The sequence below is a fragment of the Clupea harengus genome, chromosome 1 (genome assembly GCF_900700415.2).
Source record: "Clupea harengus chromosome 1, Ch_v2.0.2, whole genome shotgun sequence".
Taxonomy (NCBI): Eukaryota; Metazoa; Chordata; class Actinopteri; order Clupeiformes; family Clupeidae; genus Clupea; species Clupea harengus.
The window spans coordinates 11,124,113-11,196,201 of record NC_045152.1 but is presented as its reverse complement, the minus strand read 5'-3'; the positions used below and the strand labels follow the sequence as shown (position 1 = coordinate 11,196,201).

Below are 72,089 nucleotides of genomic sequence, written 5' to 3'. Positions count from 1 at the left end.
CTTTAATGAACAATAAAGTAAATTGTAGTGAACGGGACTATTCTATGTGCAGAAAGTTCTCAACTGAGCTCTCTAAACTGCGGCCAGCTTGAACTACGAGTTTAAATGCCTTTGACGGCAATTTTAAAACCCCACGCTATGATCAAGATTACCCTTACCACGCACCTCAACCAAACCCATTGCAATTATTACAGTTTACTCGTATATCGAATCAAACCGCCTCGCTCTGATAAGCAAATGCCTGCACCGGCACGATGGCTCGGTCAGCTAATATTGCGAATTTGAAAACGTCTTTCACCCTGTAAAAATTCAACACTGGAAGTATGTGCGCTGGACCTCAAGTAATTTATCCAACGTTTGTTCACAGCCTACACCCTTATGTACTCTGGTCAAAACAATTCTGCACATAGAATGAGCGTAAATAGCTTACCTGTCCCGTTCACAATGTATGAAGCGTTGGCTCGGATTCTCTGCTGATTTGGAGAGATGAAACTCCCGGCAAGAAGGACCATGATGGAATCCCTGTAAGCACGCTTAAGTTGAAGAAGGGACCGGAGAGTTGAAGTCAGGTTTCTGTAGTTTATTTCCGGCGTGGAGACCCCCTCTCAGCTTGGTGCTCAGAGCAAGGCCTACCTGATAGCAGAATGTGTAGGCATTTATACATTTCAGTCAGGTAGAATACAATAGGTGAGGGGATGACCACACCCTTTAGGTGAGAGGAAGGGGGAGACAGTGGGGTGAGGGGTTCACCTATGGGGGGAGGGGGTGAGCATGAACACAAAGGGTCTTAGCAGGAAGGAGCCTATCTGGGGGGGGGGGGGGGGGGGGGGGGGGGGGGGAGGGTTCACAAGCCACTTGTTCAGGTCTCAGTGAAACAGACAGAGTACACATCCAAAATGAGTTGCAGATACAACATAAGGAGTTAATGTCTTACAACAACAGAATAGCAATATTTCCAGTTCCATCAACATCATTGCTCTCATTTGGTTTTGTGTTGTCAATTTAGTTCCCCAGAAAACGTGTGCATATCAAAGTCACAGGATCTTTTTTTTTTTTCGTAGGAAGTTCAAAGTCTGAAGTCCTCTGGAATGGCCGGTGATCAGTAATGATCACTACTGGACCAATTAACTCTAGCCAAATCAGTCACATGATCGGGGAAAATACTTAATCTGGCTCGATAGCTGCATGTGTTTCTGTTGGGTAATTAATTACATTATATCAGTTGTGTGCATTTTATATTATAACATCCCATAGAGGAATGAAGTTTGATTAAAAACAGAACAAAGTTATTTTGTTTTAAAGCTGAGTTGTCACCTTTGTTGAGACTGAGGGCCTGACTTGAGGTCACAATATTGACCTGGCTTTACTGCACTCTAAAAACAAATGCGTTGGCTCAACATAAAAAATGAACGCAACAGTTTGCATCAATCTTTTTTGAGTTATGACAACTTCTAGTGAAATTATGTTCAACCAATGAACTAAATTGAGTTAGGGGAATTAGCTTTTCCTCTACAACCAAAAGTGTTTTTAACTACCACTAACTTAATAATTGGTAGCATACACAAAAGTTTTTAAGTTGATAACTCATAAAAATTAAGTTGTTCCAACTAGTTTTTCCACATTATTTAAAAGGATTTTTAAAGTTTGATGTACTTAATTACCATAATTATGAACACAAGTTTTTAAGTTGACAACCGTTTAAAAAATGAAGTTGCTCCAAATGAATTAATTCAACAACAAAATTGTTAGGCAATTAACTTTTTTTATTTTGAGTTGCAGTTGTGTATTTACAAGTTACAAGTCTTGTATTGCCAGAGGCACAGAATGAGACAGGGTCAGACTGGGCACTGAAATTCTTAGGACAAGGCACCGCACAACAACCTACCATAACATAACAGAACATAGTATAACACATGACATACACTCTGTACATAATTTACACGTGTTAAACATATAATAACCTTTACATATAATAACATGTAATAACCTTACTAAATATACAAGATACATATACAATACAGTATGCTAAACCTATAATAACCTATACATATAATACTAACATATAACAATCTATGCTAACCTAGTAAACCTATACTAACCTACAGACAAATCCAGTGTGGGAGTTACAGGTAGTGCAATATTTCTGATACAATATTAGTGCTAGTGCAAACAATAAGTTGAAAGTGACAGTGTATGTAAGTGTAGTGCAAACAGTAAATTGAAAGTGTATGTAAAGTGACGAGTGCGAAAGTGGCGATAGTGTATCAATGTCCATTTAGCAGCTGTAGGAATGTTAGTAGTAAATGAGTAGGTTTAATATGGGGTTATCTAATTCAGTATAAAACAAAGGGGTTAGGAGTATTATTTGAATGGGAAGACGGGGCTGCTTTGTCATATGATAAATAAAGGGTGGGTCTTCGAGGTACTATGATAGGTTTCTGATTGGTGGAGTCAATGGGGAGGTCATAGGTTTCATTGGTTGAGCAGTCAGCCAGTGGAGGCATTAGGGGGAGTGTTAGTGTTAGGTTTAAATGCCTAAGCGGGAGATATTTTTGTCAGAGCGTCTTCAAATTCATTCTCATATTGTTGTTTAGCATCTTCAATAAACCTTACTGAAATACTCTACAATCGGCTGTCTCCACTTCGACATTTTCTGGTACCTCGCGGTAATTGTGATCGGACACCACATATTTGGTGACCGTCGACGTGATTGCAGAAAGACGGGAGACCACCAAGTTCAGAGCTGACCTCAACTAATCCAAGGCCGCACTTTAAATTTAAGGTAAGCAAATTTCGCTTGAATTAGTGGATGTTGGTTGAGTCAGAGCTGAACTGTGGTGTGTTAGTCTTTGCAAAAACGAAGCGCCCCGTCGTCGTGGCCAGTAGATGAGAGTGTTTTAGTAAGGAATAGTCTCTATGGTTCGCTACCATTTTTAGGATAAAAAGGAAAAGTGCACGGCTCAAGGTGAGCTTGATATATCTCTCGGTAGAGATTGTTGTATCGGTATACAACTTAAAACACGCGTTTTGGTTTTAAGCGTGACAATCGGGTGATTGTAAAGTGATTCTGGAAAAGACAAAGTGTGGGAGACCTGTGTGAATGATTGCATAAAGCCACTGTAGACATTACAATAAAGTTCTCATTAATATCAGTGGTTAAATAAGGAGCATATAGGATAAATGCTCCAGTCGTGTGAAAGTGTGGATGAAGTTGTGAAGTTTTGAACTGCAGTTAAGTTGAGCGAACGAAACGATACTGTACGTGACGCCGTTAAACTTTTCTGGTCATTATATATTAATATCACATTGTCTTATGTTGCAGTTAACTTAATAAGCTTACTGTGGGTGAATCAGGAGTCAAGTTTCGTTAATTTGTTATTAGATTATATGAACGCTTCGTATTTTGCGGTTGATTTCAGGTAGAAATATTTTGGAATTTCTCGATGAAGTGATATCGTAGAAACGTAGTTAAATCTATTGGAAACATAGTACTCAAACCAGTTTAATTCGTTTTTGTTGAATAGGTTGATAGTGTACTGCTTATCTTAAAACGAAGGCGACTGGAAATTGTGGTATTAGTGCAAGGAACATTGTTTTGTTGTTTTGTGCTGTAATTCATAATACAGAGATACTGGTTTTGGTGACACGCATTGAAATAGGCCTTGAGCTAAAACCTATGAATCTGTTTAGCTGAGTGGGCTATAATAGTGCTGGGTGAATTGGTTCCATTGTTCAAACACGTGGTTTAAGTAAAACTTAAAGGATTCGTTTTGTATTTGTGGCTAAAGGTTTGAATTAAGTGGTAATACTGTGGGTAATTGTAGTAGGTTAAAAGGATTTGGTAACTATATATAATTATAAACGAAAAGTGAGTTTAAGGTTGTATTTTGAGATCATTATAACAGAGGCAGCTGTAATTGCATTGTTGTGCCGTACACGTGGCTGTGTTGTGGAATTGTCTTTGTTTCAGGAAACCACGTGGGACGTGACTTCAAGGATTCTCCTCCTGTAAGTCCCTGCTTTGAAGGGAGGTAATCTTGCTTTTCAGGTTGTGATTTAGTAATTTTGTAAGTTTAAGATGGATTTGATTAGAGGGGAATCAGTTACGCCTGTAGAGGCCATTATTAGATGGTATGCGTTAGATTCACAGATGGTGATGCAACAAATGATCAAATGGTCTAAATGGACAAAGGATCATAGTGTTTCTTGGCCGAAACAGGGGTCATGTGACCCTAAGCTTTTAACTCAGATGGAAGGGAAAATTCTAGACTACAAAGTACAAGATAAGAGTGCTAAGAGGGAGATCAAAAGACAACAGGAATTGAAAGTTCTGCGTGCATTCATGAAACTGGCTAAACAGAGAGCAAGCAATCAGGGCCTTGATGTGAGACGGGGTGTGAATAAGACCGAGAAAGAAGGTGATGTTAAGGGGGGGTCGGTTCCTCCTCCACCTTATGTTACAGACAATGAGATAGGGGGGAGAGGAATCCCGTTGTATCCGCAGCTTCCTGCGGTGGGCCAGTTCCCTGTGGTGACGTTTGAGGGAGGAGTCATTGGGAAAGCGGACATTCCAGATGAGACAGAGAGATGGCAGAAATTGGAGGAAATAGCGAAGAGGTTAATTAACATTGAAATAGGATTAGGAGAAATGTCTGTGGGGACAGCTGTTTTAGAACAAAGGCCCTTGGAGGCTCTGTCTGACTCAGAACAACAGGACAATGGGAATGTTAATTTGGAAGCAAGGCCCCCTTTGTCTTTTGCTGGTCCCCTATCAGGGGGTACTGTTGATCAAGGAAAGGGTGTTGAAGTTGTAAGCAGGCCCCCTGCGTCTTCTCGTGGTTCCCTCATGAAAAAGGCTTGTGATGGTAGCAGTGTTAATTTTGGCAGCTATTTTAGATTTAGTCTTAGTCTTAGTCTTTAGACGAAAATGCATATTAGTTTTAGTCACTTTTAGTCATTTTTATCCTCCTTAGTTTTAGTCTAGTTTTCGTCGACGAAAACTCAGAACATTTTAGTCTAGTTTTAGTCGACGAAGTCTCATTACATTTTAGTCTAGTTTTAGTCACATTTGAAAGTCCATCTTATAGCCACATTAAACTCCTTTACTTCCCTTCTCAGGCCCGGGGACCCCTTGTGTTGTGTCTACAACTGCATAATAGCCAAGCTTGCCGTACTTAAACTGTGGATGCAATTAGTCTCTAAAATACAGATCTCCTAGTATATGCCTACAGCTGAATTCCAATGAATTCAACGTAAATAATAATTTTAAGGCAATACTTAGTTAACAGTATTATCATTAAAATATAAGAGAATATCAAGTCTAGATTTTGAAGATTCAAATGATGTGATAACACAATACAACTACTATGCCTACCTGGTCTTAGTTAAATCAACCACATATCCTCCATATGAATTGCTGTGCAATCTGATAACCAACATATTTAGCTAGACAGATAGTTTGAGAGTTGAAAGTAATGCCAATGATAATAACAATTGCATAAATAGACAAGGATATGTAAACCAATCACGTATTCATTTATTTTTTCTTGATTAATGTCATGCGTGGCCTGTCCTATAGTCCATTCTGCAATGCGTTTACTAGCTAGTTATCGATAGCTAGTATAACTTAGCTAGCAATCGATAGCTAGTATAACTTAGCTATGCTACCTCATAGTTAGCTAACGTTAGCTAGCTAAACGTTTTGGAACTCATTTGCCAAGCCAAACGGCAGGTTTCAATCGAAAATTACTAGCTAGTTGTACAAGCTGACACAACATATACACTCGACTGCCCTTTTGAAGTTAACTTAACGTTGGCTAATATATTCTAATAACTAGTTAACATTAGCTAATTATCCTTGACAGTTACTAGCTCATTTACCTTGGCATAAATGGCAGGGTTGTCTTGTGCGCTTTCAGGTGCCTCTTGTTGTGTTCTTCCCACCTATTTTGAAGCCACAAGGTTTCTCGCCGGTTATTGCGGTGCATTGTGTTTTATTTTCTGTCAAGTTATAATTAAAGACTGTCCAGATATCTATTCTTATTTTTCTTCCAGTACCGAGTGCTTGAACTTCAGCCATCATAACGTCTGTTAGGGCGTCACTTGCATGTCGGGGCATCTCAGGGAGTGGAGGAGGGATAGATACAGGACCGGGCAACGTTCAACCAATGATGTGCATACAAGTTTAGAAAAAAAAAACAATTGTGACTTAGTCAACCACCAACATTTTCGTCTCGTCTCGTCTCGTCAACGAAAGTTAAAATAGATTTAGTCATAGTTTTTATTTATAAAGATCCGTTTTCGTCACGTCTTAGTCTCGTCTCAGTCCCGGGAAAAAGGACGTTAACGAATATTTTTCGTCATAGTTTTCGTCAACGAAATTAACACTGGATGGTAGTGATAAGAGGGGTAATGAAGAAAGGTCATCTGTGTCTCCTGCTGGGTCTTATACAAAGAGCATGAGAGATAACAGTGGTGGAATGACTGAACCAGGTGTGAGAGCGGCTCCATGGGAAGCATTCTCAGAACAAAGAGACAGAGATTGGAAAGAATTAGGTGGGGCTCATGCTTGTTTTGCAAGTAAGGATCAAGAACAATTGAACAGAAGGTTGAATTTTGATGAGGAAAGGACAAAAGAAATACAGAGATTAATGGGAGGTGTTGATATGGATTTGGAAAAAGACTTAGGAGGAGGTATAGAGGAGACACAGAGAGAGAGAAGGAGGAGAGCTAGACCGGACTTCAATGATAGAATGGCTGAGGAAGACACCTTTTGGCGCAGAAGGGAAGAGAATTATAATCATATGAATATGCTGGTGTTGGAGGCGGTAGCAGGCCGTCTGAATGCTCAGGCTCTTTTCAAACTGTATGATGACTTAGCATTAGAATCAGACATGAGTGCTAAGAAGTTAAGGACAGAGGGTAACCAGATGGGAAGTAAATTGTGCCAGACAGTCGAAAGGCGGTTACGACATATAAAGAGTTTGAGCAATGAGGTGAAGGGTTGTTTGGCCAAAGATGAGGAGGACTTGAGTAAAAGACGTGGGGTGCCACAACTCTCACAGATGGTGCAATTCACAGTGGATTCTGGGGTGTTAAATGGAAGGATAGGTAGAGATCGGGAAGAAGTTGAGAATGAGGAAGAAGAGGAGGATGGCTTAGCACAGGCAAAAAGCATGGCCCCAGTAAGGTCAAAGGACTGGGGGTGGAGGTCTTCACAGAAGCCATTTAAAAGAGGGGTTACACAGAGAGAGGAACAGGAAGAGAGTGTGACAAGGTACAGAGAGGGCAGTGACTCTGAGGACTGGGATGATTTGGTGATTAGAGAACAATGCCCAGTCACTGTTTTTTCTAAGAAGGAGGTTTTGAAGGAAGTAGGGAGAGAGAATAAGGAGATGAGGAGAATGAAGGAAAAAATCAAGCAGTTGGAACATGTGTTGATAAGGAATGAGGAGAGAGAAAGAGAGAGAGAAGGGATACAGGCACCAGTCACAGAGGTAGAGGTGATGATGCCTCTACTCCATAAAGGCAATGTAACGCATTACCAACCGTGGGGTCATACGGACTTAGACGGATTGATATCCAGGCTTCCTATTCTGCAAGAAGGAGCTGGAGTTTGGATTGGGAAACTGGAATCAGAGATGGAAGGAAAGAGGTTAGCCGTTGGGGATGTAAAATCATTGTTGAGTCGGATCCTTACTAAGGAGACCACCACTGCCATTCTTAATAAAGTGGCACTTGGAGGGCTAATGGGTAATTCACTGGCAGATGAATTGGCATTTGATACTTATAGGAATCAGGTGTGGAGGTGCTTAAGAGACACATACCCGAATGCCTTCTCTTTGGCAAGTATGTCGGTAGATAAGATCAAAGCAGACGAGAATCCTGCTGTGTTTGTTGAGAGGGTGGAAGCAGACTGGCGAATGAGGATGGAAACAGACCCAGAGAGTAACTTAATGGTTAGACATATGATGAGGAAGGCCATAATAGAAGCCCTTCCATTGTCAGCCAGAAATAGATTAGAGGATGAGCACCGAATTGGGTCTATGGCGAAAACAGAGTTTAGAGATATTGTCACTCATTTTGTAAATGTGCAGAGGAAGACAGACTTAAGTTTGGAAAAACAGGACACGGAACGGCAGAGAAAGGTGGTTCAGAATCAATTAGACACCGACAAGGGCTTAAAAAAAGGGTGCATACAGGCCCCTCAGCTTGGTGCACATGCCCAATCACCCAAGCAGGATGTGAGACAAAGCAATATGCAAAATTCAGGGTCTGAGCCATTGGCGTTCCAGCAGCCAACACCTTTTCAGCAAACACAAGGCCCCCATCCCCCACAACAAATGGGTAGACAACCATATTGGAATCAGCCGGCTCAACCGTATTCACAGCCTCAGTGGGGATACATGCAGGGTAGGCACAGAGGGGGTGGAGCAGGCAGAGGAAGAGGCCGAGGTATGGCAAGCCGAAATATGAATTTCAGAGATGGGTCATTGGAGTGCTGGTTATGTGGCCAGGCGGGGCATATAAGCAGAGATTGCCAGCAGAGGGTTGTAAGTGGACAGGTAGAAATGCAACCTCAGATGGGAGAGCAGGGTGGGCTTGTTTCTCCGTTTAGAGGACCACATTATTGAAGATGCCTAGAGAATCCGGAGGGGGATAATCAGCTTGTTGTGTTGTCAAAACAGGCTGATAAGGAACCGGTTATGGAAGTTCAGATTGAGGGTCAAACTGTTAAATTAATGATAGACACGGGCGCAACTTTTACGTGTATATGTACAGCAGACGCCCGACATCTCCCCCTGTCTAGCACAGGTAAGGTGGCAAAGACCGTCGGATTCTCAGGACAAATTCAGATTATTCCCTTTTCAGACCCAGTATTGATTCAAATGGATGGAAGAGAAATAAGAATGCCGGTGTTAATTTCAGATCACACTCCCATTAATTTATTAGGACGTGATGCGTTATGTCGTATGGGAGTTCAGATTGAGTGTACTCCGGCAGGTTTGTCTTTGTTCAACCAATCATCACACAGTATAATGGCTCCACAAACACTCATCACATCCCAGTTTAGGCAGATTTACTGGTTAGGTCTGTTTGGATTGGAATGGGAGGATAAGATCTGGCGTGAGTGGGGTCCTCTGATAAACAGGTGGCATGCAGGCCTCAGAAAGCCTAGGTGTCCAACTCATTGCACTATCATGGTGGAAGATGTCACAGGAATAGAAGGAAATGGAGTAAGTGATAAGATGTGGAGAGAGGCATTGAATGGAAGAACTCAGGTCGAGCTACAGGCCAGGGGCATAATTGTGGGACCTGAAGGGGTGGCAGTACCAATTAGGATGGATTCACCATTGCATATTGTGGCACGTGATTTGGGAGGCATAATACCACACATCACACTTAAAGTGGGATTAGGTTTCAGAACAAGAGATGTGGGTAGGATGATGGAGAGAGCCAGTGTCAGCAAGTGGCTGCCTGCGAAGGAATTAGGAAAAGGTGATGTGGAGTTTGTCACAGGATGGCACTTTGATGCGAATCAAACACTCATCTCGCTTAACGGGGGAGCCTCAAGTAGTCACAGTTAGTGATGGTGAATGCCAAGAGGAGGAGTACACTGCGGGTTGTCCTTATGGGAATCCATATTGTTTGTATGGCAGGTATGAAGGTATTGGGTACAAGTGTTGGAATGTTGATTTACACAGGCCTCTGAATGACACCGAGAGACTGATGTATAAGGAAGGTGAGAAGACAAGTGAGGGGGTGAGAAAGTGGAAAATTATGATTTTACAAGAAGGGACAGAGGTTCACAAGAATGGTGTTTTGAAAGCTGTGCCAGACCAGGTGTGGGCCACAGGAGACTTTGATATAGGGTTGGTGAAGTCGGTGAGTCCCTTGGAGTTTAGAATCAAACCGGGGGCAAAGCTGCCATTTCAGAGGCAATACCCCATTTCTCCGGAAGCAGCAGCTGGTGTCCAGGGCACGATAGAAGGGTTACTGCAAGCTGGTGTTTTGGAGAAGGTGCCGTTTGCTAGGTGTAACACACCCATTTATCCCGTTCTAAAGGCAGACAGGGTTAGATGGAGAATGGTGCAGGATTTGCGTTGTGTTAATGCAGTTGTGGAAGACTGGCCGGCAGATGTGCCTAATCCACACACTCTGTTAACAAATATACCATCAGACGCAACCGTGTTTAGTGTAATTGATGCTACCCAGGCTTTCTTCTCTATTCCTTTGGCAGAAAAGAGCAGGGAGCTATTTGCATTTCAATATATGGGTCAAACATACAGATACACCAGGATGCCACAGGGATTTAAGCATAGTCCGCATGTGTTCAACCAAGCCATTCGCAATGATTTGAAACACCTGGTGTGCAGGAGTACAATCCTGCAGTATGTAGATGATTTATTGATATGTGGACCAGATGTACACACATGTGAACAAGATACCTTTGTTACAAGCACTGGCGGAAGGGGGTCATAAGGTGTCCCGGAAAAAGTTGCAGTTTGCCAGATCTCAGGTTACGTATCTTGGTAGACAGATTTCTCAGGGAGAGAAGGGGATAGCACCTGACCACATCCAGGCTTTGATTGCAGCTCCTAAACCTCAGACAGTTAGACATATGATGTCTTTTATAGGACTCATAGGTTTTAGCAGTGAATGGATTGAGTGTCATGAGCAGAAGATTGCTCCACTCCGTGCTTTGATTGCGAAAGCTGGATCTGAGAAATTGACAAACCGGTTGGCATGGACCATAGATGGGGAAGAAGCATTTAACCTCATTAAGTGTGAATTACAGCGCGCCCCAGCTTTGGTCTTGCCAGATTACACAAAACCTTTTGCTCTATATGTTTCAGTGAAAAAGGAAACAGGACGTGACGCGTACATGACGGGGATATTAATGCAGGCACAATGTCAAGGGAAGACAAAGCAAATCATTGCATACTACTGTTCCAAGTTGGATTCAGTGGCCCAGGGATACCCACCCTGTTATCAGGGGTTGGAGGCTGTATACATGGCATACGTTAAGGCTTCAGGTGTAACTATGGGGTGGCCGGTGAATATTTATACTAGTCATGCTATTTCTCAGTTGATGGACAAAGGGAGGTTTTGTCTCACTGCACAGCGGCAGCTGAAGTACTATGATTTAACATTTTGCCCAGACGTGACAGTTAAAAGTTGTGACTCTGTGAATAATCCTGCGGATCGAGTTCCATTGGAATATGATGGAAGTCCACATGATTGTGTTGCGGACTCAGTTGCTTTTTCAAAACTGAGACCTGATTTGGAGAGTGAGACTTGGAAAAATGGGAAAGTGGTTTACTTTGTATATGGGTCCAGTCACAACTATGATAACAAAACGCATGCTGGGTTCAGTGTAGTACAGATGGCAGAATCAGGGGAATTCAATACAGTAATGTGTATCCCTTGTGAGCAGCCATGTTCAGCTCAGCTGGCTGAACTTAAGGCATTGACTGAGGCTTGTAGTCTGGCGGAAGGGATGGAAGCCACCATTCATACCGACAGTGCGTATAGCCATAATGTGTGTCATGTGTACGGGGCTCAGTGGAAACAACGAGGGTTTAAGAGGTCAGATGGGTCTCCAATCCAACATCAGGAACAAATTCAATTACTGTTGGCAGCTATGATGCGCTCTAAGCGCCTGGCTATTTGTAAATGTAGAGCTCATAAAAAGGGTACTGATTATGTCACATTAGGTAATGCCAAAGCTGATGAGGTGGCAAAGACAGCAGCTTTACAGTCACGGGTGGTGGATTGCCCCCAGAGGAACGGGGCACCACACAGCATTCTATTAGCTAAGGGGAAAAGTCATGGGAAGTCAGTACAGTGTCCGTCTGCTTGTCCTTACAGTGATTCATCTACAGTTGGTTGTAAGTGGTGCAGTTTATTTTATACACCAGGACATTTACATCATCGTGAACCTCTCTGTTGTGCTATGTGCCAAAGGGGGGAGTGTACTTTGTGTTTTGATAAACCATGTGAACAATGGCAGCCGATCACTCAGGGACCAGTAATTAATATACAGCCACACTTAGGTCTTGCGGACATTATTAACATGCAGGAGGAAGCTACTCCGTGGGAGAAAGATAAGTGGGTGGCAAGAGGGGCACATAAAAATAAACAAATAAAAAGCCGTTGTTGAAGAACTATAACACATGCTATTAATGCCAATCCTTTATTACATTTCAAACTTAAATTAAAATGCTAATGTAAAAGATTATTTAACATTAAACAAATGTAATAATTAAAAGATGAATACAAAGTTTTAATAAAATAAAAACAAAAAACAAGCAACGATAACAATATCAAACTTACAAACAAACAAATCCAGTTTACTTCTTGTCCTGAAAAAACACAAAGGAAAGAATACGGGGAAAAATAGTTAATATAGTTTTGTTGTACGAAAACGTGTACATAGATGAAAGCAGTTGGTACTTTTCACAAAGTATTTGTAAATTTAACATCCAAAGCCACATTTGCAGGCATCATGCCTCATGGAACACATAACACACAGGCTGATTGCTGGCCTATTTATTTGTGCACATCCCTGTCCTGATTGATACAATATTACAGGATGAAGGATGGCCGTAGTGTTCCACTACCTTTCTGCTCTCTAGCATAATGACATTGTGAAGCTTTAAAAACATGGATTAAAATGTTAATCAAATATACTTTTTAATACCCAAAGATAACCTTAAAAGGAATACAGTTCCTTTGAATTATTTTTAGAAATTCTTATTTGTGTCTGACAAACTGTCACTATGGCACTATGTAAACCACATCAATCTCTAACTCAAATATTTGCATCCTTATGCTCCTTTTATACCAAGGTTCTACAGGTTTCGTCCAGGGTTAGGTTCAGGTGAAACGTATTGCAACAGTATATTTAGTGAGAGCACTTTATCATATGAACTAAATTGATGCAAATATGCAAGCAGTTACTGCATCTAGTGGCTTGCAAAAGTATTCAACCCCCAGCCTCTCTCTCCCTCTTCATCTCCTTATATATCACATTATGCTAAGGCACTGGAGTGTCTCAAAAACAGTAAAGTAAATATTCTAGAAGGGCTCAGTCAAAGCTCTGATCAAAATCCTACTGAGAATCTGTGGCACTACAGTACAGGACCACCATCCCATTGAAAGGAATTATTTATATCCCAAATATCGGAGACTCAGTCAGAGTGATGAATAACCAAGGTCCAGGTTTATTCTTTCAATGATGTACACCAGAGGAGGAGAGTCAGATTTCACCTTGGCTTCACCTAAATCTCTTTCACTGACTGTCTCTAGGGAAATCAGTCTTTTAACTCTTGGAAAGCAAGGGGGGGGGGGGGGGGATACCTAAATGCTCATTATTATCTGGGAGACACCAGGTCTGGGAGGAGGAGGAAGCTTTGAGGGCTGCTCACACCTCATGTAGGCCCGGAACAGAATACACATGAGAAGTTGTTACAACTTCCAATGTTCTTCAAATAACACTACAATTCCCACTAGGGATGAGATATAATGACTATGGAATATATTTAAACTAACTCCTAATTCCTGGTCCTATCACCATCAACCTAGATCATTGATCTATATATAAATTCTACCTGGAACCCTACCTGGAACTGGAGTTTATATTTAATTTTAGAAGACAAATAACTTAGTGTAACACCAGGTTCTCGAATCAACCAGTGGTAAAGCACCAAAGAAGTCACAGAGTCAGTCAATAAGTTAAAAATAATTATTTTGACCGTTTAGTGTGGGCGGTTAGCGACGTTACCAATGTTGGAGAGGGGTTGGGGGGGATGTTATGTGATCCCTTAGGCTAGTCATGTATGCCTTGTAAATATGAATTCAATCCATTTCGCTCTTGTGCCGACCACAGCGCATCTTGAGGGCTTAATTTGCTTCACGACCAGATAGCTACAAAACCAGCATTGTAACAGTTACTTTAAATCGCAACCTATGATTAAGAAACCATAACGATCGGCATTAACAGGTCTTTTTTTATGTGAATGGCAAAAAAATCTACCTATTTTGGGTCTTTTTGACTAGATAAACTTCATGAAATTGTTAACCTATCATCTTGTCATGAACGATTACTGCAACGCAGACATATCGCCACTGTTTTACGAAAGATTACGTTTTTATAGCATTTCATTGCTCACCATAGGTACTCGCACGCTTGTGAAGGGAAGGGTATTCAGCTGGTTGCAATTCAGCAACATCACTGGTAGATGACACTAAAACCTACACACTGTACCTTTAAATCGGGCCTTAACAAAATTAAATGTTGTGTCTGATGTTTCATAACTGCTTTCTACATTGGTTCAGCCATAGACTAATCCAGGGGTGGGCAATTCATTTCCCCAAGGGGCCACAGGAGATAGTGGGACTGTTGTGGAGGGCCGGACCAATAGGCTGAACTCAGTTCTGCTCAATATAAATTGTATCTCTTTATAAAAAAACATTAAATTGTATGGTTTTGATTAACTGCTACTGGTAAGAGTAGATGTTACATTTAGGCTATCAAAAAAATTTGGTGCAGGCATAGTAAAAACGCCAACATTATTTAATCAACATTTAATCAACATTCACCAAAACGATTTTGAAAATTAGCATGTTTTTGCAGTATTAAAGGTGTTCGCAGACGATCAATACACATGGCACACACACACACACGAGAGCAAGCTTGCAATGCAATAGTATAGGTATGCAAATTAATAGTAATATCAATTTTTATCAGCGCAAAGTGTCGCAGGCACGCCCACACGCACGAATGTAGGCCTATGGAAATAATAAAATACCACTTGCCAAAACAATAGAAGACATTTCTCTAAAATACATCTTTTTAATGATTTTGTTGCCGTTTAGTTCTTCACGCAAATGCGAAAACAACCCACCTTCTGACTTCAAGTTTCAATGACTTTCAGTTACGTTAAATGACCGGACTACTTGCGTTGCAAAATGATATGAAAGATGTGAATTAGAAGCACAAAACCCGTTGCCAATGACAGCAGTCATACATTTTTCGCAGCAGTGAATATAAAGAAATTACAGACCTGCGAACGTTCGGACCTGGCCCATTCAAATCAACTGACCTTTTTGGAACATTCTGAAGAGCTGTATAATAAGTACAGGTATTTATGTTTGATTCCTAATTTACAATTGACCTCCGCAGGCCACACAGGGACAGCCAACGGGCCGCAAATGGCCCGTGGGCCGCACTTTGCCCAGGTCTGGGCTAATCCCTTGTTCACCTTTGACTCCCTTTTTCCTTCCTCGAGTGTTAGGCTATCAATCTGTCCTATCCCTGTGTGACCCTGAATTGTATTGTAGGGATTATGATTCACCAATGTATTTCATATATGCTTATTTTTTATAGATGGAACAGAAGACACAAAGAGCATCACCCTACCAAAGAGTAGTGACTGTGTGCCTCAAATGTGGCAGAAGCAACTCGAGCCATAAACACTGCCTTCCACTACGGGCCATAGCCACTGCCTTCCACTACGGTGACACGGTCACTGCTGAAGCAACTCGAGCCATAGCCACTGCCTTCCACTACGGGCCATAGCCACTGCTTTCCTCTACGGGCCATAGCCACTGCCTTCCACTACGGTGACACGGTCACTGCTGAAGCAACTCGAGCTATAGCCACTGCCTTCGACTACGGTGACACGATCACTGCTGAAGCAACTCGAGCCATAGCCACTGCCTTCCACTACGGTGACACGGATTTAGTTTGAACAATCAATAAGGATAAAGAATAAAACTTTGTCACATTTTGTCATTCTCTGTCTCTCTCACTCTCTCTCTCTTTCTCTCTCCCTCTCTTTCTCTCTCTCTCTCTCTCTCGCTTGTTGTCAGACTGGAGTTAGGTCTGGTCAGATTATTTTGGTCAGTGAGTCAAATCTGGAATATGACTCAAACAAATACATCCTGCCCTCGGCTGATGGCTTGCAGTCTTTCTCCTTCACTATGGTAACATGAAACATCCTGAGTACATTTAAACATGAACACAAAATACATTTATGTTCTCCGTAGCTTGGGACTCAGGTGGAGGTCTATGAGGAGCCCAAGTTCACTAAGGAGATCACTGGTGGAGTGCTGGGCGGTCTGCTCCTACTGATTCTGGTCACCGTGGGCCTTGTGAAGGTAATTAACACCACACACCCTGACTGGATCTCTTTTCGTTATGCGTCAATTCACTGACATGACGACAGGCCACTTATCAGGAAGTTGTTTTCTTTGCATGGTTAAGGTTATGTGTAGAGCGGAAGAGGTGTTGTAATTAAGTAATGTATCGTTTTTATGGTCTATTTTCCTGGTCACAGTTTCAGCTGCGCTGAATGAATATAAACTGGAACTGCGACAGGTTCCCCTTTTCCAAAATCAATGTTAGACTTGATTGAAGCTTTCCTCTGATTGCTATGGATATTAGACACTTGTTGAAAATCACCCTCCCCAATGACTATCACCCACATTATTGTAAGATTTGTTATGATATCATGGAACGCAGTAAATTGAGTAGTATGGTTAAGTCGTATATTTCTATCGTTGAGTTATAATACAATTTAGTTTTTGTTTGTTTTTATTCTTTGGCTTTTTCTAGGTGGGTTTTTTCACCAGCCAGTATACACAAAGGTTGCAGGAATCAGCTAACGACAATCAACTGAACCAAGCATCAAGCATTCTGAAAGATTATCTATTAAGTATGCAATAAGATGGAAGCAGGTCTGTAGAAGAATGTCTTATGGCTCATGTGTTTTAGATGTGTACATTACACAGCTCAGCAAAATGGCCTTACCCCCTAGCTAAATACCCTGAAAACTGAGAAACAATGTTGTGATTGTGTTATGCCTCCAACTTAATACCCTATACTGTATATGCATTGAGGGGCACGGAGGCCAGCAATGAAAACCAAATTTGATTTTGAACCAAAATACTTACCGTTACTATGACAACAAAAATAAACATTTGTTGTTACTGCAGTAACATGGAGCCTGCCGATCTATCTAATATAATATTTTGAAAATAATAATGCAATTGTTATAAAACTATATTCAGAGAAATAATATCATTTCTGCAACATGTGAACATGTGAATAAGCCATTTTGTTATGATGTTTACTTAAATAAAATTACTCTGATATGTACATATGCTTCTACCAACTCCGCACCATTGCCAAAATCAAGTCTTTCCTGTCACCCAAAGATCTTGAGAAGGTCATCCACGCCTTCATATCCTCCCGGCTAGACTACTGCAATTCCTTGTGTACGGGAATTAGCCATTTGTCCCTGTCCGCCTACTATACCAAAACGCCGCTGCAAGGCTCCTGACCGGTACCCGGAAAAGAGACCATATTAGCCCTATCCTGGCCTCTCTCCACTGGCTTCCAGTGTAGTTCAGGGTTGATTTTAAGGTGCTCCTGTTTGTTTTTAAAGCCCTTAGTGGGCAGGCTCCATCTTATATCACAGACCTCCTAACCTCCTATTCTACCACCAGGCCCCTCAGGTCTTCCAACTTAGGGCTCCTGGCAGTCCCCCAATCTAAACTTAAATCCAGGGGTGACCGCGCTTTTGCTGTCGCAGCCCCTAGACTGTGGAACAGCATCCCCCTGTCTATAAGATCAGCCCCCTCTATTGACTCCTTCAAGTCCAGGCTCAAAACCTACTTTTATTCCTTAGCATTTGGATCCCCCTGATTTTAGTTGATCATTTATATATTTGTTTTCTATTAGAGGTGTTTCTGTTCTTTTGATGTGTATATAGATGCTTGGTTGAGTGTGTTGCTTCTGTTTTTCTATTTGATTTTTTATTTTTTTTTGTGATCTAATTGTTTTGTTTCTGTTTTCTATTTGTTTTGATATTTAATTTTATTGTGATTTAATTGTACAGCACTTTGGTCAGCGTGAGCTGTTTTTAAATGTGCTTTATAAATAAAAATGGTCACGGTCTCACTGTGTGTTTGTGTGTGTGTGTGTGTGTTTGTGTGCATTTGTGTGCGCCTACATAACCCCCTTCACTGAGTGAGTCTCTCTCCCTGTTTCCTTGTATGTGTTTATGTAGGAGAGAGAGAGCACACACATCTTGCGGCGAGCTGGGTATATGTGCTTTGTGCTATAAAGATTTGCTTTGTATTGTCACCACATTACGACATCAAACATGCATTATTTTATGCTACCCAAACACCATGTCATCCATCTTGAAATTAGTATGCTAGTTAGTATCGTATGCTACATGAAAATGTCAAAAGTTCACCTCAGTTTCCATGTATGTGTTTATGTAGGAGAGAGAGAGCTCACACGCGTTGATGTGAGTAAAGCAGAGTTATGGAGGGCCTAGTCACAGGACCTTTTCAGGTGCCAAGTCATTTCTGTGGGCGGGCCTGCATATATGGGCTTTGTGCTATAGAGATTTGCTTTGTGTTGTCGCCGTATTACCACCTCGAACAGACATTATTTTCTGCTACCCGAACAGCGTGTCATCCATTATCCCTTACTTACAACACAGATGGCTTGGCTGAGCCGTCATGTACAGCAGATCTTTTGACAACTCTTCTCTGGCACAACTCATGGTATTAAGTGATGTAAATAAGCTCCTTATAAGCATTATTTACACTGGAATTTGTCCCGACTACAAAGACAATCAAGTGTATCAGGAGTGTTTCATTCTGCCTGTTGATAAGCAACAGCAAGTTCAAAAGGTAAAGTAAAAATGCTTATCGTGGTAGTTTAAATTTAAGCTCTGGGTATTTGCATCAAACAAATGCTATATGATTTTATATGCATTAAACATTAACAGACATTCAAGTAATCGATCATAATGCTAATGTTTGCTGTCGGTGTTTACTGTGAAAAGGAAAAACATGGTATTCATAACGTAAGTGTTTTGGGTTCTTTAGTTCATTAATTATGTTTTATAAGTGTCTGTTCAACACAATCTCAATAACTGGTACCTTTTACTCACTTTGTGTGGAGGTCACACCACTCGCCACCCTGTGGTCATCACCTTATGACTGGGTTTATGGCACACACACAGACACACACACACACATTCTGTTTGTGGTGGCCTGTGTGGGGACGCTTCCGGTATAAAACCACAGAGTACATCATGAGCGACAAGGGCCTTTTTTAACCTGTTTGTATGTGTGTCCCTGTGTGTGTGTGTGCGTATCTTTGTGTGTGTGAGTGTGTGTGTCTGTGTGTGCGCTTGGTTGTTGCATTATGAGGATACTTGTCAGCTCCTAGTCAGGATTTATGACCAACAGACAGCACCTTTTTACGTCCCAAGACCACAGGTCGACGTAGTGATGTACATCTACACAGCCTGGCTGGCCTGAGGTGATGAAAGATGTGTTTTTATCTGTCCTTCACATGATCATTCACCATCAAAATTAATTTACTGTAGATATGAAACCAAAACTAGTTGCCTATAGAAATATATTTGTAAAAACACACAGTTGCTTAAACAAAGCTTTAGAAGGTGAAATACTAAGAAGTGGAGAAGGCTGTTTCTCTGAAAGAGCCTCCTTCATTCTCAGTTTTTCTTTCCTGTGGCTTCTTCCTCTTCCTTTTTTCCTCTTTCTATAAAGCCACACAAAACTTCAGTGTAAAGCTGTGTCCATGTCTTGCCTCTACTCAGTCAATGAGGAAGGAAGGATGGCAACTCTAATGGTAACGCTTGCCACTGTTTTGGGTAAGTACGACTCCTGGGACCTGTGGGGAAGTGTAGAAATGTCACAGTATCTGAAGTATGGTTGCGCCTTGTGCACTCATGCTTCATGCACAACAATAATATGCAGTATGTTTACATATAATGCAACTGGTTTTGAAAAGTCTATATGAGATGATTAAATAATGCATGACTAATGGACAACAATGACGCTTAATTCACAGTAAATGACTAATAGTGAAGAGTAAAAACAATGCGTGTTACGCATTGCACACAGTGCAATATGTCAAAGCTTTGTGGCTTTGACTTTAAAGAAACTAAAATGTAACCCTTCACTGATAAACTAAGACTAAGAACATATTTGCCAGTGAATCCTGAAGGAGCCCTTCTGATCTGAAGATGTGTACTTGTGTATGCGTGCGCGTGCGTGTGGGTGTGCGTGCGTGTTCTCTTTTCATCAGAAGACCATAAATGGTTACTGAAATGTGAGACCTATGAACCAGTTACAAATTAACTTTTTTTTTTTATGGGATTAAATTAGCAAAATACCGATGTAAAAGGGTCATGACCGGCGAGGCCAGGTGTGTGAATGTTGGACCCAAACGCAGACACTGATACTAGACTTTGGAAGTGAGTTGAGACAGTTCTAGCAGCCAGGCAAAGCTCACTCACATAGAATGGAAAACGATTCTAGAATACAATCGAGTACAACTTCACTCACATAGAATAGAGAACACTATTCTAGAATACAATCGAGTACAACTTCACTTACATAGAATAGCGCTTGGATAGAGTTGACATTGAAATGTAGAAATGCAGCTGCACACAAACAAAAAAAATTTCATTTAAATATCAAAGTTTGTAAACTTGGAGAGAGTCCAAGACCAGAGGATACAGCTGCTCTGCTGTGCTAATTAGCACTTCCTGAGTCTGTGTGTGGTAATGATGAGTAGGTGTGAAGGAGAGAGCCAGATGGAAGAGAAATGGGAGATTATTTTGGGATTATTTTGATGGGGTGTTTACCTCTGAACACCAGTTTATAGTCTGACAGGACCTTAGGACACAGAATAAGAAGGAATCAACCGAGAAAAAAAACTTGTGGTCACTCAGCATGTGGCCATTAACAGTTATGGAGTAACAGGGGCATAGGCATGAACTAACTGGATAGGTGGGGCAGAGTTCTATGGAGCGCTGTAAGGTGATATTTATTATCTTGTGCGCACAATTTATTGATTATCTTGTGGGAAAAGTTATTATCTTGTGCACACAAGACAATTATAACTTGTATAACTTCATGACTCCAACCCACTGAGACAGGGTAGGGGATTTACAGCTGAAACAAGGCTGTACAGCGCCATAGCAATACACCATTACGCAACAGATACAAACCAGAGAAAAAGCACTAGAAAACCCAAGAGGAACAGTGCTTTCCTCACAAGGGATGTGGTCAACATACCAGGTTGTCTCCGTGGAAACAGCAATTACCCAACTAGTGATGCATTTATGACTTTTCATTAGTGGTACCTCAGTGGTGGAATGTGATCAATTAACAGCCATGGTAGCCTACATTCAAAGGGTATCACAACGTGTTTAAAGAATCACCTCTTCAGAACACATCTGTTAGGTGACAATTCACTCAAGTTACCTCAGGACTCCGGAGTTGCATATAAGTTTATTTATTCAACAACAACAACAAGCTCGTCGGGCTCTCCCACGTCCTGGCAGGTCAGAGAGAGGCACGGGCCCACTCTCAGAGAGAGAGAGAGAGAGAGAGAGAGGCACGGGCCCCTTCTCAGAGAGAGAGAGAGAGAGAGAGGCACGGGCCTTCTCAGAGAGAGAGAGAGAGAGGCACGGGCCCCTTCTCAGAGAGAGAGAGAGAGAGAGGCACGGGCCCCTTCTCAGAGAGAGAGAGAGAGAGAGAGGCACGGGCCCCTTCTCAGAGAGAGAGAGAGAGAGAGAGAGAGAGAGAGAGAGAGAGAGAGAGAGCCCGAGCTCACTTCCAGACTGCAGGTCAGAGAGGCAGGTCAGAGAGAGGCACGGGCCCACTCTCAGAGAGAGAGAGAGAGAGAGAGGCACGGGCCCCTTCTCAGAGAGAGAGAGAGGCACGGCCCTTCTCAGAGAGAGAGAGAGAGAGAGAGAGGCACGGGCCCCTTCTCAGAGAGAGAGAGAGGCACGGGCCCCTTCTCAGAGAGAGAGAGAGAGAGAGGCACGGCCCTTCTTAGAGAGAGAGAGGCACGGCCTATCTCAGAGAGAGAGAGAGAGAGAGAGAGAGCCCGAGCTCACTTCCAGACTGCAGCAGACGAGAGAGAAGCACATAAATATATATTAAGAGTTCAAAGTGCAGTGGTATAGATTAAAGTACTTCCCTGAGGAACAATAAATACAGTAACAGTTTTGTGTATACAGATGTGCAAGGTGACTGAGATGGCATAAGTGACTTGCAGTCAATAAAGTGATTAGTGTATTAATATTGCACAATGAAATTCTACATTTAGTAACCGGTCTGTGTTTAATGTTCTGTTAGCTGTCGGGAAAAAAACTGTCCTTTAGACGCGTGGTCCTTGTTCTAAAGGACCTGGACCGTCTGCCCCGAGGGCAGGAGAGTAAACAGGTGGTTGCCTGGGTGAGAGGAGTCTTTCATGATGTTATTGGCACTGCCAAGGTAGCGGGAGCAGGCAATTCATTCCAGGGAGGGCAGTGAGAAGACAGTGATTTTTTGAGCTGTGTTGTTGACCCTTTTGAGGGCTCTGTTGCCTACCGCAAAGCAACCGGAGTACCACGCCAAGATGCAGTAGGTCAGCACACTTTCGATAGTGGTGCGGTAGAAGGCCACCATCAGATTACACTCTAGGTTGTTTTTCCAGAGGACTCTCAGGAAGTGTAATCGCTGCTGTGTCTTTTTGACTATCTCTGAGGTGTTGGCAGACCATGAGGTCATCTGATAAGTGGGCTTCTAGGAACTTAAAGGTGTGGACCAATATTTTCCTTTATGTGTAGCCTAAGTGAGTAAATCCCTCTTTGTTTGTCTCTCCTCTTTTCAATCTATCAGTCTTTACACATCTCTCTCTCCTCCTCCTTATTTCCTTCCTTTGCCTTCTCATTTGTCTCTGTCGCTCATGGAATTGAGTTAAATGTTCTAATCTTTTACTTTATATTTATTTTAAATAATTGTACTTTTTTTTGCCTTGCATTCACCGGTATTTCCTTTAGGAAATGCATATGTCACCCATATGAAGGCTAATATCCCTGTGGAGGGATATTTAGTTTTTTGTTCTTGTTGCCAATATGCCTTTAAAGCTCTGCGAGTTTTTGTTCTAGAGTCATAAAAAGAACACCCACAGAAACCTTTAATCTTCTACATATAAGCCACTTGTTATTAGTTAGAGGAAATATACAAAAACACCAAGGCATGTCAGACTCCCTAAAAAAGTCTAACAAGCCTCAGTCCCTAGAGGGTGTAGTAGCACTTTGCTCCCTAAGGGTGGCGCACTATGCCACCCTACGCACAACCACAGGTTAAACTTGAACTTTTATAAGTTATAACTTTAACCGTTAAAGGGCCCTACATGCAACTATCATCTCATTTCTGCTTTTAGATCTCGTCCAGCGAGCGTGTCTCTTCCCTGAAAAGGATATGTTACAAGTCAAGAGTGTTGAAAAAAAGAGTTAAGTAATTAATTTGTTAATGCTAAAATGCTCACTGTTGATGCAATATGTGGTAATGCATCTCATTGTAATCAAAGTACATCCTTAGTTATTGGTTATGCAGTATAAGATTAAGTCTTAAAATGTAGAAAAGAAGTTAATGAGGTCCCATGTTAGAAACAGTAAGAACAGAATACTTACTCCTTTGCACCATTTGTGTGGATTGTACCAGAGAGTCTGCAGGATTCTGTGATGGCGAGCCCAGCCCAGTTAGACGGTTGTGGGGACAGTTGTGCAAGCGAGGTGGCCTAACACATGATCCGTTCCCTGAAGACATTCGACTAGCTTGATCTGATCATCCAGACACCAGATTAGAGTCTATACACACAATTTCCTCGACCCGGGTAGAAATAGTTGTAGTGCTAGTATACACACGCATGTACAAGGAACTGAACTCTTTGGAACCATACACACACACGTACATGGAAAAGGAACTGAAATCTTTGGATCTCAAACTCAACTCAACTGTTTTCCTGTTTTATTTGTTATTTTAGAGAGCTCTATTTTGATATATTTCAGCAAGGTTCATTGCTGTTGTAAGTCAATAAAGTGCCATCAGCTTCTTGTGAGTTAGTCAAGACATACCACTCTCCAAACCTGGGTGGATGTCAGTGCCTGTATACCAGTGCAGAGGGCTACAGGTGCTACGCATAGCTAGTATAGTTCTTTGACAGTGCCTGGCAAGTAGTCATTATACTCTGTATTGTTCTACCTAGGCTTCTTCAACCTTCTTTAACTGTCAGTCTCAGCAGCTGTTTCTCTCTCTCTCTCTCTCTGTCTTTCTCTCTCTTACTCATCCTCCCTTACTCCCCATCTATCTATCTATCTATCTATCTATCTATCTATCTATCTATCTATCTATCTATCTATCCATCTATCCATCTATCTATCAATGCCTTTATTTTTCTCTAAATTCCTCATCTCTTGAATTTCTTTATCTCAGGAGTGCTAAATAGACTTGAGGAGTAGCTGCAGTTTGTCTTCCTATTTCTGTTGTCCTGTTTGTTTGTGTCTTTGTCTTTTCTGGTTTGATTATCTACAAATACCTTTATATAATTATTAAGGTTGACTGTATGTTTCATGGGTCTTTTCTCATGCTGCACTGGTTAATTGTAGTTGATTGTTGTTGGTTGTATTTGACAATTTTGCAAATACCAATTATAAGGATTCTCTTAAGTGACCTGTGATTTCTTTTTTCTATGAATATTACCAATACTAATTATTACTAAGAGGAAGAGATGTTGGGAAAGAGGAAGAGATGCTGAAAAAGAGAAAGAGATGTTGAAATGTTAAAAGTGATGATAGGCCTACTGTATAAGGTGCTGTTTAAAGTGAGGACGTGGTGCGTCATTCAAGTGTTGCTCTGTTATCCCTCACTTGTAAGTTGCTTTGGGTAAAGGAAATTACTTCACTTGGTTCTGTTATAAGTGAACCTGAGGCAATTGCACTTCAATGTCAATGCTCAGTTTTTCCTTAACCTGCTTTCACTTGGGTTGCCAAATCCTTCACTTTTTTCTTTAGTTAAAGCAAAGGACTTCTTCTTGATGTAAATTATTGTAATCGGCTACAAGAGTCAAATAATGTGTTTCTCATTAATCTCAATTTTTTTTATTGAATCTAATTTTATGTCATGAATCCGTCTAATGTTTGTTAATGCTCACAGGTTTGACGATTTGTCATTTGCAATGTTTAGGGTATCACCTAGTAAAATAGTTTACTCAGTAGTAGGCCTACTGTACACAAGTGTGAGACAGTTAGTAGTTAGTGTAGGCCAGTACATTTTATATTATAGGCCTACAACCCCCACTTGGACCCTTTGCCCATAGTAATCACGCATTACATTTGTCTGCATTTTATATTCTTTGCTTTAACCCCCCCGACCAAAAAAAACTGTTCTACAACCCCCCATAGATAGATAAATGATAGCAATTATTAGTAGTAGTAGTATTAGTAGCAGTATATTTATAGTTACGGTATTTATGATTGTTATTATTATAAAAATTTTTTTGAAAAGGTTGTTGTTGTTACTAGCTTTTGTTTTTGTTATTATTATTATTAGCCTCTATTGTTATTATCATCATTCCTGCAAAGCCGGCATTTATGCCAGGTCTCAGCTCCATGTGAGACAGAAGCCTGGTTTGTTCTGCAAAGCTGTTGAATTCTCGGCTCAATTTTAGATAAACACAGCCTCAGGTCGTCCTCAATCTGAGCGCGATTGCAGTATTTTGTTTTAAGTGCAGTAATTTGGAGCAGCCTGCCTCACACAAGTATGTCGAAGCGAAAGGTAGGAAAAAGGCCACATCAGACAGTCATGAGTAGGGTTGGGTACCGAGAACCGGTGCCAATATGGAACCGGTTCCAATACAACCGGTACCTACCCGGACCGAAATGCAACGCAGATTTCGGTGCTTCATTTCGGTGCCTGAGCCAATTGAAAACGGTTGCTAGGCAGATTCTGCGGGGCACATGTAAAACTGCCCCAGCTCCCAATGTAAACTTTGTCCTGTGTCGCTCACGCTCATTGGTGTTTTCATAGCAACAGTCTTATGACAGTGAAGAGCATGCAGCATTTCACAGAGCAAGCACAAACAGAACTAGCCATCAACCTTTTAACAGAGAAAATACCGAAAGGTAAACGGTCAAAAGTGTGGCTGTATTTCGCACCAAAATATTCAAACATCGCGACGTGCAGCAAATGCAACAAAACAATTGCGTGAAAAGAGTGGAGAGAAGGCAAAGAGTCAACGGCAGTTCAGCAACCGAAGACTGAAAAATAAACGGAGATGACAGCTATACTTAACCTACGGTAGTCTCTTAAAGGGGCAGTACACATTTTCTCGTACTCAGTGTGTTCAAGTAACAAGATTAACTATAAACAAGCTAGAAAAGATAGGTATAAACAAATCATAAAATGGTGAAATTTCATGAAATAAATGCAAACAAAATAATACATTTTTGACTCCAAAGGCAAATATGCTCATATTTTTGCAAAAGAAGTTTGAAGCTGTTTTTTGTATTTATTTATTTAAGTATACTATAAACTGTTGTTTACAGTTAATATAATGTTCATAGTTTGAAGTTAAAAAGTTTGAAGCCAAGTGTTTTGTATGTATTTATATTTATAATATACTTTAAACAGTTAATATATTGTTCAATTTGAAGAAAAAAAATTGAATTGAACAAAAGAAGTATTGAAGCTGTAGTGTGTGTACAGAGTGTGTGTGTGTGTTTTGTATTTATTTAAGTATAGTCTAAACTTTTGTTAACAGTTCATATATTATTTAAGTTTTAAGTTAAAAGGTGTTTTGTATTTATTTATATATATATAATCTACTTTAAACAGTTCATATATTTGGCAATAAAGCCTTTCTTAAATGTCGTCAATCGTAAACATTTTTTTTATTTTTTATAAAAGTATCGGTTCCGGCACCGTTTAGGCACCGGTATCGTTTTAAAAGTATCAGTTATGTACCGGTATCGGATAAAAACCAAACGATACCCATCCCTAGTCATGAGGTCATGCCAAAGGTCAAGATTTTCAGACAAATGCATTCACTTTGCCAACAAGGAGCAGCAGCCTGGATTGGATGGTATTTCCATTGAGTTTTATAAGGTCTTTTATGAAGAAATTAGAGGTCCTCTTCTTACGTGCTTCAACTATTCTTATGAGACACTAGCTAATCGAATTAGGAATAATAACAACATACTAGGATTAACCATCAATGGATTTGATACAAAAATCTCATTGTATGCTGATGACGCTACCTTCTTTATACAACCAAAACAGACAGTACTGGCAGCCCTTATGGAAGACCTTAACTGTTTTTCTCTAATCTCCGGTTTAAAACCAAACTATGAAAAATTTACAATCTTAAAAATTGGTGCCATCAAATATTCAAATATGAAGCTACACTGCTCCGATCAAGTCAAATGGAGCAATGGTCCTGTCAATATGCTTGGGATTACCATACCAGAAAATATGGCTGAATTGACCAAAGTCAACTTCAATAAAAAAATTATAAAGATGGACAAGATACTCATGCCTTGGTATGGGAAATCATTGTCCCTTTATGGAAAAGTGACTTTAATAAACACACTCGTAGTTTCTCAATTTGTTTATTTATTTATATCATTACCTTCACCAGATCAAGGATTCTATAAGATATATGAAACAAAAATCTTAAAATTTTGATGGAATGGCAAACCAGAACGAATAAAGCGGAAATACATTTATAATTCTTATGATAGGGGCGGATTTGGTCTAACTAATATAGAAACCCTGAATCAATCACTAAAAGCTTCTTCGATCCAGAAGGCATACCAAAATAGGGGCTGGACATACTGTAAGATATTAGAAAACCGTCACCCCCTCTTTAAAACAAATCTGTTTCCATTTATTCAGCTGGAAGCTGCTTATTTCTCTTGGTTTTTAAAAGAGTATTTAAAAAATGTTTTGATTTTACTAATGAAGCAATAATGGCTTGGTTACATTTTCAATACCATCCTCCTGAGGGACCAAACAATATCTTAAGCCAGATGCTATGGTTAGATTAAAACATACTGATAGAGGGTAAACCTTTATTTTTCCCAACTCTCATCAAAAACGGGATTATATTTATTAATGACCTGACTGATCCAAAAGGAAGTTTATATGATTTTAATACTTTCTGTAAGATCTTTGGGAAATTATGTATGCTGTTTGAATACAATCAGCTGTGTGCAGCAGTTCCAGTGAGGTGGAAAAAAGGAATACATAATACAGACTGACTTTTGGTTTGCAGACCTTGCATTAGAGAGTATAAATGGCTCAAAAATGTAAAATAAACAAAGCAGTATATACACATGTTTTACATAGTAGAAAATTGACAGCCTTTCCACACAAGTTTTGAAATTTTTGGGAAAATCAATTTGATACTCCTATTGACTGGAATAAAGTATTTAATATGATTTATATTACAACTGTTGATTCCAAACTACGTATGCTGCAGATAAAAATTATTTATAAATATCTCCCGACTAAGAAAATGTTAAACATCTGGGGTATTGAGGAGTCGGGTTCCTGTCACTTTTGTAGTGCAGAAGAAGTAGTTCCTAGAGACTGTACATAGATGGATAGGTCCCAGCACTAAGAACTTTAGAACATCTCCTGATATAGTTCTGTTGGGTGATTTGAAGATGGGTGGCAATGGGTTGAATAACATAGTAATACTTCTAGCCAAGGCATTCATTTTTAGATCTCAAAATATGAATGAGCTTAATCCAACTTTATTTAAGAAATATGTTAAACAATATTATATGTTGGAAGCCATAATTGCTGGGGATGAGAGTGATAGGGTTACACAAAAATGGGAAAAGTATATTGTTACTACTTTTGTTTGTTGTGTTTTTGTCACTATTTTTATATGTATGTTTGTCTAGTTTGGTTTAGTTTTCTTGTTTTCTCCTTGTTGATATGTTTTTTGCTTATGCGTATGCTTACACCTGTGCGAGTACGGTGACTCTGCAGACAATGCATCCATCCCACTCTTTATTTTTGTCATTATTAATGTTGTTATTATTATTAATGGTGGCGGGATTTAAAAAAAAAAAGAAAAAGAAAAAAAAACAAGAAGCAGCACGCTGGCATCTTGGCCTCGCAAAGACGAGTTTTGTGGCCTTGCATTTCTCATCTGAAGCGCTTGATGAAGCACTTATTTAACTTGTTGTTAGCACGTAACATCAACATTATATTGATACAAAACGAGAGACATGTACCCATGCTTGTTCTCTTTTGAAGTTTGGTGTTTTAAACTTTTGACACCCTTGCCTATAGCCATGACTCCTATTTCTTTTTAGAGGTGTAAATATGTTTTACATTTAAAACTGTTTCTCATCAGCTTTTCAAATGGTGGCATGTTTCAACATTGAGTCTACTTCTTGGAGACACATCACCCAACCAGCCGAGGGCTTTGGCTACAGAGTGATCCAGGATAGTGATTCACGGTACGAATGGCAGGAATACCCAGAAGATGCTCATATAGCATAATCAATGACATCGCTAACATAATTTATATGATCTATAATACTTCCTCTTTATCCTCCTCTATAGTCTGCCAGCATAATCAATGAAGTCGCTAACATCATTTATACGATCTATAATACTTCCTCTTCATCCTCCTCTATAGTCTGCCAGCATAATCAATGAAACTCACTAACAGCATTTAAAGTCATCTGTACTGCTTCATCTTTATTTTGTTAACATACTTCTTCCACTACAGTCTGTTGGTAAGTGCCCCTCTAGAGCAGCATAGTGTGGACAGGAGAGGACAAGTTTACCAATGTCAGGTCTCACCCACGTCCTGCTCAATTCTACGAATAGATGGTATGTATTTACACATGTATATAACAGCTATATGTTGATTTTATGTATGAGGCACACTTGTGTTCAGTCACAACTTTCAGTTATTTCATATTTGAACTTCCCAAACCTTCAGTCAACTTTTCCTGAATTTAGAACTAATTTCTTTCAATTTCCAAAATCTTAATTTCCAAGTGTCCCAGACTTAAGACATGTCTCTCATGTCTCTTATCCTCTTTGTTGCTTTGCTCTATACTATATTTGTATTCCATTTGTGTGTGCAATAGTTCCCTCAGATGGAGTGAATATGTCCCTTGGCCTGTCAATGAGCAAGACTGAGACGTCCCCAAAGACAGTGGTAGGTCACCCCTCCCATCCCATCTCTCTGTCGGCCTTTCTTCTTGCCAACACTCTTTCTCTCCTGTGCTTCACTTTCTTTTTTCTTACTCTTTCTTACTTTTGTTGTCTGCCAGGTTTGTGGTCCGACTATCCCTAAAGAGTGTGACAGCATCAATCTCTATGGTGGGATGTGTTTCAGCATTGATCCATCACTTAAACCAGATGGACCGCTGCCATCTTCTCTTGAAGGTAGGACTACACACACAATTCTCTTCATAGAAAGCATTAGTATCAGGACACTTAGATCAGTTTAATTGTATTTGTATGTTCAGTTTACTATGTCCAGACATATTAGGAAACTTAAATTGAAGTAAAAAATATTTAAAATGTTTAAAATGTTTGAAAGCAAAAACTCTAAATAAGATATGTACAATGGCGGTGCTCTAAATGTTTCCTCTTCAGAGTGCAAGGCTACAGATATTGCCTTCTTACTGGACGGATCTGGAAGTGTGAAACCTCACCAGTTCAGTACCATGAAAACGTTTGTGAAGAATCTTATCAGAAAACTTCTGAAGCAGAACACCAAAGTGAGCCTGACTCCTCTCTGACCTTGCATAACCTTATTTATACAGGTCCATGTAGATTTCCAGTTGACTTCTGGACTGAGCTGTTTTTGTTATTTTTTCCCTGCAGTTTGCTTTTGCCCAGTACTCCTACTCCTGCACCATCCACATACATTTTAATCAGTTTCAGAGAACAGGATGGGAACTTCAGGTGGACAATATCGAGCAGATAGGAGGAGGCACGTTTACTGCCAGAGCCATAAAGACAGTTGTGTAAGTCTTAAATGAGCCTGAAACCTTCAACTGTTCTAATTTACCACCTGGACTAGCTCCTGGACTAGACTTTCCTCTCAAAATGGCACCACTTTCTCTTCCATATTAGTCCTCTCTCATTTAAACTGTTAAAAAGTCAGTGGGACTTCATGACTCAGTCATAAGCACTAAATAACTGTCTGTTGTTCATGAAGAGTTTATAATAGTATATGATAATCTGAAGTATTTATCATGAGCCTGTTTATGCTCATTTTCACAGGAACGATGTGTTTGATTCCTCTGCTGGAGCGCGACCTCAAGCCAACAGGATTCTCATTGTCATCACAGATGGGCTGTCCAGTGATTCCAGACATTATCCCTCTGTCACAGCACTGGCTGACACAAAGAACATTATTAGATACGCTGTTGGGGTATGAGGTGCTATATGATCACTTTTAACATTTATTCATTTAGCAGATGCCTTTCTCCAATTAAATTTAAAGTCCTGTCCAGATATGCATTTTGTCAGTATGTTGTTATATGATATTAGTGTTGCCAGCACCTTGCTCTTCGTGTTGAGCAACAGGAACATTTTTAGATACATTTTCAAAAACAAACACAGGACATGCTCTGGTGTAAGGAGCTAATTGTCCCCTAATGTGAGATGCTAATTATCTTCCTCATGTGACAGGTTGGCAATGCTTTTAACAACCAGAGGGCACTAAATGAGCTCAACAGCATTGCGTCCTCACCAGAATCAGACCACATGTTTAAAGTGGACAGCTTTGAGGCACTGGACAAAATTAGCAATACCCTGGAAAAGAGCATCATTGCCATTGAAGGTATGGGCACATTCAGATTTGTCAGCACTTGTAACTATTCTTACAACCAGAGGAAGAAACACCTTTACCTAATGAGTCATTATGGACTTTTGCTATAAAAACAAGGACCTAACTAGTTAACTAGACAGACTTGCCTTAAAAAACGAACACAGCACAGTTGGCAGTGATAGAAACTACTGAACTTGTGAACTGATGTATTTCAGTGATATATAGCGGACATACTGTAGGTGGTGTTTTTTTCTCTCCTTCACATGTTAGTTAGCTCGCTATTTTTTCAACAAAAACTCCCCAATGCCTCTTAAAAGACACTCACACACGAACTCTTCTCTTGTGTCAGTAAGACACTGCAGCAGAACCATGGTGGCCAAGTCATATGCAGGAGCATGTTGACGTTATTGTTTCCTGTACCCCTCTCTTTGTACCCCAGGAACCCAAACCACTGGTGACTCCACCCGCATGGAATTTGCCCAGAATGGATTTAGTGCAGCTCTTGTGTCAAGCCCAGATGTACGTTCAGATTTTTTAAATATTGTATTGTTACTTACAACACCAAGTGTTGAAGGGTCTGTCGGCGGGGAAAACGTGTTTCCTAAAGAATCCGTGTTGAAACCGGATATCGTCACTTTACTCCAGTCTCTGGTTGGATAAAACTTTGTCACATGTCCTGAACAGAAATGGACAAGGACCTTTGATTTATTCTTTAGGAACCATGTCGATGCCTGACTTTTAATGTTGTGTCACGTTAACATTAATAGCGATTGAATTACACTTGTAATCGCTAGCGGTAAATAAACGTTAATAACTTGAATGACTGATTAAGGATATATGTTACACATCACAAACACACGTAATCGATGGGTTTTGGGGGAAATGAGGTAATTGGTTAGCTTAAATTGCAGTATCTTAGGCGAGCTAATTGACCTGGCTAGCTATAGCGGAATTAACAGTGCTAGCTTTGTGTTTGGTCATATAGCTTCGTAAAAGTTCGGTTAACAAGTCACTTGTGTGTTTAGTTGTATGACTTCGTAAAAGTTCGGTTAGCAAGTCAATTGAGCATTAAGCCACCTGACTATAATGGGTCTATTCATATCAGCATGCTAACGTTAAACTTATTAGCAGCGAGGCTAGCTAGCTACTATGTGTTCCAATGGATTGTTGGTCTAAGCGTTAGCTTCAGTTAAGACCTACAATATTCTGCAACATTCGTGTACCACATGAACAACTAACCGAGTCAATGTAGACATATAAAAAGTTGTGTAGATAGCTTTATTCACATAAGCCGTATAACTTCACAAAAATAATAATAATTTAAAGAAAACCGATCGTTTGCATGTCAGGCGATCAACACAACTTCTCAACTAAAAAGCAAAGGTCCTAATTAAACGGAGTAAAGTGACGACTTCCGGTTTCAACACGCATTCTTTAGGAAATGCGTTTTCCCCGCCGACAGGGTCCTTGAGCAAGACACTGAACCCCCAACCGCTTCCGATGTGCAACTTAGATAGTAGCCTCTGCCATCGGTGTATGAATGGGTAGTCTGAGACATCCATCTGTAAAGCGCTTTGAGTGCTCTATGAGTAGAAAAGCGTTATATAAATGCAGTCCATTTACCATTTATAATATAGCTAGTATTCTTTTTAAGCAATACTACTTCAGATTTTAAAGGACTTCTATAATAATGGTGATGAATGTTTATGTAAGGGTGGACCTTTCTGTGGTGTATAAAAGTGAGCTTCTATGCGTTTTATCTTACAGGAGAGGTTTCTAGTGAGTGTGATTGGGGCAAATGACTGGAGAGGGGGTTACCAGGACATCCCTCTGTCCAGCAGGATGCCCAGTTTTAGGAGGGTTCATGAGGTCACTCCTGACAGCTATCTGGGTGAGAGACTGCTCACCCTGGCACTGACATGTTTTATACTCTGCCACCTTGAGCTTGTTGGGTCTAATTTACATAGTGTCATGTAAAAGTGACAGTTATGTTTCTATTGTCATATTTACTAAACCTTCTCCAGGCTATTCGATGGCTGTAGCAAGCAGAGACAGACAGAACTATATCGTTATGGGAGCCCCAAGGTATAAACACAAGGGGTTGCTCATGGTCTTCTTTCCTGGAGGCAAACCAAAGATGCTCAAACAGGTACTGAGGTCACTGTGATAACAACTCATATATTATATCAATGCAAAAACGCGTGGTGCTTATTCAAGCTCGGCACCAGTTTAGACTGTGATTGTCTTTGGGAGCAGCTACTGTACCCGAATGCAAATATACTAAAAACGAATTAGCAAAGGTGCCGATGTTACCTTGCAACCCTTTAAACATCACCATCAACAACATAATTTCTCTCTCTCTCCCTCTCTCAGTCTCAGATCGGTGCTTACTTTGGAGCAGAGGTGTGTGTGGTGGATTTGGATGGAGACTCCAACACTGATCTGATTCTGGCGTCTGCCCCCATGCACACAGAAGGAGGGAGAGAGGGGAAAGTGTTTGTCTATAAATTCACCAAGGAGGTATGAGAAAAGTACTCATGCAGAATCCATATCTGATGAATAGTGATGAATTATGAGAGCATCACAGGCCCAGTAATCAAAGATTTTATAATATAATTCATGTTGTACACCCATACATAAGTGGCCTGTTGGGCATGTCTAGTCATGTAAATGTGTCTTATTTCTACCATAACTGAAAGTGTGTGTTTGATGGACTTATTTCATACATATGCCAAGACCAAAGGTAAAGGTACGTGCCCATAATGCTGCCTCAAATCTCACACCATAAGGTGGCCAATACACACATAGGCTGCTTTCATCTTTTCCGTGCAGAATCATCACACGGAGGTGTCTGACACTGGAGTGTCCCTGCTGGAGATGGAGGGTCAGAGGGGGAGGTTCGGCTCGTCTCTGGCCAGCCTGGCAGACCTGAACGGGGATGGGATCAGGGACGTGGCAGTGGGAGCTCCTCTGGAGGATGACGGACAGGGCAGCGTGTACATCTTCAACGGGAGGAGACGAGGAGTGAACCCCAACTACTCACAGGTGAGAGAGGGAGAGAGAAAGAGTGAGATGGAAAGATACAGAATTAGTACAACTTAAGTCTGTGTTGACTGGACTTAATTTGGTGTAACAAAACATACACATGAGGACAAACAATCATCACTTCATCATCACTTTTGTTATAGAGGATTGCAGGTTCATCTGTACGGTCCGGACTGCGGTTCTTTGGGCTGACTGTGGCCCAGTCTGCTTTGGACCAGAGTGGAGACGAGCTGCCTGACATTGCAGTCGGGTCCAAAGGAGCTGTTCTGCTGCTCAGGTTCTCGTACTCTCCCCACCCTGCTAATGGGCAGATAAAAAAATTATTTTCAAACTATAACACCAGGGCAGCTGAGCTATAGTCCATGAGTACCCTGCTAACGATGCTAGAACTGATGCAGCTGTTGAGGTGTCACTAATGAAATGTCTTCTGTCACAGGTCAAGGCCCATTGTGTCCATAGTCACAAGCGTTACATTTAATCCGCCCAAAATCCCCACATCCATCTCCGACTGCACGGATTCTCAACAGAACAAAGTCAGAGTGTGCTTCACCATGACCAAGTCTACTAGGGATAGTTTAGCAGGTACACAACTTTCGTGACTTGGTCAACCCCAGCGATGTACAAAGCATTGGCAGTTATGATGCAAAGATTACAGGTTCCGACTTAAGGAAAGTGTACTTGTCTAATGTATGGCTTATTGTTGCAGATGTTTTGGTTTAAAGGTGTAGCCCTCGATTCTAATCCAATGCACTTTTTGTCATGTTCAGTGAAATTCTTCTCACAGTCCTCTGGCTGTCCGTTCAGTGTTTGCTGTCCAAAAAATTCCAGTGTTCGTATGCAGTCTTGGCTTTGTAAAAGGGAAACAATCATAATGGCTCAAACCAAACAATAAGCCTGCACTATGCCAGCCAATCAACAATGCCGCTTCAGGAGCACGGAAGAGAGGGGTGTATTTGATTGTCTAAACACAGAACTGATAATATAAGTCTAAGTTATTGGTAATTGTTTTTCTTTCAGGACTGCAGGCAAAACTCAACTACACGCTGAGCTTGGATTTCGTCCGGCAAAAATTTCGGGCCTTCTTCAAAGGAAAAGAGAGGGAGGAAAACAAAGAGGTCACGGTGTCTCTGAGAGAAAACTGTTTCGAACACTCTTTTCTTGTCCAGGCGAGTCTATGATTCATGAGCAGAGCTACTATGAGTGTTATGTAATAAATGTAACAATGAACACTTGCGGTCTAGACATTTCCATCCTCTCAAAGGTTAAAAAGACTTAATTCACAAAATATTCCATTCATCATATACTCAAACACCACCCAAAACCAACCCCTCAACTTGTTTTGCAGTGCTCCCCAGAGGATGTTGTGAATCCTGTGGACGTCCAGGTGACCTTCTCCTTCCAGGGGCTTTCTATCCAGTCTGCAGGCGAGCTCAGACCAAAGCTGGCCATCAGCTCCTCCAACACCTCAGACCACAAGGTACTGTGCTGGGATCAGGTTCAATGTCCTAACCGATCCCAACACAACTCACAATGTTTCATTTTCCTGTGTTTTCTGTTGTTTGTTGTGGTGCTGCAGTGCGGAGTCCAAAACACAATTCCCCACAGGGACAAATAGTTATATCTTGACAATCTTCTTGACCTTAATATCTTGATGACGTCACAGCAACTCAAGCAGGTGAATCTGTAGATTTAACTCTGGAGGCAAGCTCCCATGACCTTACTGCTCTGTACACTGTGTGAATATCCCTGACATCTCCATTTTTTCTTAGCTATAGACAAAAAGGTTCTTAGTGGCTTGTATGCATAACTTAAGATGTTTAGTGTCAGGACAATTGAATTGTGAACAGGAAGTATTTGGATATTCAAAGTCAAAAAGTAATCTATAAAAGCACCCAGTTTTTCTAAATGTATTCCCTAATTACAGTTCTGAAGACTTATTACCTGCTCTGACCACTGAGGTCATGGTATGCCTAGCTCTAAGGAGACATGTTTTTACATTCAATTTCACACCAGACCACTTCATAGTGATGACAACATTTGAGAAAACTTCAAGTAAGAATTCAGGGATGCTCTTGCTTAGGGAAGTGCTGCTGGCCCAAGGAAGGAAACCAGTCTTAGATCCCGTTTACACGGACACTAGATTGCCTGAATCTGGAGAGAAATGTGTCCGGATCAAGCTTTCGTCTACACGAACAGGGCGGATCCGGTCACTGAATCTGCATACTTTGAATCAGGGTTCCAAAGTGTGCAGATTCGAATCTGTCCGCGGATTGGTCTTCGTCGCAACAACATAAACTTAATGTATATGACGCGGCATGACTTACATTTTTCTACTGTGCTTTGTTGTTTGTATTGGGATAGTGTGCTGCTCTACCTACATGTGGATAGTTTTTCGTGGTCTTACTTCGCCAGTTGTATGTCATTTTTGAGACCAGCCAGAACAACGGACACGACCAGCATTATTTAATAACTGAATGGGTTGCCATGGTGCAGCGAGTGTGGCAGCTCTCCAGCTTAAAAATAAATAAATAAAAGGATTCCTATTCCTATTACCTTGCTGCTATTACACCTGGATTTCCCTAACGGGATTAATAAAAGTTTATCTATCTATCTATCTATCTATCTAAATTGATGTTGTTAGTAAAGGTATGACATTAACAAGCCACACTTTAATCTATCACTGTTTAATCTATTTGCATCAGACCATTGTTCAAAACCGTGAAACCGTAAAAGTGTCAGCAATAGCCTATATGAGCAAATCTGACGTGAACAGATTTTCATTATAGACAGAAGTTTAAAAACTTCTATAATAAAGATCAATGTTACGTTAGCTTTAGTCCTGTCAGACAACGATAGCTGCTTGTTTAGCCTACTAGCTAGCGTTAACGTTACTTCAGAGGTACAGTACGTGACAAAGCCCTCAACAATAGCCTACATTTGTTGTTAGTAATAAAACCAGGAAATTGGAAGCAATTGTAAACCATGAAACATCCAGGATCCACACCACTGCATTGTGGTCTCTCGTGCTCAAGCTCAGCTTCTCCATATAGCACAGGCATTTTAACAACTCACAGACATGTCATGTTGCACTTTGTTGCACATTGCTTTGTTGCACTGTTCTAAACTCGTTATTATCAATACAAAATAGAATTATTTTTCGCTTAATCTACAGTCTGCTCTGACCACTGATTTTATTAACCACCATAATGTGTTACTATGCAGACTAAATGTAGGCTATGGAGCTAGGCTATACGTTGCTAGTTGGATCTCGACTACTGTCTTTTGTCACTTTATACGCACCTTCCTGTCTTGTTCTCCGTTCTCCATTTATCTTATCAGGCACCCTAGTGAGACTGCTGAGATGACCAATCTGACTCCAGTTATATATTAAACACAGCTGATATGCTTGTAGCTTTAAATGACTAAAATGATCATTAATCATTAATATTATGTCTCTCTGAGAGTTTACTACTTCTTCACCAAGGACTATTCTTTACGGACATCAACGAAACTCGGCTGGCAGACCGTGAAATAGTGACTAACTACTAGACTATTACAGCTGACAAACCTGGGACGATCAGTAACTGTTGAGTATCACACTGTTCTACCGTTACATAGAATCTTTCCTGCCCATTCCTTTCATCTACTGAAAGTAAGTAAGATCAGAAGATAATATTACTGATTAACAATTCAAAATGTATTGTAATGCCAGGAAGAACCGAATACAATACAAATTCAAAGAAGTGTTCTAAACACAATAACTAAGCTGAGTCGAGAATAAAACATGAAGCTGTAGAATTATTAGCCATAGTACAAAGTAGAAACAAAGTCAAAGATCAAGCATGCCTGGGGGTAAGATCAAGCATGCCTGGGGGTAAGATCAAGCATGCCTGGGGGTAAGATCAAGCATGCCTGGGGGCATTTCCTTATCCCAGTGGCAGGACGTATGATCCTGTGATCCCAGGTGGGAGTGTCAATGTGAAGTGGGGACATTTTTCCATGTTTCTGAAAATGTTGAGACTCTTGTACTTCTCGCAACTGAGAACATTAAGATGGTATCAAACCCCAATGTGCTGACATCTTATATTCACCAAATACATTTCACCCCTAAAAAGTGTGACCTCACGATGGCCTGTGTGACTCTCCACAAGCAACACCAGACATGTTTCTCGTTGTTTGCCAAAGCAAATGGGTCCCGGGAATAAAGAGCCTCTTGTAATAGCGGGTTTTATTTTGTGTCCTAGTTAAACTTTGAAATTGACTGTGGAGAGGACAAAGTGTGTACTGACAACATCCATCTCAACTTCAACTTTTCTGGGTAAGCCTTCGGTGCACATCTGTGGTCCGTGCACATCTGTGATGTACTGGTAAGACCCAGTGTAATCAAGATGACTGTTTCCCGTTTAATCTTACATCAGAATCACCCCCATTTCCTTCTGTGAAGTGCATTGTGTTACCTCTTGGTATGAAATGTGGCCGTATGAATACATTTTGATTTAATTTGATTTGATTGATCAAATTAATGATCTCGCATTTCCATCTCCTGCTTCTCCTTCCACTGTAGAGGCTTCAATCAATCATGTTGGAATATGAACTAAATCTACTTCTCAGTTAATAATACCTCATGACCACATGATATAAGGGCTTAATTCACATGTGGGCTGTTTCAGCAAAGTGTCTTTTCTTTCTTCTCTTGCCATCGGCAGGGCCTCCACCATAGAGGTGGGCATTACACAGGAGATGAGTGTGACGGTGATGGTGGAGAATAGAGGAGAAAACTCCTACAACACCCGTGTGTCTCTGTCCTACCCTCACGGCCTTTCCTACAGGACCTTCACCAAGACCCAGGTGTGTGTGTGTGACTATATGTGTGTGTGTCTCTGTCCTACCCTCACGGCCTCTCCTACAGGACCGTCACCCAGACTCAGGTGTGTGTGTGTGTGTGTGTGTATGTCTGTGTGACTACATATGTGTGTGTCTCTGTCCTACCCTCACGGCCTCTCCTACAGGACCGTCACCAAGACCCAGGTGTGTGTGTGTGTGTGTGTGTGTATGTATGTATTAGGGATGGGAAGATTCACCGGTTCGCATCGATGCACCGGCATAAAAGCTCACGATGCGATGGCCCGGATCAAAAAAGTGTGCACCGGATACAATGTGGGATGAATCGCGATGCATCTGTAACAAAGGTTAATCTAGGTTATATATCTTTAGGGATCTGGTACCTCAGTGGCCAATAAACACAGGCAAAAGGGGCAAATACAATAATAAAGGAATTTATTAACAAGGCTATAGTAAAATTGTATAAAAGTAGAAAACACTGTTTGCAGTACCGACAGCAAAGACAACTCCAAGCCCAAAGACAAAAAGGTGAAAGGAAAATAATCAAATCAATTTAAATCAAGCAAAGTAATGAAAACCATCAATAAGATCACGACAACAAATGTGAACTAAACAAGCCAGTCTCTTCACACAGGTGACACACAGCAATACCCTGAGCTGGGCTACAATGCAGCAAACGTGTACAGCGAGGTGGGCTGGAGAGGTGTATGCAGTGGCAGGCTACACAGTGTATTATTTAAAGAGAGCCAGCAGACAGAAAGAAAACACAAAAGGAAAGAATACAATTACCCAGGTGGGAAGTGCGAGGGTCGGGGCTATGCGTTGCCTGTCGCCTAGTCAAAATACAGCTAGCCTAGGCTATCCTTACTGTTACCACCAAATCTCACCCATCCACGTGCAAATGGCTTTGCTGGCTTGCTCTCCCGACTCTCGCAATTCCCAGACAAAAGCGGCCGCCCTGTCACCCGAGTTCCCCTTCCTTTTTAAACCCCACGTAATTGATAAGCCTCCCCCTGGTTCATCACATTGTTACTTCCCTTCCAAACCGCGGTTTGCAGGAAACTAAAGGAAAGATGCCGCGAGGCCATATCAAGTTAAAAGTCCCGTAACACACATGTAAATAAACACACATCTTATTATCCCCAAATAACACAGAAGCCCCACTCAGTACCCCTTACACATCGTTTCTAACATTTTTGCATCGGTATAATCCCTTGTATTTATATAGAATCGTGTGTAGGCGAACACCATTTAATATTTACAAATGTGACCAATAATTTTATATTTAGATAGATTCCTCCTCTCTAACTGTTTCTTAAGCGCGCTCTCATCTCCACTGCTGTCAGTGGCCGTCTCGTGAAATCTCTCGGCCAAGTTTCGCGCGAGTTGGAGGCGCGTTCGGGAGAGTGTTACCATTGCGGTTAGAGTTAGACGTCCCTAGAACTTGTAATAAATCCAAAGTTTGGCAACACTAAGAACCCATTGCCTTCTTTATTTGTAAAGATATCCAGCCTTACAGTGTTGTAGAAAACGAGGGCTTCCAAGCTACACAAGCTAACCAGCTAGCAAAACCGTTAGCTTACGCTAGCCAGCTAGTAACCTCTGAAAGAGTGTTCAGCACAGCTGGTGATATAGTTACAGCACAGCACAGTGCAGTTTACTTCATCCTGATCATGTGGATCAACTCATATTCCTAAAGAAAACCCTTAAAATAGGACAAATTAGTTACATTTAGTTGATCTACATTTAGGATGAAGCAAACTGTGTGACTGCCAGGTATAGCTAAAAAACACTTACACACATACACATACATGTTATCTTTTGTCAGAGACCTTGTTAATTATTTGTTGTCTGACTAATTAATGAATCATTATGTACCATATTAAATTGCATAGAATTATATTCTTTTGCATCGCATCTCGTTGAATCGCATCGTGTCGAATCGCACTGCATCGCAATAGGGGTGAATCTTATCATATCGCATTAGTAACTGCTTTTATGTATCTTTAATGTATCGGATCGTTGGCAGTGTATCGAGATATGTATCGCATCGTCTTCAGTGATGGAGATGCACATCCCTAGTATGTATGTCTGTGTGATTGTGTGACTACATATGTGTGTGTCTCTGTCCTACCCTCACGGCCTCTCCTACAGGACCGTCACCAAGACCCAGGTGTGTGTGTGTGTGACTATATGTGTGTGTGTGTGTGTGACTATATGTGTGTGTGTCTCTGTCCTACCCTCATGGCCTCTCCTACAGGACCGTCACCCAGACTCAGGTGTGTGTGTGTGTGTGTGTGTGTGTGTGTGTGTGTGTGTGTGTGTGTGTGTGTGTGTGTGTGTGTGTTTGTGTATGTATGTGTGTGTGAGTGTGTGACTATATGTGTGTGTGTCTCTGTCCTACCCTCACGGCCTCTCCTACAGGACCTTCACCCAGACCCAGGTGGGGAGATGATTAGAAACGATACTTTATTTCAGCGTTATATACTTTATTTCAGCGTTATATACTTTATTTCAGCGTTATATTGCTTACCGCAGCTTGGTTGAATTTCTGATTATGATGTTGTTAAAATGTAATTGAACTTTTATTATAGGCACACCGATGAACCAGTGTTTTGACTGCATAACACTTGCGTATCAACTCAGTCAGTTCATGCTGAAGTATAACGTGGATAAATTACAAAATTAGAAGGAACAAGTTACAAATTACTCGTAAAACAGAAGTATTTCTGAAATATTTCACTACACAGTAGTTTCACAAAGGTAATGCTCTACAGACAGGCTAGGATATGCTTGCTTGACAATTACAGGTCTGGAACTAAAGCTGTTGGTTTGGCAATAGCAACCGTATATTTAGAACGAGCAACTGCTGTGACTTGTGAGTGGTGGAAAGAACTAGTTCTGTGTAAGGGATGGAAAATGTAGCAATTACATCTGCAACTTAGGATGTCTGAGTGTGGCAACCGTGGTATAAGAGGAATTATAGAGTTCATGGCATTCGGGCTACAGAAAATCTTCAAGATGAACATTATTGTCTGCTAGCCAAACGCCTTGTCGTCCATTATCCTTAGATATGATTATACTGGTATTCTATGGAAAAGTATGTTCACTACTGAGCTCGTGTCTGTGTTTGCTGTGACAGGGCAGAGTGGAGTGCAGTTCTCTAGACAGTCCAGATGAATCCACCCAGGGAAAGACTCACTGCAGCATCAACAGACCCATCCTTATGGCTGGTGATAAGGTCAGAAAAACTCATCACATACACACACACACACAATGATTATGTGTGTTTGTTCTTAAATATTACAATGCTTTTTCCTGGAAAACTCCCAGATGGTTTTAAAATATTTTATAATGAGTTTCCCGGGGCCATAGGCATTAAAGAGCCTTTTTACTGTATGAACTGTGGTAACATGTGAACACCAGTGAGTGGTGCATTAAAGAGCCTTTTTACTGTATGAACTGTGATAACATGTGAACACCAGCCAGTGGTGCTGTTCGCTTTCTGTATCTGAAGTCTGTCTTACATTGCGGCCACACTGTTCACCATCTATAGAGTAATGAAAATGAAATAATGTAAAACGCTACTTTAGATGTGTACACACATGTAAACACACACACACACCACAGTATGCAGACAAGCACACACACCTACACACAAACATGCATAGTACTAGCGTGTGTATATACAAAAACAATCAATAGGAATTTGCTAATGTAAAGACCTGGTCCAGATTGTCTTTATTTTTCTTTATTTCTATATTTTCAGGCTATCTTTGTTGTTCAGTATGGAATTGATGGCAACAGTCAATTTGATGACAGAGTCACCATACAGGCCCAGGCTTCAAGGTAAATGCTTAAGACTTCAGCTCTACACCCACAAGAAAGGAGCATAATAGAGTATGCCTTTGTTTAATACATCCTCAGATAATACTCAGATTAAATAAATAATAAACATTTCAATTTTATTTACATAGTGCCAAAACAATTAAATTGTCTCAAGGTGCTTTACAGAGCCCAGGGAGCAAGCACAGGGGCAACAGAGGCAACAGGGGCAACAGAGGCAACAGGGGCAAGGAAAAACAGGAAGAAACCTTGAGTCATGGGGGGGGCAGGGCATCTGCTTGGAGCCAGCTGGGTAGAGAGGTAGAGATGGGGGGGGGGGGGGGCATCTTAGTGGGTATACAGTGTGCTCATAAGGTTGCTACTTCCATAGGCAATGGGTATCATGAGCGGGGTAGGGTATCATGAGCGGGGTAGGTTTTCATGAGCGGGGTATCAGGAGCAGGGCAGGGTATCATGACCGGGGTATCATGAGCGGGTTAGGTTATCATGAGCGGGGTATCTGAGTGGAGTTCAGAGTAGTAATGCCTTTATTTCAGATCAACAAAGGGAGGCTGTGCATGGAGAGTGATGTCAAGAGGAAGTATCAGAATTATCTTAACTCTCCCAATAGTTTATCTCCCATTTTCTTATGTCACCTTGAGCATGGCTTATCATTAAGGGACAGCGTCCCCTTGGCAACTTGCCACTATTATGTTGGGTTCCCTTTTTTTACTACTTCTGCAAATTATGACATGTGGTGGGTGTTATCTGGGTTTATGGTGGCGCATCTTAAGGTTTATGGCCACCATTTTGTGTAATGCTTCTTCACAGTTTTCTTGTTAATGCTCAAGCTTGCAAAATGGCTGATATTAAATGCATGTAGAAATAACATTAAAATAAATACATCAACAGATTACAGCATCCCACAATGGAGAGAGTTTAGACTAGGAGGGGAAGAAAAGAGACAAAGTGAGCGGGCAGAGATCAGCTGCATAATATGCATATATATATATTTAATGGTTATGTGTCATGGAATGGCAGACGACACAAGAATTGCCGGGTGACGGAGTTTAATGAACCAGCCAGTACAGGGTTAACAGAGGGACAAAAACACGAAAACAACTCAGGATTCTAACACACAGTAGATAGGTCCAAAAGGAGAAAGCACACAAGTCTGACTGGAGACTGGGGGGAAAACGAGAATGCACAAAAGGGGAAAACTGAGAATAGCCACTTACTAAGAAACTCAACTGCGCCGTTGCACAGGAGTAAACTGGGACTAATACGACTTGGAAGTCGTGATAAATACCGAACTTTAACAGCGCCTTAGCACGGGACTGGACTAGGGCTCGAACGACCTGGAAGTCGTGGTAATCACGAAACTGTGATGGACGACCTTGAAGTCGTGGTAATCACGAAACTGTGACGGAATGACCTTGAAGTCGCGGTGAACACTGGCGTGGCAGCAGAGGTCGGGGATGCAGAACTCGTGTCGTCTTCTACAGAAAGCTCCGGAGCACAACGAGCCTAATGCGAGAACCGACAGGGAGTGAGGAGAGAACCGACAGGGAGTGAAGGGAATGAGGAGGCTATATGGGTGAATAACAGGTGCTTGGGATGAGTAATCAACTACTGTGGAAGGTGAGTGCCAGGTGTGTGGGATCAGTGCTGATTGTGATCACGGATGACGTGCAGCTGTGGAATGTGAACGTGACTGTGTGATTGTGCTGTAGCGGTGTATCAGTCCAAAAGTGAAGAAAGGGGGCGTGGCCGGATGCTTGGTTCAGCACAGACGTGACATTATGGTGATGGTGAACAATGTTTTCATAGTCATCAGCATTTGCAATGTGGCCCAGGGTGAAAATGAGACTGACACCTCTGGTCTTAGTCACAGCCGGCCCCTATGAGGGCAACCATAATGCTGATGTGGCCCAGGGTGAAAATGAGTCTGACACCCCTGGTCTAGAAGAACCAGTAATGAAATGCACCCATTGTCAGATGCGATTAGTAGGTCATTCAGAACTTTGGCTAAGGCTGCTTCAATGCTGTGGTGGGCTCTAAAACCAGATTGGATATTGTTTTTATGTAGAAAGGAATGGAGCTGCTTTGCTATTACTTTTTCAAGTACTTTTGATAAGAAAGGGAGGTTGGATATAGGCCTATAGTGAGCCAGGTTATCAGTATCAAGGTTAGGTTTTTGAGAGATGGTTTGATCCCTGCAATTTTGAATGATTCTGGAACCTAGCCTTAAATTAGTGAACTGTTTATTACTTGAAGTAGTGTTTCATCTAATAAGGACAGTGCATGTTACCAATGGGTTTGAAGTTTCTAGGAGTACACCAGGTTGTTGGGGAGTTACAGAGGTCATAGTGCATCCTGAAAGGGCTACAGGGTCATGTAGAGAAGACTGTGATTTGGGCTCTGTAAGTCACCAAGAGACATTTTCAGTTGTTTTTGGCGATGTATAAATAGTACCACAGCAAGGTCTGTGCTTGTTCATGTCATGTCAGAATCAGATTCCTGACTAGAACATTGCTTTAATAAGAACATTCCCTTCAAATTACTGTATATAACTATAAACTATAACTATAGCTATAAACTATAAACTACATAAACTGTAATCTTTTTCAGTGACAATGATAAACATGATCCTGAGAACCAGCTGTCCAAGACTCTGGACATTGGGGTCAAATACAGCATTTATGTCGTACTGAAAAGGTCAGTGTTCTTCAAAACACTTTTAACATTTGATGAACACAATGATGAATTTAACACCGCCATTAATTTTGTCCCCTCATTTCTTGTACTTTCACTTAAAAACAGGTCTGAAGGCACAACCAACTACATTAATTTCACCGCAGGAAATAATCACTTGCAAAAACCAGTGGTACAAAATGTAGAGGTAGAGTAGATCCTTTTATGCACACGCAAACACTAATGCTTTGTTCTCTCTCATGCCTTGTGTCATTGGGGAGTATGTTGTGTAGACTGAGGAGTCTGAAACATAACAAAATGTGGAAAACTTGAAAGGCTCTGAAGATTTTCCAAATGCACTGTGTAAAGTGTGGTCACACATATTAATTCTACTGCTTGTGGAAACATGCCTGTACAGGTGTATGCATCTATCTATATCAATCTATCTATTTATCTATCTCTATCTATATATCTAACTCACTCACTTTCTTTCAGGTGACAAATGGTCTTAGAGGACTTAATCTGACTGTTATAATTCAGGTACCAGTAAAACTCCAAGGCAAAGACATCTGGACAGATGTGGACAGCTTGCATGTATGTACACTCATCAATATCAACTCTAGAATACAAAACAACAAATAATTGTGAGAAGTATCCTCAGCTGATGTTCAGATATTTGTCTACATAACCTAGATAAGTTCTTCACCTTTTAGATGAATATTAATATTTGAAAAGTTTCCAGAAATACAATTAATGTAATAATAATGGGTCATGGGTTGAATTCCCTGGAGGCACCCTGAGGACCATGTGTTTTTATGCCCCGTTAGATTCAGAGATAATCTATTTATATGTTTAATGGTTTTAATGGACTGTGTATTTTCATCCTCTGTTAGATCCAGGGATGCACTAGAGGGGGTGAGAAGAGCCCAATCATCACAGACCTGCAGCACACCTTCAAGGACAACAAGGAGCCGGATGTGGTGATTAGCAGAACTTTATAACATTTCACAGGACTTCTAGGTCTAGCATCTAACTTAAAGTTTAACATAGAAACGTCTCCAAGTCCTTTCTTCAAGTGGTACTTGTAGTGTTTAGTGTGATAAGGTGATTAGAAGGAGCAAACAAGGAGTCCAATGTGATGATACAACATTTCACAGGACTCTCATGATCAGGGGCGGTTTTTCCTACAGGCGGTATAGGCGGTCGCCTAGGGCGCCACTCAGAGGGGGGCGCAAAAAACTGCGCCCAGCAAAAAAAAATAAAAAAACAAGAATTGTGTTTTTTTTTTTTTTTGCTGGACAGAGTTTTTTTTGCGCCCCCTTCTATATCTCCAACCAATATTTTGACATAAAAAAAATTCTAACATTAGGGTAAAATGAGCCAAAAATCGAAAACGGAAGGGGTACGTACGTCCTTGGTGTTGTCAGAACATGCTAGCACAGTGACAGAGCATTCACACCTTTGCGTTGGAATGCGTTGATCCGTTAAGGGCGACGGATCCCCATTCACTTTGAATGGGGTGTCGTCATCCTTTGCCGAACTGAATTGTGGCTCCGTTCAGTTCGTCAAAAGGTTGACGTCACCCCATTCAAAGTGAATGGGGATCCGTCAACCCTGACGGATCAACGCATTCCAACACGTTCGTGTGAAAGGTCTCTGAGGCATTTGGTTAGAGTGTGTGTGTGTTCAAGAAACTTAGAAGAACAAAATAATGAAGAGGCAAAAGCCATCCGGGGCGCAATTAAGGAAGAAAAGAAAGGAAGAAGAAAAGAAACGTGCCAAGGAGAAAGGTAAATCCTTAAATCCTGTTCTAGCCTAGAATGAATTCCAGATAAGAAAACGTTCACGAATGCGTGAATTGCCCGCGGCACTTTAGTGGAGTTAAGAAGAAAAGATGTACCTTATCATTGAAAGTTTTCCTACTCCCTGTCACATAGTTCTTTAAGGATTTTACAGAGGCGGGTATATCAAAAATGATATGTCCATTTATTCTACATTATACAAAAAAAGACATGATTAAAATAGGGGCGCACATATAAAGCCAATAGCCAGTGCAACAACACTACACATATCTTACTCGTTGCATAGCACACCCATTAAGGAAGCCAAACACGGCAACTTGTCAATATGTGAGGAATACTGGTAAAAATTTAAGTGTTGTATTGTCAACTTTAGCGAATGGTTTGTATGTAATCTTGCTAGTTAGCTAACGCTAGCTAGCCAGTGACTTGTGACGTTCCTTGATATTGCCATTCAGTCGAAACATCAGTTCAAGTTCAGCTGTACCGCAATTTGCGTCTTTTTGCGTCATAAAAATTTGAGTAATCAAATTTGGACAGCTTTAGTTTTGGTGGAGCGAGCTAGCCAGTTTAATTAGACATGATTCAACTAATCAAGAGCTATGCATCTTGGAATAAAAAATGTCAGGCTGTCCAAATACACCAAAATGCTTAATAACTACATAATAGCTACATTTAACAAATTATGATAATACATACTTTTGTTATATCATTTTAGATTCACTTTTAGAAGACTAAGAAAACATTATTTGCAGGCGATTGGGAAGATGACGTGGAGGTGTGTGTGTGTGTCCATAAACAGTTCAACAGGGGGCGTGGCCGGAGCGTAGTCCAGCACAGGCGTGACATTTTCTCAGTGATTTGTTCTTGAATTAATGTTTGTTCATCGTTGCGATCGCTGTTGTGTTTATGTGAAAGAAATGCAGTCTTACAGGGCAAAAGTAGCAATTCCGTTTTCGTGGGAAAAAAAAAAAAATTGTGAAGCCAGGAGTGAAGCTCGCCTAGAGCGCCAAATGTGCTAGGGCCGCCCCTGCTCATGATAGATTTCTAGGTGCATTCCTCTGTGTGAACGTTGAAAATTGAAGTACCTTCGCCTGAAGTGTACAGTATTTGTGCTCCCCACTTCAGTGTTCTCCTCCTGATCTCACTCTCTCTCGCTCTCTCTTTTCTCCTCATCTCGCCATTAGAACTGCTCCGTTGCTGTGTGTCTGGAGTTCAGGTGTACGTCATACATGATAAGGGACGATAAAAGCCGTTACAACGTCTCAGGGAACGTGCGCTCAGGATGGATCGAACAGGTGCTGAATCAGTTCCGTAGAGGTTTGAAAGGGTTAACCTGCCGTCATGCCTGGGCAGTTACCCCTCTTGAGCTCTTTCTCTAACCTGATCATTCACCTTCTTCCTTCTGCTCTCCATATTTCTCTCAGACGGGACTGCGTTCAGCTTCGTTCCATTTGGTCACCTCTGCCACGCTGGAGTACGACAACAACAAATACATCTTCTACTCCTCAGACTCCTCACGCCATGCACCTGTTGCCAGGGTATCTACCCAAACCACATCAAAGTTTTAAAGAGTTTAAAATGGTGTATAATATATGATAATGTAACAAAAGGAGAATAGTTTTGATTTAGGTCGGCATTACTACATAGGTTTTTTTTTAAGTTGTGTGTGTTCCCTGTAGATTGAGACTCTTGTGGAGGTCTACGAGGAGCCAAATCTAACTAAGGAGATCATTGGTGGAGTAGTGGCTGGTCTGATCCTATTGGCTCTCATGACAGCTGGCCTCGCCAAGGTAACCAATGAACATTGTTCCCGTGTACACTTGTCATGTCCCTTGGTCCTGTGGCTGGCATTTGGGTTCTGTTCAGTCGCATGTCCAAACGTCCAAACGTCCAAATGATGTTCGCCACAAAAATATCACATTCCTTCCTCGCCTCTGCTTAAGGTGCTTCATGTTAGTCTGGGTTTCGCAAGAATCTGAAAAAATATTTTGTTATCATGCCACTTTTCAACAGTTGCAAGCAAGCATGGAAGCTCCATGATACATAAATGAATAAATATCTTCTCAATTTCAGTCGGGCTTCTTCAAGAGTCAGTACCAACAGAAACTAGATGAGGCAGGAGCACAAGGAGGAGAGGAACCACCAGGAGCAGAAGCAGAATAACAGCTGTGTGTGTGTGTGTCTCTGTGTGTGTGTGTTTGTGTGTGTGTGTGTTTGTGTCTGTATGTGTCTCTGTGTGTGTATGTGTATGTGTTTGTGTGTGTGTGTTTTTGTGTTTGTGTGTGCGTGAATGCGTGCGTGTGTGTGTGCGTGAGAGAGAGAGAGAGAGTGAACTGTGACTGTACAATTTATTTTGCAAGAGGGAATGTATATGAATATAAATATCCAGTTTTGTGCACGTCACTGTAACTGAAAACAGTATGGACATAAAATAAATATTAGTATTAATATACATAATATATATATATGTATTAGTATTAATACATATTAGTATTAGTCCTGGTCTGAATGTTACCTGTTACCTGTGAATGTGAATATTACATCACTCTTGAAATGGAAACAATTTACTGTACCAAGTAGGCTTAACATACCAAGAAATGATTTGGCACATTTACATTTACATTTACATTTACATTTATTTCCGTTATGTTGTGATGGAAAGTGGTAAACATGTTGCATTACAAAGTGGTATGGTTCTAATGTTTGTAAACCATAGGGGAAAGGGGTGGGGGGCCCCTTGAGTGTTTACATTGAGTACTTCCCATATGTACTTCCAGTTTGTATGTCTTCATTCTATTTGTATTCACTTCCATATAGGTTTTCATCTTTGTTTACAGACTTTATTTGTATTTCTTCTTGTTGTGTCAAATATCTCTAAATGTATGCACTTCTTGCTGTATGTTTCTGTGTTCAGCTTTTGAGACTGCCTTTGTGTGTGAAAGATACTGTCACTGATACTATACCATTCATTTTTCATTCCGTAAGGATTGTGGAGAGAGAATATAAGGATGAGGAAATGGGGTCTGTGAAGCTGGGGCTTTTGTGTTTTTATACTTTTAGCCAAAATGACTTACTTTTATAATGGTAGCCTCATTATATGTTCATGGCTTCTGCAATCTCAATAAAATCTTAGTAGTGTGAAATAGTTTCAATACATTGTTGAATGACTTTCAGAACATATGAGAGCGATGGGACCAGTATCGAAAGTTCACTTTACTTTAAGGGGAACTGAAAGCACCACACAAAGATAAAAAAAAATACATTAAAAAAAGAACTTCAGATCTGGCAGATACTAGATAATTCTCTTTTGTATCTGTGTATTGCTGGTATGCTATATAAATGCTGCTAAGTGTTCCATCGCTAACTTGTGTCCTGCAAAAGCGAGTTTAAAACCTGATGCATCATCAGCTTGTTGTCAAGGTGACAAAGCCAAATGACACTTTATATCTGGAAGTTATAACTAAATAAATATATACGTTTATAACTAAAATGACTTGAGGAAGAAATTAAATACAGTGTGAGCACATTTGAGAGCCCAACCAAGCTCCTTCTGCTCCACAGAATCATAGAGGAGACAGGCCTCAATCACTAATGAGTCAGGCTTACGCTCAGTAACACCAGTCCTCACTGGTATAATAGTTCACTTAGTAATGTGATGCCGATATTTTGAGCCTTCTGATCCAAAGGGAGTCCTCCAAAAAGAAACCATGAATGGCAAATTCATCAACACTTGATGTTTATATGGTATATCATGATTGTGATGATGATGATGATGAATAGGTATAGTAAAAGAATAGAGAAGTGAGGGTCCTACTTCACATTAAGCTGGTATTTCTAGGGTCTGTATCTCCTTAACAGCCCTCTGTTAAAATTAAGTTGAACTAAATCCAATGACATTTTAATTAAATGACTGTCAGAGCAGATGAGAGCAATGGAACCAGTCTTGCGCTCCCAGTCTTAGTTCACTCGCCACACTAATGGAACCAGTCTTGCACTCTTGCAGTCTTAGTTCACTCGCCACACTAATGGGAACTGAAAGAACCCCACTGTATCCAAAAATGAAAGCGCTTCAGATCTGGCAGATACTAGATAAGTGGCAAACTTATCAACTTCTCTTTTGTATTTCTGTATTTCTGGTATGTTAGATGAATGTTCAAGGGTCCCATCTTGTGTCCTGCAAAAGCGAGTTTAAAACCTGATGCATCATCAGCGTAATGCCAAGGTGACAAAGCCTAATGACACTTTATTTCTGGAAGTTGTCAGAACATGCTTTGTCATTTTAATTCAGAATATGTTATAACATAAATGTATGCAAAAAAACTGACCTGTTCTTCTAATCCATGTGGCCTTAGATAGGCGTAGGTAAGCTTGACATCATTCCAGCTAGCATTACCCCAGTCTTACTAGGCTTTCCAGCTAGCCTTACCCCAGTCTTACTAGGCTCTCCAGCTAGCATTACCCCAGTCTTACTAGGCTCTCCAGACTGATAAGAGAGGGATGGCACCCCCTTTCTGAGTCGGTACCAGTTTTCTCTTCAAAGAGCTGAGCCTGAGACTGTACACATGACACAATGCATAATAATGCATCCTTCCAAGTTATAATATGATTGACCAGTGACACATTTTGAGAATAATTTGAATTATAGTGCATTATTAATTATTGGTGGGCTAGTAAAAAACATTATTAGTATCTTGAGTTTGTGATTATAAACACTTTCACAATTCTGATAACTTACGTCACTGTTGATCTATTAAAATAAGCTTTGTGCTCCTTGAGCACTATGTCTTTGAACGAATATGTCTCAGCATCTACTCTAGCATCCATTGCCTCTGTTAGGGTGGTGGAGTAGACCCACTCTCCATCGGATAATGCACATACATATCGTGCAGCCAAATCAGCAGTGACCGTGTCACCGTAGTGGAAGGCAGTGGCTATGGCCCGTAGTGGAAGGCAGTGGCTATGGCCCGTAGTGGAAGGCAGTGGCTATGGCCCGTAGTGGAAGGCAGTGGCTATGGCTCGAGTGGAAGGCAGTGTTTATGGCTCGAGTTGCTTCTGCCACATTTGAGGCACACAGTCACTGTTCTTTGGTAGGGTGATGCTCTTTGTGTCCTATAAAAAATAAGCATACAAGAGATACATTGGTAAATCATAATCCCTACAATACAATTCAGGGTCAGACAGGCATAGGACAGATTGATAGCCTAACACTCGAGGAAGGAAAAAGGGAGTCAGAGGTGAACAAGGGATTAGCCCAGACCTGGGCAAAGTGCGGCCCAAGGGCCATTTGCGGCCCATTGGCTGTCCCTGTGCGGCCCGCGGAGGTCAATTTTAAATTAGGAATCAAACGTAAATACCTGTACTTATTATATGGCTCTTCAGAATGTTCCAAAAAGTTCCGTTGATTTGAACGGGCCATCCGAACGTTCACCGGTATGTAATTTCTTTATATTCACTGCTGCGAAAAATGTATGACTGCTGTCATTGGCAACAGGTTTTGTGCATCTAATTCACATCTTTCATATCATTCCGCAACGCAAGTAGTCCGGTCATTTAACGTAACTGAAAGTCATTGAAACTTGAAGGTGGGTTGTTTCGCATTTGCGTGAAGAACTAAACGGCAACCAAATCATTAAAAAGAGGTATTTTGGAGAAATGTCTTCTATTGTTTTGGCAAGTAACCGTATAATAAGCGAGATATTTTTTTATTTCCATAGGCCTACATTTGTGTGTGTGGGCGTGCCTGCGACCATTTGCGCTGATAAAAATTGATATTACTATTAATTTGTATACTCATACTATTGCATTGCAAGCTTGCTCTCGTGTGTGTGTGTGTGCCATGTGTATTGATCGTCTGGGGACACCTTTAATACTGCAAAAACATGCTCATTTTCAAAATCGTTTTGGTGAATGTTGATTAAATGTTGATTAAATAATGTTGGCGTTTTTACTATGCCTGCACCAAATTTTTTTGATAACCTAAATGCAACATCTACTCTTACCAGTAGCAGTTAATCAAAACCATACAATTTAATGTTTTTTTTATAAAGAGATATAACTTATATTGAGCAGAATTGAGTTCAGCCTATTGTTCCGGCCCTCTACAACAGTCCCACTATCTCATGTGGCCCCTTGGGGAAATAAATTGCCCACCCCTGGATTAGCCTATGGCTGAACTAAGGTAGAAAGCAGTTATGAAACATCAGACACAACATTTTATTTTGTTAAGGCCCCATTTAAAAAGGTACAGTGTGTAGGTTTTAGTGTCATCTACCAGTGATGTTGCTGAATTGCAACCAGCTGAATACCCTTCCGTGCGAGTACCTATGGTGAGCAATGAAATGCTATAAAAACGCAATCTTTCCTAAAACAGTGGCGATATGTCTGCGTTGCAGTAATCGTTCATGACAAGGTGATAGGTTAACAATTTCATGAAGTTTATCTAGTCAAAAAGCCATTCACATAAAAAAAGACCTGTTAATGCCGATCGTTATGGTTTCTTAATCATAGGTTGCGATTTAAAGTAACTGTTAAAATGCTGGTTTTGTAGCTATCTGGTTGTATGTATGACGCTGTTGCTATTGCTCTCCTTGGCTTGGCTCTTTGGCGTTGCGGTCAGAGTGCAGCTTTAGCACCCTCAAAAGCTGGTATATCATCCCTTATAGTTATGTCCTTATACTCTGAATGTATCTCTTTCAGTTTTGATGAGGCACTCAGTACTTTGGTCATATCAATAGTTTGGAACTGGTAATGCCCTGTATTATAAATGTTTCTTTTCTGAATAGATAGGATGATACCCTGTGAAGAGTTCTGATGGAGAACATTTCATACAGTGATCCTGACACCATTATCTCAAGCCTAGGCCATTGATGTGCGGCAAGTCTTTCAACTGGTTGATAATTCCTATTTGAATAATGCTAGTTCCAAGATGAGGACTTATGAGCGAATGAGCTTCCTTATCATTCCCTCATCACTATGATATGGGAGTCTCTCTTACATGGCCTTGGCCCGCCCCCCCTACACTATAGATACGATATTTGCCAAAGCACTTCACTTCGTTTTTGCAAACCTCAGATACACTTGGAATAGCTAGCTAGCTGCATGAAGCAAATGAAGCCCTCAAGATGCGCTGTGGTCGGCTGCACAGATCTGTACATAATGTCCCAGCCTCAGAAGACACAAGAGCGAAATGGATTGAATTCATATTTACAAGGCATACATGACTAGCCTAAGGGATCACATAACATCCCCCCCAACCCCTCTCCAACATTGGTAACGTCACTAACCGCCCACACTAAACGGTCAAAATAATTATTTTTAAAGATACTTACAATTCCCTCGTCTGTACTGCGACAAATAGATGGTACTGATCTCGCTTGCAAGGTCAATCTTGTTGCCAGTCCAGAGTTATATTGGCCCAGATTGGTAAAACAGTCTAATTCAAAATGGCTTGCGCACACCAACAGACTTTTGCCAATTCTTTCCGGAACATTACCATTATATGAATTAAATCTATTTTGCTCTTGTGTCTTCTGAGGCTGGGACGTCGAGTAAGCGTAGATCAAATAGGCTAGCTTAGCAGTTCATCTGGATGGGTATATAGTGCCTACCGCAAACAACAAGATTTCTGTGAACTAGTTTGGTAGTTGAAGGTTTTCGAGATTAATTGTTGACACAAAATAACCTGACAGTGAAATTATAGGCTTTGTGTAGTGTGTAGGAGCCGCTGTACAGCAATCGCTAAAGATATGGCCAACGCATTTTTGTGTGAACAGTTAAGCTGGCCTATTTGATCTATGCTTACTTCTACAGTAGATAGTTCGTTTGGATGTCTATGGAGTGGAATTTGTGTCGAAGTATATATTGTCTTTATGAGAAATAAAATTCATTCCCAATCCAAAAAACATTCCCTTGTGAAAGGGCTTCGTGTTGGGGTGGAGGGAGGTGTAAAATCTAGGGAAGCTGTCATGGCAAAAAGTGACCGGGTGCAAAAAAGAGCCCGGGTGACGTAATATTGGCTTTTGAACGACTCTTGAGTGACAGTTGCTATACCAACGCACTTTTTGGCTATCAGTCAGCCTCAGTCTCAAGAGTCGTTCGAAACCCATCAGCTACTTTTTAGTCGCTTAAAATTGTGCCTAAACTATGAAGTATTCTGTTTTAGCTACACCTTAAAATTGTGCCTAAACTATTAAGTATTCCGTTTTAGCTACACCTGCCGGTACCCTGTATAAGTAAGCACATTTTCGCAACAGGTTTAGCCGCTACCATCTTGTTAGCGATTAGCAATCCCTCTCGTTGTGCTCTATAGTTAAAGGTGGTTTTGTGTTTTCCCTGTTTTGTGAAAATGTAATTGTGGGTGCCGTCGGATATATCTATTAATCACAACACACTAAGGACCTACTTAAAGCAGCCAACAGAGGAAATACTAATCGCTAACGAGATGCTAGCGGTGAAATCTGTTGAAATGTCAAGTCAATTTATATAGCACATTTAAAGACAGCTCACGCTGACCAAAGTGCTTACTTTGACACTATAACAAACTAGTGAGTCAACAACTTTCCTAACACAGTCAAATATCAAGCACAGGGTTGTGTGCTTGGTTTATTTCAGGAAAAATACTGGCAAGCTGGTCTCAGTTAGCGAAGTATAATGCGAGATGCTCTGGGATAAATCTAAAAAGAGCTCGGGTGACGTAATGTTAGCGTTGGTATAGCAAGGTCTCAATGGCCTTGACTTTTGTGCTGCCTACTATTAGACCTAAGCGTCAAATGTCTTTCCGGAACTGGAAAAGCATTGACTCAGCCACCATGACCATGGATCTCCAGCTCATCATGCCCAGCCTCTGCATCAGTGGATGAATTAGTGGAGCTCTATAATACATCCCTGAGCAGTGTTTTTGATCTCCATGCCCCTGTCAAGACACGTGATGTCAATTTCTCACGCTCTGCTCCTTGGTTCACACATGAGCTGCGGAAAATAAAAACAGCTGGGCATGTCCTGGAACGACGCTACAGACACTCTGGGCTGACTGTCCATAAACTGGCCTTCCGTGAGCATCAAAGGGCCTACTCCAACTCCCTTAAAGATGCTCGCTCACAGTTCTATTCCAGCTTAATTAATAAAAACCCTGGCAACTCTAAACAGCTTTTTACCACCATAAACCATCTCCTGAAGCCACAACCATCCTCTTCAACTGAGGCTACAGAGGAGCAATGCAACAGCTTCATTGACTTTTTCAGATCCAAGGTCAACAACATTCGCTCTCTGATGTCCAGCTCTCCATCTGCCACCAACACCTTATCTGCAAGTGTGCTGTCTCCTCTACATCTCGCTGAGGTTCGGGAGAGCCATGTTGAGGAAATCCTCAGAAAAATGAAATCCTGTACCTGTACCCTGGACCCCATTCCCACTGCTCTGCTCAAGTCACACATCCCCACTCTCAGTCCTTTCATCACCAAAGTTGTTAACCTTTCTATAAAATAGGGTGATATTTGAATTGAATGAAACCCAAAAGGACTGTATTACTGGTTGTGAAATAGGTGACAATCGCCACAGGTCTGTCCGGTTAGAACAAGAACGGATGCCAATGTTCAATGATGACTGATTTATTGCACACACACACGAAGTGAAGACATGAAGTGGTTGATGAAAGAATGATGCCCGTGAATATAATTATCTTCGTAACAGACTCATATTCATTGGCTGACAATGATCGAATGATTCGTGAATATAACTATCCGTGTAAAGGACTTATATCCAACATGAATCCTTGAATGATTGAAGACCGTGTACTGATCCGTGGTTTCTATGGAAATAATTAGGGCTGTCAGTGTTAACGCGTTAATCTATGCGATTAATGCGGCCGCGATTAACGCGATAAAATATTTTAACGCAATTAACGCAACTTTAAAAAAGTTTTTTTTTTTTTTTTTTTTTTTAATGCCTTTATTTGGATAGGACATGAAGTTATGACAGGAAGCGAGGCGGAGAAGAGGTGGGGAGAGCATTGGGAAATTACATCAGGCCAGACTTGAACCTGTGTCCCCTCGGGCAATGTAGCCCTCCCATTTTATGGGAGCGATGAGGGACAGGTGGGGCTTGAATAGCCCCCCTTGTTCAAAGTGGGGAATGACAGAAAAAGTTTGAGAACCACTGCGGTAGTTGAAGATGGAGAGAGCTGAGGGATTGTGGGGCGGAAAGTCTCTGTTTAAGAGCCAAAATGACGGAACAATCCACAAAACTAAAGTTGTATGTAGCATTTGTCAACTTCTCAACTTCAGGACCACCTCAAACACAACAACTTGTTTGAAAAATTTAAATCAGGATTTCGTTCAGCCCACAGCACTGAAACAGCTTTGCTCAGGGTGACGAATGACCTGCTGATGACAGCCGATGCAGGATCACCCTCACTCCTCATCCTCCTGGACCTGACTGCTGCATTTGACACAGTGGACCACACTATCCTCCTAGAGCGCCTCCACACCACCATTGGACTATCAGACTCTGCACTCAAGTGGTTTCAGTCCTACCTTTCTGGCAGAACTGAATATGTCTCACTGAGAAGATGCAAGTCCAGACAGCTCCCTGTCTCCTGTGGTGTTCCGCAAGGGGCGGTCCTCGGCCCCATCCTCTTCATTATTTACATGCTCCCCCTCGGTCGTGTCATCAGCAGACATGGGATGTCTTTCCACTGTTATGCTGACGACACACAGCTTTATATCAAAACTGCCCCAAGCCCCATTGCAGCCATGTCATGTCTCACCGCCTGTCTTGGGGAGATAAAGGCATGGATGAGCAACAACTTTCTCCAGCTAAACAGTAGCAAAACTGAAGCCCTTCTTGTTGGCACTCCACACCAGGTTCAGTCATCCTCCTTAACTCATCTCACCTTCGACAGCCAGGTCATCCCCTTCTCCTCCACAGTCACTAATCTCGGAGTTAGGTTTGACCCTCACCTGACCTTTAATGACCATATAAAACACCTGTGCAAAACCTCCTTTTATCATCTAAGAAACATCTCCAAACTCCGCCCCACTTTAACCCTATCAGATGCAGAGAAACTTGTCCACGCCTTTATCTCCTCAAGACTGGACTATTGTAATTCGATTTTCTATGGGATCACTGGCAAGAACATCCAGAAGCTGCAATACATCCAAAACAGCGCTGCCAGGATCCTGATGAAGGTCCGGAAATATGAGCACAACACCAATATTACACTCACTACACTGGCTCCCTGTCTCTTTCCGGATTGACTACAAAGTCCTTATACTCACCCATACATGCATAAATGGGCATGCACCTCCTTACCTGCAAGAACTAATTACTCCCCAAACCTCCACCTGCACCCTCAGGTCTTCAAACAGCTCGCTCCTCCGCATCCCCAAAACCAAGCTCCGCACCATGGGCGACCGGGCCTTTTGCTCGGCAGCACCACGCTTATGGAACAGCCTCCCTGACCACCTAAGGGCAACGCAGACGCTGGACTCCTTTAAAGCTGGACTAAAAACATTTTTATTCAGGAAGGCATTTCTGGCCTTGTGTTAAATCGAATGTTAAAATGTTAAAAAATTTCAATTATGCTTATGTTAACTAATTTTTATTTTATTGTATTATTATAGTTAGTTTGTAATATTTTGGCACTCTGAGATTCTTCTGAATGAAGAGTGCATTACAAATTAAATTAATTATTATTTAACTGTCACTCAAGAATCGTTCGAAAGCCAATATTACATCACCCGGGCTCTTTTTGGCGCCCGGTCACTTTTTGCCATGACAGAGCGCATCTCGTGGAGGAGGGGGAGGGAGGAGCTGGTTCATTAGCATTTAAAGGAACAGGCACTCAAAACAGGTCACTCCTTGGAGGGCTGTTTTTGACAGGGTAAAAAGGGTGCTGTTTTAAATGATTCTTGTGGTATTTTGACCAAGTATGTTACAGACATTTCATTAAGACCATATCAACTTGTGGTAAAACGGGCATACGATGGATCCTTTAATGTTTATGTTTGTTTAATATTTTTTATTGTAACTCTACTGTAAATACTGTACTGTAACATTGATATGAAGGGTGATGGATGTGATTACTGTATTAACTGATCATGAGAATGATAATCTACATGGTGTCTCAAAATGGTGTGTGTGACAGCACTTGTGATTAGGCTTACATAAGATAATGCATTATACACACCTGTTGAATGCATTCAGTTTCTCACACAGAAATAACAATGCTGAATAAAATCTAAATAAAATCGTTAATATTATTAATGACGCTTGTAATAATGAAGCAAGCTCTCATTGCTGCCTGTATTTTCCGGAGCATATTAACACAAAAGACCTACATCCATAAGTAGGGGAAACTATGGGCTATATGTAGATATACATCTGGCTTTGCAAGAATAAGCTATTTCACACTACTGCCTGCAAAAACTAGCACGCACGCACGCACACACGCACACACACACACAGAAACAAACACACACACACACACAGCTGTTATTCTGCTACAGCTTCTGGTGGGTCCTCTTCTCCTTGTGCTTCAGCTCCTGCCTCCTCTAGTTCATGTTGGTACTGACTCTTGAAGAAGCCCGACTGAAATTGAAAGACAAATATGAAGGAAAGAAATGACAACAGGCATATAGAGTATATGGCATGAAAGAAAGACAGAGTGAAGATTGATGTAAAATCGAACAATTGCATAATTTCATATTGTTCATTGGTTACCTTGGCGAGGCCAGCCGTCATGAGAGCCAACAGGATCAGACCACCCACTACTCCACCAATGATCTCCTTAGTTAGATTTGGCTTATCATAGACCTCCACAAGAGTCTCAATCTACAGGGAACACACACAACAATGCAATGTACTAATGGCAACCTAAAACAAATTCACTAAGACTGTTCTCCTTTTGTGTGTATACATAATCATATCTCTTAAACATTGTTCAGCAACACCATTTTAAACTCTAAACTTAAACTGTTTGATTTCTGCAACTGCAACTTTTTGACTATGTTCTCTGCTGTTACCCTGGCGACAGGTGCGAGGCGTGAGGAGTCTGAGGAGTAGAAGATGTATTTGTTGTTGTCGTACTCCAGCGTGGCAGAGCTGACCAAATGGAACAAAGCAGAACGCAGCCCCGTCTGAGAGAAACAACAAGAAAGAAGGAGAGGAAGGAGATAAAAATAATAATGAGGAGAGGAAGGAGATAATAATAATACATAATGCATATAATAATAATAATAATAATAATCATAATAACCAATGCAATGACGTGTAGTGGGCGTGTCTGTTTTCCACACATTATTGAACAAAGATAAATCATTTTTAACCCTTTAAAGTAACAGAGTCAGCACCTGTTCAATCCATCCTGAGCTCACGTTCCCTGAGATTTGGTAAACTCTGCGGGCGTCTCTAGTCATGTATGACGTACACCTGAACTCCAGACACACAGCAATGGAGCAGTTCTGATGAATATGACAGATGAAAAGAAAACTAGGTAACAAAAATCACATCCAATGTCAACAAAATGTAACTGTATAAACTGTAAATAAGCATTATGTTATAAATGTAAAACGTTCTAAATCAGAAACAGAGACAAGAAAAGACAGGGGCAGAGAGGTGGACAGTGAAGTAGTGAGCATGTTCAAGGGTACGCTTCAGGTGAGCATGTTCAAGGGTGTCCTATTGATGAGCATGTTCTAGGGTTCTGCTTCAGGTGAGCATGTTCTAGGGTTCTGCTTCAGTTGAGCATGTTCTAGCGTTCTGCTTCAGGTGAGCATGTTCTAGGGTACGCTTCAGGTGAGCATGTAATGAGTACGCTTCAGGTGAACATGTAATGAGTACGGTTCAGGTGAGCATGTACTGAGTACGCTTCAGGTGAGTATGTAATGAGTACGGTTCAGGTGAACATGTAATGAGTACGCTTCAGGTGAGGATGGTGGTTTGAGGTTTCACACTTCAGGTGGTCTCCCAAAGAATGGATGTTTGAACTTTTGAAAGCATCATAACTAATCACCTTATCACAACAAACACTACAAGTACCACTTGAAGAAAGTACTTGGAGACGTTTCTATGTAAAACTTTAAGTAAAATGCTAGACCTAGAAGTCCTGTGAAATGTTATAAAGTTCTGCTAATCACCACATCCGGCTCCTTGTTGTCCTTGAAAGTGTGCTGCAGGTCTGTGATGATTGGGCTCTTCTCCCCCCCTCTAGTGCATCCCTGGATCTAACAGAGGATGAAAATACACAGTCTATTAAAATTACTATTCAAAACATAAATAGATTATCCCTGGATCAAATGGGCGATGAAAATATACATCCCTGTTCTCCCCGGGAATTCAATTCAGTACACAGAAACTTCAATATATTGTAGACAGAAATATCAATATATTGTAGGGAAAAACAATGACTTTTTTTTTCAATATATGTGAAATGTTCATGAACATCATCTGCAGCTACTTATCACAGTGGCCTGCATGTTTTATCCCATTATATTATATTATAATTACAGGATATATATATATACATGTATATATATATATAGTAATTATATACTGTAATGTCCACCTTTATCCACTTTCTCCTCACTAGGTGTCGATGATGCCACAGAATCACTCTGCTCCACTCTGAGCTCATGCTTGGACACTTTGTGTCCACTTTCCACCAGACCTGCTCGTTCTACCCAGTCTCATTCGTGGCTGAGTGATACCCTCCGAACGCAGCGCTCCAATCTCAGAGCGGCTGAGAGAAAGTGGCACAAATCTGCAGCACTGGACGATCTTGCAAGCTACCAGACACTGCTGGCCTCCTTCTCATCCAGCATCACTGCTGCTAAGAAGACTTTTTTCAACGACAAGATCAACGGTGCAACTGACGCTCGGAGACTATTCTCCACCTTCAAAACTCTGCTCTACCCTCCTCCTCCTCCCCCAGCTACTAACCTCACTGCTGATAACTTTGCTTCCTTTTTCACAGAGAAAGTGGCAGCCATCGGGAAACAGTTCGACCAACTGTCTCCCCCCCTAAGGGCGCAACCGTCAATGGCTCATCATTTCCTTCTTTCACCCCTCTCAGCGAGAGTGAGGTCTCCAAAATCCTAACAGGTAGCCGTCCAACTACTTGCCCGCTGGACCCCATCCCATCCAATATCCTTCAAGCCATATCGCCTGCCATCTTACCGGCACTAACACAGGTGATTAATGCTTCATTTAATTCTGGAACATTCCCTTCTTCATTTAAAGTGGCTCGGGTAACACCGCTGCTGAAGAAGCCGTCTCTCGATCCCACTCAGGTGGAAAACTATCGACCGGTCTCACTTCTCACGCTCCTATCAAAAACCATTGAGAGGGCAGCTTCCAAACAGGTCACAGAGTTCCTATCAAGGAACAATCTCCTCGATCCAAACCAGTCTGGATTCAAAAGTGGTCACTCCACCGAAACAGCCCTGTTGTCTGTGACAGAGGCCTTGAAAACAGCTAGAGCAGCAGCTCAATCCTCAGCTCTCGTCCTGCTTGATTTATCAGCTGCGTTTGATACAGTCAACCACCGCATCCTTCTGTCCATACTGTCAAGTATGGGCATTTCTGGCAAGGCGCACTCCTGGTTTGAATCGTACCTCACTGGGCGCTCGTTCAAGGTGTCATGGCAAGGTCAGCTGTCTGTACCTCACCACCTTACCACAGGGGTGCCCCAAGGCTCGGTGATGGGACCACTTCTCTTTGCCATTTACACCACTTCGCTGGGCCCTATCATCCGCTCGCATGGTTTTTCCTATCATTGCTATGCCGATGATACTCAACTGTTTCTGTCTTTCCCTCCTGAGGACACCACTGTCTCGGCGCGGATCTCGGACTGTCTTGCTGATATATCCACATGGATGAAAAACCACCACCTTCAGCTGAACCTGGCCAAAACGGAACTGATGGTCTTTCCAGCCAAACAGGCCATCCACCACAACATCAGCATCAATATTGACTCCTTGTCTCTTGTTCCATCCAAAACAGCAAGAAACCTCGGGGTCATTATTGATGACCAACTGACTTTCACGGACCACATTGCCTCTGTCTCTAGGTCCTGCCGCTTTGCGCTATTCAACATCCACAAAATCAGGCCGTACCTAACCCAGTATGCCACCCAGCTGCTGGTGCAAACCTTGGTGAATTCCCGCCTTGATTACTGCAACGCCCTCCTAACGGGCCTGCCGGCTTGCGTGGTGAAACCACTACAAATGATCCAGAACGCGGCGGCGCGTCTGGTGTTCAACCAACCGAAGAGGGCACACGTCACCCCGCTTCTTATTGACCTCCACTGGCTGCCTGTAGCTGCTCGCATTAAGTTCAAGTCACTTATGCTTACCTACAGAGTGCTTGATGGTTCTGCTCCCACCTACCTAAATGCTCTTGTAAGGGCAAATGTTACACCCAGGATGCTGCGCTCTTCTAGTGAGCGTCGTTTGGCAGTGCCGTCTGTGCAAGTACGGCAGTCCAGACTATTCTCATTTGTAGTTCCACGTTGGTGGAATGAACTACCCAGCACTACCAGAGCAAGGGCGTCCCTCTCTACCTTTAAGAAGCTCTTGAAGACCCAACTCTTCAGAGAGCACTTCCTGTCCTAACTGGCACTTCGACTAGTGCGTAACTTGCAATTACAGCAGTTACATTTCTGCACTTCTTTCTTTCTTTTTTATTTCATTTTGTTATATTTCTTATGTAAAGTAGTAGTTATTTATTGTTACACCAGGTTCTATTGCTCGTAGCTTGAATATTCTCTCCCTTGTACGTCGCTTTGGACAAAAGCGTCTGCTAAATGACTAAATGTAAATGTAAATGTAATGTATATTACATAACAATTATAATGGTGTGAATATTAATGAGTACACACATTTAGGCTGTCCACATTTGTCCAGATGTCTTTGCCTTTGAGTTTTACTGGAACATGTATGATGGTCGTCAGATTGAGTCCTCTAAGGCCATTTGTCACCTGCGATAGAAAGAGAGACAGACAAACAGAGAGATGGGGGCGTGTGGAGAGAAAGAGAGGCAGAGGAAGGGAAACAGAGAGATTAACTAAATAGTGTGGATGAGATCGATCTTTGTGGATATGACTGTACATGTTGTTGTTTTTTGTTAAACAGGGTGCACTGCAGCCATCATGCCCATGCTGATACCCACCAACCTAGCCTATGGCCTATAACCCAACAGGGTGCACTGATACCCACCAACCTAGCCTATGGCCTATAACCCAACAGGGTGCACTGCAGCCATCATGCCCATGCCGATAGCCATACTTAACAACAACAACAGAAACACCTCCGTGAGCATGTCACTGGGGTTATCAAGTGGGCACCTTCCTTCGTCAGTGTTTCACTGAATTAGACCCAAGACACCCCCTAAAGGCTCAACAGTAGTGTGTTTCACTGAATTAGACCCAAGACACCCCCTAAAGGCTCAACAGTAGTGTGTTTCACTGAATTAGACCCATGACACCCCCTGAAGGCTCAACAGTAGTGTGTTTCACTGAATTAGACCCATGACACCCCCTGAAGGCTCAACAGTAGTGTTTGGCATCCAAGACCTGGCTCCCCTCCATGCTCACAATGGGTTAGGACACGCACGTGTCAATACCAGAGTAAAGGTATGTAATATAAAAAAATGTATTCAGGAAGGCATTTCTGGCCTTGTGTTAAATCTTATGTTAAAATGTTAAAAAGTTTTCTATTATGCTTATGTTAACTAATTTTTTTTGTATTGTATTATTATAGTTAGTTTCTAATATGTTGGCACTCTGAGATTCTTCTGAATGAAGAGTGCGTTACAAATAAAATGAATTATTATTATTAGAAATAAAGATGATGAATATATCATGCCATACTTTATATATCCAATGTTTAAGTAACTATACCACTAAGTATATAGTCCATCTTATCCGACTTAAACAGGTTACATAGTAACAAAGATTAACAACTCTTTACAATTTCAAAGTGTAGTGTTATGCAAGTACAAGCATCAGTGGTTTACTCTACCTCTAAATTCTTCATCACTGGCTTTTGTAGGTCGTTATTACCGGCGGTAAAATTAATGTAGTTTGTTGTGCCATCAAATCTGATTGAACAAGAAATGAAACAGATTTAAAAACAAAACTGCAGCCTGAGAGAAATAAGGTTTAAGAGTGTTTCAAAGAACTCTGACCTTTTCAGTATGACATAGATGCTGTATTTGACCCCAATGTCCAGAGTCTTGGACAGTTCGCTATCAGGAGCGTGTTTATCGTTGTCACTGAAAACAGATCATACTTTGACTCAATACTTGGTTAGTGAAAAACAGATGTACTAAAATCAATGGTCAACCTATACTACCGTTCAAAAGTTTGGGGTCACTTAGAAATGTTCTTGTTTTTCATGAAAACATACATGAAATGAGTTTGAATAGGTAATATAGTCATTGACAAGGTTAGAAACAATGATTTTCAATTAATATAATAATTGTGTCCATCAAACTTTGCTTTTTTCAAAGAATCCTCCATTTGCTTTTCTTTCGAAAACAAGGAAATTCCTAAGTGACCCCAAACCTTTGGACGGTAGTCACATTGTGCCCGTTATTGTGGGTGTAGAGCTGGAGTCTTAAGCATTTACCTTGAAACTTGGGCCTGTATGGTGACTCTGTCATCAAATTGACTGTTGCCATCAATTCCATACTGAACAACAAAGACAACCTGAAAAATATAATGAAATAATTATCATTATAATTCAAATAAAATGTAAAAAGAATATCTGGACTAGGCTTTTGCATTAACACTTTCCTTTAGTTTATTTTGTATTTATCAAAGGACAGTGTGTGTGTGTGATTGTGTGTGATTGTGTGTGTGTGTGTGTGTGTTTGTGTGTGTGTGTGTGTGTGTGTGTGTGTGTGTGTGTGTGTGTGTGTGTGTGTGTGTGTGTGTGTGTGTGTGTGTGTGTGTGTGTGTGTGTGTGTGTGTCTGTGTCTGTGTGTGTGTGTGTGTGTTTGTGTTTGCGGGTCTGCATCTGTGTATGCGCTCCTTTATGGTTTGAGAATTCACCATAAAAAGCAATACAAAATAGATTCATATAGTAAAACATGGAGGGCAGTCTTTAGTCTTTTCTATTGTAATGAAAACGTTTGGCTCAGTTGAAAACACAATTCAGATGTAAACAGCGCCCCCCACTGGTGTTGACCAGTTATCACCACTGATACAGGAAAAAGCTCTGTGGCATGGGTATTTTAGCACATTTTGGGAGCTTTCCATGAATTAATTAGTATTAGAGCATGTACTTAGTTTATCTGACCTTATCACCAGCCCTAAGGATGGGTCTGTTGATGCTGCAGTCAGTCTTTCCCTGGGTGGATTCATCTGGACTGTCTAGAGCAGTGGTTCCCAAACTTTTTACAGTCCCGTACCCCTTCAGACATTTAATCTCCAGCTACGTACCCCCCCGTTTTTTTCATGTTTATAACCGCCGCCACGCCCCCCCCCCCCCCCCCCCCCCCCCCCCCCCCCCCCTCCGATTGGAATTGCTTAAAAATCCCGTCCCCCAAACACAATCGCAGTTTGAGAATAATTATAATATCTAGGCCTATAAAGCAAACATGCACTGCCTTTATTATGTTTTAAAGGAACAGGCTATTCTGCTGCTTGAAAGTTATTAAACAACACGCATATGCTTCATTTTAAATAAAGCGCAAACCGTCGATTATAAACAAGGAGCGAACTGAGTGAAAAGGATCAAACATGGCCAAGCAGACTAGCCTTAAAAGCTTTTTTCAGAGGCCAAACGCAACTGATGAGGGTGAACCGTCTGATGAGGATGAACTTGTAATACCTGAAGCCATAGATGTTCTGACAGCTCCACCAGAGAAAAGGCCGAAGTGTCGGGCGTTTAGGTCGGAATGGAGTGACAAGTTCCCTTGGCTAATGTGCGAGGTAATTGATGGTAATGATAAAATGTTCTGTTCGAAAAGGCAGGACGACGCAACGGATTCACAAGAGGGTCGAATAATTTTAGAGTCTCTGCTCTCATTTAACATAGTCAGAGGAATTACCATGTTGTGGCGCTCAATTTAACGCCACAGCTGGTTGCGATTAAAGCCCACTTATTGACACGCATCAGACATTCATGTTTTCTTTTTTTATTGTAAACTTAGGCAAATAAACATGTTTAATTCTATACGACCTGATTATGTCATTCTTTAAGCTACATAGCCTGCCTTCAGTTTTCTCCAATAGGCTAATTTAGAAGCAGTAATCGATATTTGACCGGCTTATCATTAAAATGTCCGGAAAATAAAAACTCTGACGGTCACTTTGACCAGCACATTTTTTTCTAGCGGAACCTCTGCCCCGCGCACATATTCAGCATATAACACTTGAAACTGTGAAATTGTCAGGGTAGGTCACTAACCGCCGCTTCCACGCCCCCTACCCCCGCGCGCATATTCAGCCTATAACACTTCAAACTGTCAGGGTAGGTCACTAACCTACCTGTGGCTATTTTTGGCAGTGTAATTATTTCGCTGAATATGGGTATACATGAGTAGCCTATTTCTCGCAATGCGACTTGGCTATTCGGACTATTTAAGATTTCATGTCTATGTATAGCTCCGTTTGAAAATGTAATGGGCTTTTTCACTTTGAAAACGCAAATCGAATGTTCACCCCGCGTACCCCCTGAACCACTTCGCGTACCCCTGGGGGTACGCGTACCCCAGTTTGGGAACCGATGGTCTAGAGAACTGCACTCCACTCTGCCCTGTCACAGCAAACACAGACACCAGCTCAGTAGTGAACATACTTTTCCATTGAATGCCAGTATAATCATATCTAAGGATAATGGACGACAAGGTGTTTGACTAGCAGACAATTCTTGGTGAAGGTCCTGTAGGAGAGACTGTGAGAGTAGGACAGAGACATACACACATACAGTCACACACTCACACACACACATACATACACACACACATATAGTCACACACACACACCTGGGTCTTGGTGAAGGTCCTGTAGGAGAGGCCGTGAGGGTAGGACAGAGACACACGGGTGTTGTAGGAGTTTTCTCCTCTATTCTCCACCATCACCGTCACATTCATCTCCTGTGCAATGCCCACCTCTATGGTGGAGGACCTGTTGGAACCAGGCAACAGTGCTCTCAAGAACCCTTCTATGAGGAGTCTTTACCAAAAATATTAAATGGTTCTGCTCAGCAGATTCACCTGCTGGTCAAATGTGTGTGGTGCAAGGCTATGACATCCTCAATATGAATTACTGTCAATTCAGGTTTGAATTGTGTTTTCACCCCCCAGTGAGAGTGTCGTCTTGATATTCACTTTGGTTTCATGATCATGCTGCATTTTGAGCCACAGATTTAGTTACATCCAGGAAAAAAATACCTCCACTTGACATCCCATAATGTAAGAGTATCATTGGTCGTCCTGATTGTGGTGTTTGCAGTGTGTCAGTAAACCAGCTGCAGACATACACAGCTGCAACATCTATAGTGTCTCTGTTCTCTCTACTTCACTCTGCTACAAAAGTGTCTGCTACAGAACCAGATCTTTACCTGTTCCTTTACTTTTTCTTCATGTTCCCACTAAGCTGTTCTATAATCTATACTTTCAAGGCTGGCACTCTCCACTATCAATATGATGTATTCTTGAGTGTATGTAAACGTATATACAGCATGTATGCAAATATTAGTTGTACTGATGCATGTATGAATTTATCTGCTTGCTTCTTATTCTCGCCTTAGTGCTTGCTCCAGGGAGGTTCAGGCTCTGGGGTCTGTGAAGCGCCTACACACTATTTCAAGTTCTACTGGTGCTATATAAATACTACTGAACTGAACACTCCACAAATGTATCATGTAACTTTCAGTAGCACCATCTGGTTTGGAGTACACATCCAATTCATGAGATGCAACAATGATTGATGATCCACATAAGGTTTCCAAAGTTATTAGAGAGCCTTCTTTGATCTTTGCAGACTTACCCAGAAATGTCAACTCGCACGTTGTCTTCACAGACTTTGTCTTCTCCACAGTCGATCTCAAAATTTAACTGCGGCACATAAATCAGTTGGGCTCAGACAACAAACTGACATATTATGCTATTAGTTATGACAACAAACAGGCCTTGAACAAGTAAAATCCCTATTGGTACAGCACTTACCTCTTGGTGATACAAACATTTACATTTAGTCATTAAGTCATTCAGCAGACGCTTTTATCCAAAGCGACATACAAGAGAAAGAACAATCAAGCTATGAGCAATAGAGACCTAGTGTAACAATAAATACTATTTGACATAAGAAATAGAATAAAAAAGTGCAGGAAAGTAACTGTTGTAAGTGCAAGTTAAGTACATGTAGAAGTGCAAGTTAGGAAGGGAGGTGCTCTCTGAAGAGTTGGGTCTTCAAGAGCTTCTTAAAAAACATTGAAACATTATACAACCTTAGTCCAGAGTGCCATGTTGGTAGGTTTAGCTTAAAAAACAACAAAGAGTAATGATGTCTATTAATGAAAAACCAATTGGTATCACCTTGTGGTCTGTGACTTTAATGGGGCCGCTGGCCAGCTGTGGTACCAGGCCGTCTGCAGTCTGTATAGGAACCCCCTCAAAGGAGACGATCACCTGGACGTCCACAGGACTCAGAGCGTCCTCAGGTGAGCACTGGAGGAGACAGGGAGCCGGGGGTGGAGGTGGGATGGAGGGAAACATGGTGGGTGAGATTCGATGAAAATTAGAGGATGTAAATTGATATTTATCACATTAACACATGTGGCGTTAGCTATGTATCCGACATTAAACGTGATTGTCTTGACCCACTTCAAAGTATAGTGTTATGCAAGTACAAGCATCAGTGGTTTACTCTACCTCTAAATTCTTCATCACTGGCTTTTGTAGGTCGGTATTACCGGCGAAAATTCATCCTAATCATATGCATTTACATAAATGTGTTCAGTGTGTTCAAGGGCCTTTGTCCTGAGAATGGATAACTTGGTAGTTTGCCTTTCACTGCTATAGTCCAAAGCGGACCCAAAGTAGTTGCCCTTTCTAAGGACTACAGACTAACCTGTACATAGAAAGGATGCTGGAAACAGTCTTTTTGTAGTGATACTGAGAACTGGAAGGTTTTCTCTTTCTTTTTTTCCTTTTCCGTGAAGTAGGCGCGAGTCCGTTGCCGGACGTAATCCAGTTTCAGGGTGTAGCTGAGTTCTGCTTGCAGGTCTGAAAGAAGAACAAGCTCTCAGGCAGCGGGAGTAAAGCTTGGACCTTTCCTCAGCTATGGAAGTTTGGCCAAATGAGAGCAAGAGAGTCTAACTCTAGGGACTAAGCCTGCCTGCTGACTCGTTGTTTCTGATGGGTTCAGACATAATAATATTCACCTCAAGTGACCAAAACAGTTTGTCTTTTTGGGTCAGTACATGTTTTTACACTTTTTCCAGCACAAGTCAAAGATTACTTTTTACCGTTTGATTATTTAAAAAACACAAATCTGACTTGCATACTGTTAGGAGTTATGTGCTCAGGTAACCGTGCCTGAAAGTAGGATGACAACATTCCTTTACAGCACTTAGATTACACGGAGGTGGCAGCAGGCACACAATAGCTGCTATTGATGCTGTGGTATCAGAAGGATTCATCTTTCATAGAAGCAAGTGGTTTCTGTAAAGTAATAAACCCGTTGTCCTGGTAAGGTGAGGTGAGGTGGGATATGGGGAAGGCTGCTCTGTTGTCTTGTCTTTTTACCCCAGTCTTTTTGAGTGTTGGGGGCAAGAGAGAGCAGGACGCCCATCAGCACAAGAGATTCTCCGCTGGACAGCTCACGGCAGACTTGGGTAAGAGTTGGCATCTTGCTTTCTGCGTTTAAATGTTGTGTTTTTGATTCCGTTTAAATCCCTTTTTGTAGTGACTTGGAAATCAGTAAACTATTCTGCCAAAGTAAACTAGGTCTGTCAAAGCTCGATCCGGCTCCACCAGCTTGATTTGATTTGAAAACACACACAGCTGACACTCTGGATACCCAAACCCATACAGCTGACACTCTGGATACCCAACATAGTTGTTGCTAGTGATGGCAACATTATTGTTGTGTCACTGTTTGCCCAAATTACAAATTGAGTTGGAGGGAATGAAAGTCTGTTTACCAACACTAGAAAATACGTTAAAAT

The 72,089-nt window shown here is 41.3% G+C and overlaps 2 protein-coding genes and 1 long non-coding RNA gene across 3 annotated transcripts; 1 reads left to right on the top strand and 2 right to left on the bottom strand.

Moving 5' to 3' along the window:
* The first annotated feature begins 19,636 nt into the window (after positions 1-19,636).
* Positions 19,637-50,115, top strand: LOC105890756 (integrin alpha-M-like). Its single transcript, XM_031571556.2, has 29 exons — positions 19,637-19,706; positions 29,264-29,748; positions 30,012-30,082; positions 30,198-30,312; positions 30,526-30,650; positions 30,757-30,899; positions 31,159-31,309; positions 31,570-31,720; positions 32,148-32,227; positions 33,476-33,599; positions 33,733-33,857; positions 34,082-34,228; positions 34,541-34,753; positions 34,897-35,030; positions 35,190-35,335; positions 35,771-35,919; positions 36,099-36,230; positions 38,998-39,071; positions 39,460-39,601; positions 42,738-42,836; positions 43,365-43,444; positions 46,052-46,138; positions 46,244-46,322; positions 46,610-46,708; positions 47,008-47,094; positions 49,101-49,211; positions 49,341-49,454; positions 49,596-49,706; positions 49,990-50,115. The coding sequence occupies exons 3-29, from the start codon at positions 30,032-30,034 to the stop codon at positions 50,077-50,079; spliced, it is 3,159 nt and encodes a 1,052-aa protein (XP_031427416.1). The 5' UTR covers positions 19,637-19,706; positions 29,264-29,748; positions 30,012-30,031; the 3' UTR covers positions 50,080-50,115.
* Positions 50,116-62,056: 11,941 nt separating this feature from the next.
* Positions 62,057-65,962, bottom strand: LOC116220500. Its single transcript, XR_004163699.2, has 3 exons — positions 65,931-65,962; positions 64,790-64,888; positions 62,057-62,135 (listed from the first exon to the last, which is right to left on the bottom strand). It is a non-coding gene; the product is annotated as an uncharacterized LOC116220500 (long non-coding RNA).
* A 1,724-nt stretch (positions 65,963-67,686) lies between these two features.
* Positions 67,687-70,635, bottom strand: LOC105890675 (integrin alpha-D-like). Its single transcript, XM_031570800.1, has 5 exons — positions 70,456-70,635; positions 69,908-69,975; positions 68,902-69,043; positions 68,627-68,672; positions 67,687-67,745 (listed from the first exon to the last, which is right to left on the bottom strand). The coding sequence occupies exons 1-5, from the start codon at positions 70,633-70,635 to the stop codon at positions 67,687-67,689; spliced, it is 495 nt and encodes a 164-aa protein (XP_031426660.1).
* Positions 70,636-72,089: the final 1,454 nt, after the last annotated feature.

Coding starts and splice junctions, on each gene's coding strand:
- LOC105890756 (XM_031571556.2), top strand. CDS start 30,032: ATGTCCCTTGGCCTGTCAATGAGCAAGACTGAGACGTCCCCAAAGACA. Junction 32,228..33,475: donor CTCTTGTGTCAAGCCCAGAT/GTACGTTCAGAT, acceptor TTTATCTTACAG/GAGAGGTTTCTAGTGAGTGT. Junction 36,231..38,997: donor CCAACACCTCAGACCACAAG/GTACTGTGCTGG, acceptor TTTGTGTCCTAG/TTAAACTTTGAAATTGACTG.
- LOC105890675 (XM_031570800.1), bottom strand. CDS start 70,635: ATGTTTCCCTCCATCCCACCTCCACCCCCGGCTCCCTGTCTCCTCCAG. Junction 69,976..70,455: donor TTAAAGTCACAGACCACAAG/GTGATACCAATT, acceptor TATGTGCCGCAG/TTAAATTTTGAGATCGACTG. Junction 69,044..69,907: donor GTGCGAGTTGACATTTCTGG/GTAAGTCTGCAA, acceptor TGGTTCCAACAG/GTCCTCCACCATAGAGGTGG.